General features: G+C 42.1%; 1 protein-coding gene across 2 annotated transcripts; it reads left to right on the forward strand.

Moving 5' to 3' along the window:
* Nucleotides 1–2818: 2818 nt before the first annotated feature.
* LOC147897093 (uncharacterized) lies at nt 2819–46643 on the forward strand. 2 transcript variants are annotated; one of them, XM_087381729.1, is made up of 14 exons: nt 2819–3230; nt 3373–3720; nt 6944–7260; nt 7731–7786; nt 14355–14473; nt 14711–14850; nt 15274–15366; nt 15514–15561; nt 15651–15749; nt 15876–16028; nt 32367–32432; nt 45304–45351; nt 45448–46005; nt 46144–46643. In XM_087381729.1, exons 2-14 carry the CDS (start codon nt 3387–3389, stop codon nt 46252–46254), a joined length of 2142 nt encoding a protein of 713 aa, XP_087237855.1. In that variant the 5' UTR covers nt 2819–3230; nt 3373–3386; the 3' UTR covers nt 46255–46643. The 2 variants fall into 2 exon arrangements, with proteins under 2 accessions (XP_087237855.1, XP_087237854.1); XM_087381728.1 differs by having other exon boundaries at nt 2819–2910.
* The last annotated feature ends 25446 nt before the right edge of the window (nt 46644–72089 follow it).

Genomic DNA, 72089 nt, shown 5'->3' on the forward strand with positions numbered 1-72089 from the left:
CCATTCAATTCCACAGCATAATTTTGTTGTTAAGACATGTTAGACTATTCTCTTGGAGTGATGGTGCATATATACACCTTCTTGGTGTAAAGGTGTAAAATGTATTGCTTTAAATATAAAAGCAAACTCATGAACAATGTTCAAACACAATAATGAAGCCCAAATAAATTAATTCTTCATTCCAATATTTTTATAACGTGGAAGCTCATTTATTTTATACTTTTCTCTACATTCTTCTCAAACTTTGGCTCTAGCATAACATTAAAGTTTGGCTCTAGATTCAATGATCAGATATACATCTGGATGCTTCTTTGACACAATAGCTTCACAGCCATCTTTTGATCAACCAGTCGTTATTATAGGAGTTCATTCTTTTTGGCATTCTTCCCTCATCCTTTTGGTCTATTCTGTGGGCTTTGTTCCCAAAGGCAAATGATGACCTACAACTTAGGAGGGGGAAATGAACACTTATGTACAAGATCTATAGGTTGACTACTCATTGTATAGACTTCCCTATATAGCCATTGTGCTCACACATTCACATACTATGATTAATTTGTTTTTGTTTCTTAGTTTTGGTTGCTAGAAGCGGAGATTCTGCTATATTTGGTCTAAAGCCATTTCGGAGAAGATGTCTGCCTTGCTCTGGCTCATCATGCTTAAGGCGGTTTGGACAAATGCAGGGGGGTTGAGGATTGGATAAGGTGATGGCAAGTGCCGTCGTTGTCTGGGATCTCAAGAAGATGTTTTTCACGTATTCGTGGCATGCCCTTCACATAGCTAGGAAAGTCTGGGAAAAAGTGCAGTTATAGTTAGGCGAGCCAGTCAATTGGAAAGCAATTCTTATTGAAGATGCATATAAAGTCAAGCACACACGATGGGCACTCATGCAAGCACACGCATTGTGGTTTGTTTGGGTTTTAGGAATGAAGTTCAATTTAACGCGAATCTTACTGACACAGAATATCTGTTTTCTAAATGGTGAGCGGACATCCTGGATCTATGATAATGACCTCAAACTTTCCTTCGTGGAGATCAAGAGCCATGAACAAGAGCACCTGAAGACCTTCAACCAAGAATGCCACTTCAAGGGATCCATCTACTATGAGACTAATCTTGTTAATGATTATCAGACTGATCTTGTTAATGATTATCAGCTAGATGTTTCAGGTTGTGCAGATCTGTTGTTATAACTGTAATTTTGTGATCATGTATACCTTATGAACTGCTTATAATATAAAACCTTAAAAAAAAAATAAAAAAATCCAAATGGATCTTGTAGATTCACCCTCTACTTACCCAATCAAATTTAAGAGCGGTGTTAAGAATGGTGTAAATTACAACATAGATATAGGGCATATGGTTAAACTCTAACCCTAACCTAAGGTGTCCATGTATGTATGCATCTTTATGATAAATACGGTGTAGTGTACAGTACTAAGTCTTATGTAGAGCTAATTAGAAAGGCCATATCCATGGAGAAAAGGAGTGCTACCTGAGGGACTCTTTGGGCTTCTTTTAGTTGTAAGCCTTTGCTCATAAGGGTGGAGCTTGGATTTAAAAAGTTGGATTGATAGCCATGCAAGGAAACTCCTCATGAGCCAAGACTTATGAATTAAAAGAAGCCCAAGGAATCCCCTCACAAAGTAGTAATACTTTCGAGCTACCTTATTGGGTCGCAAGGGAAACCTCTAGAACCTGTCAACCTCTCGTGAACTATAAAACCATCCTATTGGACCTACACTAATGTCTCTAAGATAGTAGGCTTTAAACCAACATTTGGAGCCAATTCGTGAATAGCTCTTGAACACTCTTTCATGTCTACTTGCCTAGCCTTATTATATAATGATTTCTCTAATTAAGATAAGCTAGATCATCCTACAACCAAACCCTCCACCTCTACAACTCCTCTGAGCATCATTGGTTGTAGACGGTCAAAAGGGCATAAGAGAGAATGCCGTGATTGTAGAAAGTTATGTCATGATAGCAAGGCATTGGACAAAAGCAAGGGAGGCACAAACCATGAGTGATAAGAATGGAAGGAGCTGCTCTTCTCATAAGAGTAGGGGAAGGAAGAAGCTAGCTAAGGTAGGCAAAATCTTGGAGGCGAATTTGGACAAAAAAGATGGATAGATCATAGGTGAATTTGGACAAAAAGGATGAATAGATCACCACTGTTTATGGGCAGTTGGATAGATTGCCATTGTTCAGAGGCAATTGAATGTAGTGTATTGGAAGCAAGTCGATGCCCAGTCAAAGTGAATGGTGTCATAAAGATGGACTGTTTTACACATGGACTTCTTTGAAAACAAGGGAAACACGGACGAAGATCACGAGAGAGGGTTGATTAATAGATCCAACCTAGGATGAGGGACGATTCAGATTTGATGGAGGTAGTTGGAGCAAACGAGTCGAATCTCTCCCCCCAGGGTGATTCTATGAGGGCCCTGTTTTGTGGCATGGCGTTAAAAAATCTAGTCTTATTCTCTTCTCCTTCCAGGCAGACGATGTTTTGTGGCATGACATTAAAAAATCTACTCTAATTCTCTTTGGTGGCATGACGTTAAAAAATATATTCTAATTCTCTTTTCCTTCCAGGGAGACGAGGGTGGGAGAGACACTGTGCGAGTCAAATCTCTGAGGGTGGAGAGAGCAGCCAAGGGGGTGAGATAAAACTAGGGGTTAAGAGGGTGTTTAAAAATTTCACAAATTTCGGGTAAGAAGAGAATTGGGAGGCGGGAAAACGCAAAACACAAATTTGAGGCTTTTCTTCTCTCTTCTTCATCTTCTTCTTCCTCCTCCTCTTCTTCTTCTTCTTCTTCTTCTTCTTCTCTTAAGTTATGGCACTCTGCACTTGCTTCTCCTCCTGCATTGCACCCTCCGCCTTCGTATGATCGTTCCCCCATTCAGGTCTTTCCTCTACCCCCTCCTCTCATCCCCCTTTCCTCCCTTCCCCCTTCTTCCCCTGCTCGCCATTTCCATCTCACATCCGCTTTTCTTTCTCGTCTTGCCCAATAGAATGCACCCAAATCACTCGGGCAATTCACAACTAGCGCTTTTTCCTGTGCCCATCTGCTCTCCAGTTTCCACTTCATCGATTTCGCTGCAGCCGCAAGTTTCTTTCTCATTCGAATTGGATACTTAGGGGACAAAGATTTTTTTTCATTTCTGTACTTTGAAGCCGAGTAAGTGGCGACAAGAAATTCTTTGATGGGGACGCCAGTATGCCGGTATATCCACGCGCTCCGATTGTTTCAACCCGAGAATCGCAGTTGCCAACAGTGCAATCTGGTGTTTCTAGCCTGTAGGTCAATTGAAGGAGGAATCTTTGTGCATGCTCATCTTGGCTGTTTTGACCTCGTCTGTTTGCAGGTTGTTTAGTGATAATGCCTGGACCCGCTCTGCAAAACGCCAAGACCGGCAATCAACATCAAACATGTCATTGTGGAGCTCAAGCCCTGCCTCACGAAGAAATATTGTCCAAAAAGCACAATGCCTGCTCTCTTCAGAGTGAAGTGTATCTGCATAAAAGTCTGAACGGGGAGGTCTGTATTAAAGATAACTTGTCACCTGATTACTCCAATTACAGTTTCGACAATCGGCTCTTAAATCACTGGTGGGAGGCTCCAAGTGGTCTAGGAGTCAGAGGAAGAGCGGTTTCAAGCATGTTTTCTAAGCCAACAGTGTCTGATTCACCCACTCACTCAGACTTGACTTTTGGTGTGTTCTCTCTCTCTCTCTCTTTTTCTCTCTTCCCTCTCTCTCGTTAGGTTATTTTCAAAAAGTAAAATTGTTTGTTTGATTATGACTATATTCAGGCTCTGCATTTCTGAAATGCTTGTTGCCCTTGGTCTGATAAACCCTCAATTTCTTTCTCTCTCTCTCTCTCCCTAACCATCGCCCCCCTCTCTCTCTCTCTCTCTCTCTTATATAAACGCATCGTCCCACAAACTCCCATGCAAGTTTCTAGCATAGTGGCCGATTGGTTTTCGGTGCCTATTTCTGCAAATATTTGGCAACAACATAAAACGTTTGTTTGGCCTGCGAAAAAGCCAGAGATTCGGACTAGCTAATTTGCTTTGCCCCTCTAAAGCAACAAAGGGTCGTGATACTGAGGTCCTCTCTACAATCAAAGGATCTTGAGATGGTGGTTTTAAAAATAAAAAATTTAAAAAAAGAGGTACCAGCCAATCTGCAATTAATGGATTGGCAAACCAACCCACAGCTGGATTGGATCCTACAAAGGTCACATAAGTTCACCATTGATTTATGGTGCTCCTTCCAAATATAGAGAGAGGTACTTCATCGGTATTGGACCTTGTTTCAATTAAGTTTCTGTTCAATGGCCCCAAAGTTGGAGATGGTACTATACACTTAGAGTTGGTTTGTTTAGAAGGGTTGCAATTTACATTCTACTTTTGTAGTGTTGGAATGACATTCAGGGGTAGTGCTACATCCATCGGCAAATATCAATCGTCTTGGCGTGTTTGAAGCAAAGTGATATTAATTTCATTTATTCCATTAGAATAAGCATGCTTATGAAAATGGTAATTGTGTCAATAAATTTGAAGGCAAGCATTTTTAAACGAATTTTACGTCAATTTGCTATTGACAGTCATTAAGTCAAATCAGATTGCCAAATATATCGAGGTTAGTATTGATCATCTCCTTGGTACTTGCCTTTGGAAAATAGTCTTTATAGCATAATACTCATCCTTAATAGGGGAGCCTAGGCTTGAGCTAGTTTCTTTCGTGGGTATCGATAACATGAGTTTGGAAAAGCTTTTGTTAGTTACGGTTTCCAAGGCCTTTGATTTCTCTTATGCTTGACATGACATGGTTGTTGATTGGCCCTTTGTCTTCTCTTTCATAATTTAGGTGATGTGACATGTCTCTAGTACAAGATCACATGTTACTACTCGGAGATCACCTTGATTTTGGGCTTGTGAACTTTAAGCTTTCAAGTAATATATTCTTGTTTATGGAGGCTTTATTAGGAACCTCAACATTTTATCAAATGCTCAAAAGTCTTTTGCATAGATGTTGAGCTTGCAAACTTGAAGCTTCCAAATAATGTATCCTTGTTTTTGGAGGCTTTATTAGATAACCTCGACATTCTATCAATTGCTTAAAAGTCTTTTGTATAGTTTTTGTCAATGTTTGATGTGATCATTAATAAGAATCCTTTGTATGTATTTGTTTGGCAAGGAGTAGATCATATTATGGGAGCATGACCTTGGCTTCTCATGGATTCTCTAAAAGACGTTGAGTCAAACATATCCATATGTATTTATTATCCACCTATCTTTTGCTTGGCCAGCCATTGTCCCCTTGTGTGTAATTATCGCGAGAAGATCTTTGCTCTTCTTTTCTCGCCAAAATACCCTTGTTGGCAAGGTGTAACCATGAAAACATTTTGAGTATATGTGTCCTTGGGAGAAGTGGTGAACTTTTGGTATATAGAGTGCGTAACAAGAACCTATTACTAACGAACAGTTGGCATCCTTCAAGGCTTTGAGCATCCAATACATAACACTAAATTCTTTTTAAACAAGTTGATAATGAAAGTGCCTCTCACATGTTGGTTGCCTCCAAAGCATTTCACCATACATCTTAGAGAATCTTTTTGTAATAGGAGTTCCTCTTCCACATAGCCCTCCACTTGTCCTTGGCAGCATTTGTTAACTTGGTCATAGGGCCTTCCACTAGTAGCACCATCCTTATTGATCACATTGTAGTCGTTAATGGCAAATTGACATGACTTGACTTAATCCCTATAGGCATTACTTTTAACCTATTGCCATAGGGGTACGTACATCCATCTATTCGAGAGATTACGACTAGAGAGAGTGACATGTAAGTGCTTGGGTAGTGAGAATGGTATATCACTTGTAGCGTCGTGCAATCATACGTGAGGAAGCTCCATGCAATCATAGTATATTAAGATATAGGTGGAATTCTCTACAACGCAGGTATCAAGAGTGCGTGCAGGTGCGAAGTGCTCCCCCCTTACCTGTGTTGGCCCTTTTAACAAATCCTTTGTAGCCCAAGATTTAGCCAAGTCTTCCTTATAAGAAAATACAACTTTCTCGAATATCTACTTTGGATATAGATAAGGGATCAGCATTGTTGTTTGCAATTGCTCTAGAGATAAGCACTCTAGTTTACAATTGCTCTATCTTGTCACTAAGTTGAACGGATCCATTTGTTGATCTCTTTTTTGTTATCTTCAAGCGTCCTTCCTCTTGTGCATTTACATGTTTTTGTTAACTAGATTATAATTTACTGATGCTTGCACTTAACTCAATCGTCTTAAGGTTTGTTGCATGGATGTCAGCTGTGGCAATAAGCAACTTTTTTCGGAAAGATATTTTGTGTTTGTGAAATCTTCACAGGATGACCCGTTTAGACATGCCTAAAGTTGCATCTTTGCTTACTCTTTCTAAAATGTGACTTGTACTGTGAATTCCTTTTCTATAGGAAATTTTAATCGCTTTTGAATGTTAAGTGTTTCTCTATTCTCATTTGTAAGGCTGGATATCTCCAGCAAGGACATAGGCATTTACCGTGCCAATCAATTGTTGCATGTATGTATTGCTATTGTATCTGTTTTAAAATGCCAATAACAAATCTCTTTCAATGTTAACTTCTCTTTCTCACTCCTGTTCTCACCTTGTTTCTCCCATCTCTGACACTTGGTTCTATAGGGCCACTAATCTAAAATTCCAAACTGTCTCCTCTCTTGTCGTTCTGTCTGTCTCTCAAAACACTTTTCTGACCCTCAAGTGTTCTCATTAAAATTTTGGGGCGTCTTTTATGTGTGATAGAATCATGATAGGACTGTGGTCTCTCTTTCCAGTCCAACTTTTCTGCTTAATTTTACACTAGGTTAATATTTTTAATTTCATTAGTCTTAGTTAATTGCAATTTTCTGATTTGGCAGAGGGTGGAACTGCTGGGGACACTCGTAGTGATGATATTTCTTCTGAATTTGCTCCAAATAACTCTGCAACACCTTGCAAAGCCAGCGTGTCTGGTGCAGAAAGAATGCGTGACTCTTCTAATGAGGCAGGTTCAGATGCTGCAGTTTGTTCAAGAATGGAGGTCCCTCCTTCAGCGAGAGGGACCTTAGCAGAGGTCGAAAGCTCATTACTTCATGAAGCACACCAAAAAGAAAGGGCAAAGAGGTGGCTGGATGAGGAAGGGAAGTTGGTCCTCCGAAATGATGTGTTCAATGCTGTTCTACCAAGTGTTGATGAGGTGCAATACAATACCTTGAGATGCTCTAGATTAATTGGAATTGATTGCTAGAGTTTTTAAAGTGCAACCGTTTAGTAAAATACGTGAGTGTCCACTGAATGCAAAAATTCACAGTTTCCTTCCATGACGATCCACCTCTATCTCTATTTATTTCACAAGAAGAGAAGGACATGGATTGCTATGGGTTAAGCCTGTGAATTTGCCTTCTGTTGATAGTAAATTGATCCTGTTTGCACTATAAAACTGCTCACATTATTTCACATATTTAATCAAAGCATTGGCATTTCAAGTTCAAATACTATCTGTTGACACAGCTCTATTTAACTCCCAGATATTTAATTTTGACAGTAAATATAGAGTCACTGAAAATAAATTTGTCAACACATGTCAAACTAATTCTGATATTTTAATTAATTCTTGCACTTTGTTTCCAAATATTGAGTCACTCAAAATAAAATCTGTCAACACAGGTTGGCCTGCAGTTGAGGATTTCAGAATTGCGAGTTGCATTGCGAGCCTCTGAGAGGTGAAGCATTTGTGCTGAATTTTAACATATTAAGAAAAGGTTTTGCTAATCTAAGCACCTAAGAAGCCTTTGTGTAATATTTTGTAATCCTCGAGCAATTAAAACCCTCCAAGCTGGATCCTTGATTGATGATTGCATTCATTTGCTAGACAGAATTCAGAATTCAGACTTGAGCCATATTGCAATTCGTTTCACTCTCAGTAATGATTATTTTGACCCCTCTGTAATGAGTAATTGTATTTCACTGTCAGTAATGGTTATCCGTTTCAATCTCAGTAATGATTATTTGTATTTTAGCTCCTACCCTTTGGATTTGATAAAGCTGTCACTATAAATTATCGCTCTATAAGGTCTTTTGGTGATTGTCTCAAAGTTCTGATGCTTGGTTACAACATTGTATGCCTCATACCTAATGTCCCTTACACCACAATAATATTGCTAGATGCTTTTCATGGGAAATTTACTTTGATTTGCCTTTTTGGTTGGTGATGGTATTTTCTCATTTTGTACTATGTAAGTAGGTTTCTTAAGAATGAAACTACCTTGATGTGTATGAGGATCAATTTGAGTGCTTTGGAGATGCCAGGCTGAGGCTCTGTCCCTGCAGGAACTCAAGCTAGGAAACAGGGGGAAGTTTGCTCTCGTTCAGTTCAATGTCAGATTTATGCAGCAGTTTGAAATGATCAAATCAACAAAATGCTGTTTCTTTCCATGTACTCTTTGAGTATGTGTGATTGTATCACACTTAGGAAGTGTCATTTCTTTCCAGTTACAGACGTAGTCCAAGAAATGCATTTGTTTGTTTTGACACACCTTTGCAAGTTTGGAATAGTGTTTTTGAACATTTTTTGGGGAGGGTTCCCAAAAGCCATTGAGACGTACATGCATACCTCATGAAATCTAGCTTGTGACTGCTTGGCATACCATCTTTAGCTTGGAATTTAGAAATTATTCATTTGTAAGTTTAATATCTACAAAAGTAAATCTATGTGATTGTGATTCATCAATGATGGTTTTCTCATTATGATCTATAAGTTGTCCTATACTAATTTACAAGTTCTTTTTTAGGGGGGGGGGGGAGCATGTCCAAAATACATGAAGTCTTGTGAAAACCCTCAAATACATCAAGTAGACTTTAAGTGAGGTTGTCTAGAGAGTGGAAGTGCCATGGAGGCCATGTTTTATGAGAGTGAATAATAAATTATGGTCCCGCTTCCTCATAGAGATTGCTCTCTTGGCCATGTTGCACATGAGGAGCCTTGGACTCTACTCCAAGTGCCCATGAGGGTATGCATGATATCTTGCTGGATCATTGCAAGTGGTTGGAAGGTAAAGTTTTGGGTTGCATGGACTCTCTGCATTCCCAAATAGAATGTTGAATGAACTCCATGGTTGATGGCATCTCAGACATTTGGAAATTGCTTCAGAAGTTTGTCTCTTTTATAAACTTTGGAGTTGGCATCGTATAGCATTTTGGATTGTATAGTCAAAGAAAGGGAATCTCTTGTAGGGGGCGGTCGCAACAGTCCTTTCTTACTCTCTTAGGTCCCATGGAAGATGTTTGAGGGGTCATTCACCATAAAGCCAAACACGCCATGGATAACCTATGAGTGATGGGCGAGGGTCTTTCCACCATCTACCATCATGGAATTGAAGCATTCTGATCGTACAAGTATAGCATCTTGCTCTGATAGTCCAACCCTATGCACTTATAAAAGGACACTTCTGAATGAAAACACACTGAGCTAGTGGATTTGATGATCCTCTCCAACATTTGCTCCTTAGTGAGTCCAGTGGTATGGCCCTTCTTGTTCACTTCATGTTCGGGCTATAGAACTGTGTGGAAAAGGCCAACATTTGTTAAGCCTCAAGGCTTTCATAAGTGCACAGACACTTTTCAGTCTCACAACTCATTGTTTGACCTCTCAATTCAAGTTAATCTGCTTGAAAAAAGGATTGTTTTGACCACGCAGGTTGGACATGAATGGTTTTTCTGCATAAGCCCCACAGAGGCTGCATCTTTGATAAGCTCATGGTAGCTTCTTTTGGAAATTGGCCTCTCCATCCTCAAAGCATGACATAACAAGGACAACGTTGATGAGCAGAAACTCCATAGTGGCAGCTTCAGTTCAGTTGATTTCAATATCACACAGATAGACTGTTAAGCAATTACAATCCCCACTTTAGGGGCAAACATACTACCTATCAGCATTCCCTATTTTAGGGGCATTAAGGCCAGCCAAAGGCACAAAAGGCACCAAACAGGCCAGCCAAAAGGACAGCCAGCAGGGCCAAACAAGTGGCTAGAAAGGCCAAAAATGGCCGACCAGAACTGGCCGACCAGAATTGGCCGACCAGCTGGCCGACCAGCTGGCCAGCCCACCGACCTAGGAACTGATCAACCAGCTGGCCGACCTCCTGGGTCAGGCCTATAAAAGACTCCCTACCCCCTCACTCTCAGTGATAGGACCTGCAGCTGCTCCTCACCTCCTCCATCCTTTGCTGCAGCCCCTCCTGCTCCAGATCTGGCTATTATGCCTGCTCCATCCTCTGCCCCTCTATTCCTCTCCTCTAGATCTAGCCTTGGACCTCCAGCTGCTGCTCTAGATCTGCTCCTGAGTGGTTGCCGACGAGCTTCCACTTCTCTTCATCTGCTGCCATCCTCTCCTACCTCCAGACTGCTGCCGACAAGCTTCCACATCTCCTCATCCTCTGCTGCGCATACACCTCTAAATCTACAGCCAGATGAGCTCCTTTTCTTCATCATGTTGCTATTCCAGATAGCCTGAAGGTTCCTTCCTCAAAGCATGCTGTTTGCAGCCATTTCCAGGGCAGCTCCAGCCCTTCATCATCTTCGTCATCATCGAGCTACTCGGAGGACTGCGTTTTGCTCCCTCTGTTGCTATCTTTTCTACCGTTTCTCTACATGGTATCATCTTTTTGATTCGCCTCAGCCACGGTCCTTGAGACACGACGGCTTGAGGTTCTTGTATTCAGTTTTTCATATTACCGACAGGCACTATATTTTCTGAGTTCCGTTCTTCAGTTGTATCTGAGTATCGTCTATTTTTGATCGCTCCACTGCAAACCCTATTGTTTCTCTATATAGACCACGAGGCCTTCTTGCCAAGGCTTCAAGCCACAAAGCGTCTTTTGGGAGGCCATTCGTGCTTAGTTTATGGTGTTTAGCAGTTGCTCCACAGTGAGCCAGCACCTACAGGCACTGCAGATTGCAATTAAAGCTTCAGTTGCTCAGATTCAGCAAGCCTGCCACAGTGAAGCAGTTCAATGTCCTTCAATGTGTAAAGCTTCTTGACATAGATTGGCTAAGCCTTTGACACAGAGCCTTAGACAGTCTCCAGCATGAACAAAACAATTCACAGCATGATTTCTGTGGTGATATTCTGTCCATGACCCAAAATGAAATCCATGCATGGAAACAAACAGCAATGGCAGGAAATGGTAGTTAAATATACAAAATTGTCCTCTATATTAGTGTTGACTCAGCTTCTATTGCTGCAACAACAAATATGCCTATTGCAATAGCTTCTACATCAGCAAAGTTTGAGTTTTACAATGATGAAAAGTCATCACTAGAATGTGTGGATCTTATTTCATTTCTTGATCATCGGTATTGGCCCAAAATTCTAAAGAGGCATCATAGCCTTGCTTGCAGACTTGCCTCATAGTATAGTTGTGCAGAGAAGGCCTAGTACCTTGAATAACCTAAATGCTCAAGTAAAATGAGCTGACAAGAGCCTACAATAGGAGTGGCTAACACATCTGTCAGTAGTATGGGATCGGGAGTGTGTTCTTTTGCTGCTGCAGTACAGCCCGCTCTTCCTATACATGTAGGTGACTTGGGGGCTTGAAGAGGACAGTTCCTATGTGTCTACTGTCATCCATCAACCCCTATGCCATGTGCATGGATTGTTTGGCCTATCATACCTCATTCTATTAGTTATGATCAACTAGTTCCTCAAACTCTTCAAACATCTCATTGCTGATTGCCTTTCTTTTATGCAAGAAAGAAGATGTTGATAATCTTTAGTTTGTAGGCATGCTTGCACAACAATAGAGAAGGATTGCCTAGATGAAGAAGCTAGCTAATGTGCAAGCGTATTATTCTCATGAAGCACGGAGCACTAAGCTAGAAGTGGTAGTAATCGTATCTTGGAAAATCACTCTTTGGAGCCTTGTGTTAGACAAGGTGTTCCTTGTGCCCTATGCACATGTGACAACTTTGTTGCCACTTTGCCTTCCTTGAGATGTCACACTCCAAGAACCTATATTGGTGGCTTATTGAAGGGATGGCTTTGAGGGCTACTACCTCTGATGCCATCACAATAGTGGGGAAATCTTATAGTGGGTCAATGAAGTTAGGTACTACTATAGTAATGTCCAGAAGTCCTGCTAGTGACAATGTAGGGCTAGTGACTAAGATGACCCATGGAAGTGTGGATGATCTCCTTATTACAGGTGACTCTATGAAGACATGATCGAGCAGACTAGAAAGGCGTTGAGCATAGAGTTTGAGATGACAGACTTAGGCTTGATGCACTACTGTTTGGGGATTGAAGTCTAGCAAGAGACAGGCAAGATCTTCATCTCTGAGCAAAAACATGCGAGGGAGATCTTGAAGGCATTTGGTATGTCCGAGTGCAAGGAGATAGCTACACCTATGGAGGTAAATGCGAGGCTATGAGGATGCCTCACCATTAGCAGACATCGGGAAGTACAGGAAGTTGGTCGGCAGTCTCATCTATCTGTGCAACACTGGACCGGACATTAGTTTTGCTGTTAGTGTTTTGAGCAGGTTCTCCAATAAGCCCCGGGAGAATCATTGGAATGCAGGGATGCGGGTGCTCAGGTATGTGAAGGACACTCTTGATTATGGCATCACTTATGGTACGGGCACTTCCTTGGCTGGTCATTGTGACTCAGATTGGGCTAGAGATGTTGATTTCAGGAAATCAATTTTTGGATATTGTTTCTCTTTAGGTTCAGGTATCTTCTCTTGGATCAGTAAGAAACAACCAACAGTGGCATTGTCTTCTACCGAGGTTGAGTACAAGGCAGCATGTTTTGCTACTTGTGAAGCAGTGTGGCTGAGGAAGATCTTATGGCACGTGCGAGTGCAAGAGGATGAGGCAACTGTGCTCAGGTGCAACAATCAAAGTTGCATGGCCATTGCTAAAAATCTAGTGTTTCATGCGCGCACAAAACATATAGAGATTCAGTATCACTATGTGCGTGATTTGATCGAGGACGGGATAGTGGAATTGGTCTACTATCCAACAGAGCAAAGCCCTTGCTTTGCATACAGACAACCCTTCCTCTCTCTCTCTCTCTTATCGAGATGGTATAGCACTAATCAGAGACTTCAATCCTAGACCCAAAGACTCTCAGTCTAAAAATGATGTAATAAAGGCCACTTCATAATATATTAGATTTTAGTAGTATGCTAAATAATTCGAGCTGAGATGGCTTGTGCACTCCTTGACTCTCTTTGACACTCAAAAGATGAAGGGGTTCCCTTTTTTGGATGTGTACTTTGTCTCATAGTCCTGTGAGGGCTTCTGCAGAATATATCTTTCTTTCTTTCTCTCTCTCAGTGCGTCTCAAAACTTCAACACAGCTTCACAAATACAGGCCCATCATTGAGTCTTCCTTCAAGGCCGGTTTTACTCTTTGATGAATTTATTGAAGATTCACATTTCTTTGAATATCCTTTGTCTTTTAGGGTTTACTCAAATCATATATTCCTGAATTTCTAGAGTCAATCCCTGGAGTGTAATGTTTCCCTCAAAGGTTAACTATCTGATTCTTTTGGTGATATGATGCATGAAGTTGGTAAAAGGTAAGTTATGGTTCTTGTGATGACATCAGCACTTTGAATATCAACTTTTCAGTGTCTATATAAATTGTTATACGGTGAATTCCTTTCCATCATTGGTAACAATGGGGCAGAGGCATCTTCAGACTTCAAACATACATGGATAATTCCAATTGGAAATTCCAGATAAGGCTCAATGCTTAATCGATCAAAATTGGTGGTAGGCTTTCATTTTGGTCTAGAATTGCAGTAAAATTGTGTAGTAAAATTGCTATGTTGAAAGGGGTAGTGCAGGTAAGATTTGAAAAGTTTGCAGTGACACACATTGCTGAAATCTCCAGAATTTTGCCCTCCAACATATTAGACAAATACTTATGCTGGATTCCATTGGGATCCGATTTTTCCTAGATTCTATGATATGCACAGTTTTATATGCTTTCTAATTATTCCATTAAAGCATTTGTTGTTCCTTTAAATCTGTCAACATGCGAGATCTCTTGGAAAACGTCCTGATGGGTAGTAATATGACACACTCATGCTTATTTTTACTAATATACCTTCAGCTACAAGTCTTTCATACTTTGATTAATTGGAGGCACAAACTCATTTTTTTTAAAAGGAGATCACCTTGAAGACTTTTTTCTGCCTAAGTCTGTCTTGTAATGTTGCTCCCTAATGTTCTATTGATTAGAAGGGGTTTGCTCACACATACCCTGATGGCTGTGAGAGCAGTGCACGTATGGAAAGTGAGCAGGAGACTGAAGCATTACGGAAATATCTTGCTGAGGTTGAAGCTGCAGCAGCTGGCCTTCATTCACGAGTTCGAGAGCTAGAACATCTTATAGCATTCTGTGCGTTGCCAAACTTTCCTTTATTCTTTTCTTATCCTTTCAAGTCAGGGAGCTTATATTTGACTAGTTGATTGAATACTACTGGTTGTTATGACATCTAATGGTTATGGCATGATGGAACTCGACTGTATATAAAGTAAAAGCATGATGGTAATTAGATAGGTGTTACATATGGATCTCTACACCACCAAATGAAGACACTAAGCAATTGGAATTTTTGTCACGATGAACTGTCAGCTTCAAGAGATGAGATAAAAGAGCTTGATCAACTGAGGGCCAAAATGGCCAAGGAGGCTTCAAAGGAGGCTCATAGTCAAAGTGCCAAAGCTGCAAAGGCTGTTGCTGCAGCTCGTGAGGCAACAATGGAGCTGGACAAGGTTCCTTTCCTCTTCTCTTCTGATGGCATTTCATGGCTCTGATTCTTTATGGTGTTGAATGACTCTTTATTGTCATTGCACTGCAATCTGCTCTTTTTGTTTGGCTTGATTTCTGGATAATATTATTTCTTTTTTTTTTCCCTAGGGTGGATTCTATTATTTAACTTGTAGGGGTCCTTGCTCTACTAATGGCATTTATTTTGCTTCCTCCATAAGTGAGACTCTCAAACCAAGCGGAGAAGTCTCAAAACAATACTTTCTTTGGAAAGCATACTTGAATGTTTTGGAGCCTATTTGGTGCACACAATGATAGTCTGCTAGACTGGATGAATATGAATTCATCTATAGTTTAGACCTGGATGGCTTTTCTATGTGCATCGATGGTGGACAAGGAAAGTTGTAACTTCTATTGCTTTGTGATAGGTGAAGAGGCATGCCTCTTCATTGATTAAAGCACAAGAAGAAGAAGCAGAACGACTTAGGATGGAAGCTGCAGAATACCGGACTCTTTACCATGTAACCATTTTCTATCAGTAGTTTTTGATTACGAACTTTGTTTGTGATGCTATTGTTTCTTGTGTACCTTAGAGAAGATAATTTGTTTTATGAGACAAATGACCCTTTAAAGCACTGTGTTGCTAAATCATTGCTGTGTTTGTCTAGGCGAGGACTGGGCAATTGCAAGCCATGAAAGAGCAAATTGAGAAATTGGTACTGAAAAATCAGGTTTGGGTACAATATCTGATGTTCCTTGGATCCAGTTTTACATTTCTAACTTCAATCTTATGTTATTTATTCAGGAACAGAACATCAGGACTCCCTCAGATGTTGCAAATGAGGCATTAACAAGTTCTCAAGAAGAGGTGATTGAATTGCGAAAGTGCTTTGAAGCAGCCAAGGTAGTATTGAAATCTTTTTCTGGGGTATTTGAATTAACATGCTTACTGGCATCAGTGACTTGTTTACTTCCTTGTTTGGTGCAATATATCAGATTTGTTTTTTACTTGGTTGTTTGATGAATTCAGGTGGAAGCTAGAGAAAAAACCAATCGGTTCATTGAGTTATTAGAGGCCTTTGAATTCCAGAAGGGGGTGTTGCAGTCTACTGAGAATCGATTAGAAGAAATGGAGCATCAGAAGAAGGAGCTGAGCAATCACAATGCGTGGTTGGAACAACGGGTAACTATTTGTGGATTTTGGTATCATTTAATGGCAGTTGACTCATTTCAATGAATTGAGTGCAACATTAAATGATCTTTACTGTGATCAAAATATTTGGTGGTTGAGGAACAAAGACCATAACAATATCTGGAAATAAGAAGGAAAACATCCACATGTCTGGATCTTAGCATCTGATTCTGAAACTGATAGGAAACTCAAATAGCAGATATCTAACTGTGTCTGCCATCCTAGACCAAGCTTGCCTTTTGTATCTGCAGTGAAGTCTGATTGCTAGGTCGGCCATAAACTTAACAGTTGGACCTGTGGTCCTTTTCTCATTATCAAGAAAATAAATGAACTTGCATCATCAGGTCAATCTTTTCTGCAAATCGTCTCAAGATTAACCTTTAATAAAGGAGAAACATTGTAGTTTGAGTAACTTGCTTGAAGCTTGCATTAAAAAAAAAAGTGATATTTATGTGCGTGCTTGTTTGGATCTTATACATTTGTGAAAGAAAATGCAGTAAATACCCCAAACTTGCAACCAGGTAAAAGAGATCTAAGAGAGCCTATGTCAGAAACATCTACAACAAATGTGCTAGGCGAGATCATGTACCCTTGCGGACTCTACAAATTAGATCTAGTCCTAGACTGTAGGATCTCAATTCAAGTCTCTACATGATGTGCCAAGAAAAAAAGCTTGTGTAGTGTTTTCTCTTTTGGGGGGTGTTTTGTTTTGTCTTGTCACTATTCACTCTCCTATCTTCAAAAATTTGCATCTATTCTAAGACACATCCAATTCAACTCAAACCACTTGCAGACAAAGCTATTTTTTTGAAAAAAAATTCTGGGAGGTTGATCTGTGAGAGGTTCTGGTAGGAGAGGAAGGTGAGAGGTTCGCCTGGGAGAGGAAGGTGAGTAGTTTGCAGGCTTCATTAGCCTAAGTTATATTATAGTTAATGTAAACTGCATCCTCCCTCCCCTCGTCCACCCTGCCTGCCTCCACCTCGCTTGCTGCTGCCTCAACCTATCCTCCCTGTGCCTCTCCACACCTCTCTCTTAGCTCCTCTCCCCCCACTCCGCCCCCCCTTCCCCCCGGCCCCTCCTCTTCCTCTACTGAGCCTCTCCTCCCCTTCCACTCCTCTCCCTCGACTCAGCCCCCTCCCCTTTCCTTCCTTTCTCTCCACTCATACCCTTCTCCCTCCCTTCTCTCCCTCCAGCTCAGAGCCCCCCCTTTCCGCTCTGTTGATTCGGCCTGCTCCCTGCAGCTCAGCCCCACCATCCTTTGTCTAACCAACGCTTAGATTCAGGCACACAAACCAGGAGGAGATGGATGTGTGAGAAAGAGTGGAGGAGGCAGGCACAAGGAGCAGGAGATGGATGCATGAGGAAGAGTGGAGCAGGTGTGAGGTGTAAGCAAATCGGGTTCGCTCTCCCACCCCTCCCTTATACCCTGTGCGAGCTGCTGCGAAAACTCTGGAAGGCACCAGAACCTCTCAGAACAGATGACACTTGGCATAACCCTCATCTCCCAAACAACCTTAGGTTTATTGGGACCTTTATACCATTCCCCCCCTCCCCCTACTAATTAATTGGCTTAAGGTATTTTTTCGTCTGTAGGGGGACCTATTTTTGAGCATTATATTGTATAAAAGATTAGCACATTTTGAGATTCACCATACATCTGAATATACCAGCAGATATTATAGACCCCTGAGCAAGTACAACATTTTTGAGAAAAGCAAAAAGTGATTCTGAAGAAGACAGATGCAGCATGAAATTTTAAATATGACATACATTGATGTACATGCAATGTGTACTCATGTATGCCATTTGGACAATGCCTGGTCAGCCTTTTGCATGAGCATTCACTTGTGCAGGATGATTTAACCATTATATGTAGTATATAAATTTTTGTTTTTGAATATTGGGCCTTGGCTTACTCCAAGGAGATCCATGTTTCATTTTACCAAACTCAGACGTCAAATAAGTCTATCTATTTATTTTGTTTAAACTTTGAACACTACGTTGGTTAGTTCAGTGTTCATTGTTAGCCTTCAATTTCACATTCTGCTCCAAAGCTTGATTTGAGAAGCTCTCTATTTTTTTCTTGTTTGTGTATGTGTGTGGACGCGTCTCTCTCTCTCTCTCTCTGTGTGTGTCTCCCTCTCCCTCTCCCTCCCCCTCTCTCTTTTATAAAAGTAAAAAAGAGTAATGTGTCAAATAAAAGGTAAATGCCCCATCTGTGAACCCCATGAGGGAAACCATCTTGAATTCAGTTCCCCCGCTTGCCTCTCTCTCTCTCACACACACACACACACACACACACACACACACACACACACACATACATAGAGAATTTTCTATTAATGCTTCAGAAACCAACCATACAAATTAACAATCCGAAAGAATCTGATCAAGGAAAAATTGAAAAAACAATTGGTTAGAAGAACCAGCCTGTTTCCAAAGAGCCCAGCTCATTGCCTACAAAATCTCTGGAAAAGGGGCTAAGAAGAAGGGTGGAGGCAAATACATCCAACGAATACCACGCTCGGTAAAGACATAAACGATTCTTGTGGGCCAAGCCTTGCAAAATGCTCCTCCCTTGTGATGGCCACCCTAGATCTTGAAGTCTCATGCTTCCCAATGGTGCTCAAGGTGTAAATGACGTCTTGCCAGATGGCTACAAGGGTGGTTGTTGGGGGAACTTGATGGCCTCCCACCAAAAGACTGTAGTGGGCAACCCTGATTTCCAGACAGTGATGCTTGTCATCATCTCCCAAACACTATCCTTTGGCAAAGGCAAAGGGCGTGGGAGGGAAGGAGGCATTGCATCTTGTGCCTCTTTCTTGAATACCCATTGGCCTTGAATCTTATAGGTTGTAGAGGCTGGATCAATGGAGAAGGCATGACCCCTCTCCATAACCATCCCCCAAGTGAAGTCTCTCTGCATCCTTTGCTTGTTGACAACAATTTGGAGGAAAGAACCTCTGTGCTATTGGGAAGCCCTAGAGACAATGCAGGATCGTCTTCAAAACTTGGCAATTGCCATCTATTTGCAGTTGCTCCATCCAAGGGCCAATGGGCAAACCTCCATGCGCCACCATCAAGGAAAAATAGACCTTTCGTGGCTTGCATCTAGACCATAGACATGACCAAAAATAGGAGATAACCTCATCTAATAATGCTCTCTGGAGGGAGTCAAGTTGTCGACGCTAGCTGAAGACGTGTACAAGAAGAAGGGAACCTCCTCTACCTTCTTCGAGTGCCCTATTCATAGGGCTAAAACCACTCACCCGGATCCCTTTGAATCTCTTGAATAGGCCGGCCCTTCCATAATCATAGGCACCGTTGCGCCCCCTCTTGCCCTATCAAGATTGGAGCTGATTCGATGGTCTAGTCCTTGCCCAAGCAGCCCAATACCTTGATCCTATGTCCCTCAAGCGAGTCGAGAGCCTCATTAGCCATTGGGTCCCACATTGTCTTAGCTTGAAGAAGGGCTTCACAACCAGCTCTGTAAATTCCGCATCGATAGCAGCCAAGGGATGGTTGGAAAAACCGAACCTTGAGGGACACCCAGGTCCTACAAAATTATCCATACCAATTGGGGGCCCTAGAGATATGCTTAGTCCCTCTCGCCACGATTTTGGGATTAGTGTGTCTCCGCCATTCGGGCCCTTGCCCTCATTCAATGAGAGATTGCCTCAATCTCTGTGGAAAGACAACCACCTACCTCCACTTGCTTCGTGGGAGTTATGCCTTGTGTCAGAAGAGAGTTGAGCTAGGACTGCGAGGAAGTAGTCAGAGACTGAGAGGGAGAGGGCAAAGCCATGCCCTTGCTTGGGCATCGAGGGGGCATTGGGACTTTAGAGGGAGAAGGCGGGAGGACAAAGAAAGAGGGGGCACAGATTGGGCTTACGGAGGGCAAGTGGTGAGGATTGGGAGTTTAAGTGTGTGTGAGTGTGAGTGTCCTCCACTTGTGGGTGTGAAGAGTCCTTGACCCACTTGTGCAAGTGGACCAAGTCCTAGATTAGAATCTAGATTTGATATCAGTGTGGCATCACATGTGAGCTCCTTCTATGGTCTCACATGTGAGGTAGAATATAAGGCCTTGCCCAGCCTATAAATGAGGCCCATTTTACTTAATTCTCTATCAATCCATTGCATCATTCGTGTCACGTGTGCCTCAACACTTGTGCTCGTCATGTAATTGCTTGGCTCTATCTGCCTCTCACCATGCATTCTAACATGGTACTAGAGTGGGACTTTCCTTCTTTAGCTCATGCCATGCTTCGTTGTTGATTGGCCCACGTCCATGCAATAGTGTTATTGGTTGGTTCAAAGTTGCCATTCAACCATGTGCACACAAAGTTGCCACGTCTAGGTTTCCTAAAACAACCCATCACAAACATAGCCTTCCAAAGCTCCACACATAACATATAAGATCCCACATAAAATAACACCAAGAGGACCTCCGAGGATCACGTTGCCAACAATCCCTCACGTGAGCTAAGGAGGAAAGAAGTCATGTGTAGAAACAAATGTTCTCACAATACAAAACCAAGAAATCGGACAACAAACAAAACGAGCTACCCATATAGGACAATGCTCTATATTGGTCACCCACATAGAACATGACCACAAATAGAAACTGTCACCCACACATGGCATGACAAAATAGGGTCCAACTTCAAAATGCCCATGGGGCCATTTTCTTGCTAGTTCTTCAGTCGGAGGGGTTTCCTCAACTTCACACACTTGCTCTCTCTTGGTCTCTAGAACATAGGCCTTCTTATAGCAGTGTTGCTCGTGATGGCCTTCTTTTCCATAGTATGTGCATTTGATTAGCTCGTTTCCTTTAGGAAAGTCTTTCTTCTTCTTTTCTTTGCTGCGCTACTTGAGTGGTGATCATCTCTTTGATCGTGGGGACAAGTGTTGGTGCTGGTGGAGATGTACTGCTCTTTTGTATTACCTCTACAATGATGTCCTGCCTAGCATTTTCTGCTCTCTCCTTCACTTCCCTATCAAGAGTTGTAACCATACTTCTGAGCTCTCTCACTCGTTGTAAAAGTATATTTTGTTCTTGTGAATCATATATGATCCTTTGCTTATAATGCAATGCATAGGGGCTGGGTGTCAATGCTGAGGGTGCAAAGTTGGAGTAAGAGGTCTTTCTAATTGGTATAGTGGCAAAAGTCTTCATCTTCGAGAATTCCATCGTGGCTTGTGCGTAATTTAATAAGCTCTTTTGTTGAAGTTAACCCCCCAAGCTGAGCCAAGGGCTCAACTCAGCTTGGGATGACCTCCAACCTTGCTCTGTTGTGTTGTGTACAGATGAGGCAGGTACAGGTTGCTCAGTGAGAGTTTGCTTGTTGGAAAGGTCACCTCTCCATCTGTAAGCCCTCATATGAGGTGAGCAGGGGGGTGAACCTACGATTTGAGAGACTGACACATGAGCAGTAACATAGCTGCCATGTGGGCAAAAGAAAAGAGAGGGGGAGGGCTGTGAAAATAGTGGGAGAGAAGGAAGGAGTCTCATTTGCGGCTTTCTCACATACACAATGGGGGATTACACACAAAGATGGAGACTGAAAACAGTTTTCCTCTTCTTAGTTGTGAAAGCCAAAAGAACTCTAGTACAAAGAAATAGGAGAATCATATCTGTGGGTCTCAAACCAAACTCAGCTAACTAAGGTGGCATACTAATTGAGCCACGAACTAGAGTACATAAGGATAGCTGCCATCTAGCTACTATTCGTGGGCGGTGTACCAATCGTATTTGCAGCTAACAAGTCGGTGACATAAATGCACAATGGTCACCTTGGCATATCACGAGTGGAGCTCGATATCTCAACACTCCCCCTCGAGCTCAATCCCAATTCCTGCACACCAAGCAGGTCTCTGAACTTGTGCAGCTTCTCTGCGCCCAATGCCTTCGTGAATATGTCAGCTACTTGATCCTCTGTGCTGACATAAACTAGATCAATAAGACCTAGTAAAACCTTCTCTCGCACATAGTGATAATGCACCTCAATGTACTTTGTTTTAGCATGATAGACTGGGTTATTTGCCAAGTGTATACTGCTCATGTTGTCACAATAAATGACAACTGGCCCATCTATAGATTGATGCATATCATAAAGTAGCTTATGCAACCAAGCTACCTCACATGCAGCCATTGCTGCACCCCTGTACTTAACCTCTGTGCTCGATAAGGCGACTGTGGGCTGTTTCCTGTTGCTCCACGTGATTGCAGCACTCCTAAAAGAGAACACATATCCACTGGTAGATCGTCTATCAGAAATACTACCAGCCCACCATACTGCCTTTGCAAGAGCTGTATCCCACTTGGTGATCTAATCATCTCAATGCCCAAGAAATAACGCAGCTCTCCCAAATCCTTTATCTCAAACTTTTGCTTCAATAGCATTTTCACGTGAAGGATATTTTCATCACTATCACCTGTGATGATCAAATCATCAACATAAATGACAAGCAGCATAGTACCTTTCTCTGTTTTGTTCACATAAAGTGAGAAATCTGCCTTGGAAATCTGAAAGCCAATAGTAACAAGATACTGTCCTATCTTGTCAGACCATGCTCTAGGTGCTTGCTTCAAGCCATACAAGGCTTTCTTCAACCAGTAAATAAACTCAAGATGAACAGCATGAACATAACCTAGTGGCTGCTCCATAAAGACCTCTTCTTGCAAATCACTATGCAAGAAGGAATTCTTTACATCCATCTGATGTAAACATCATCCCTTTGATGCAGTCTTAGCAATGACTGCTCTTACGGTTGCCATCCTTGCAACCAGACTGAATGTTTCTTCATAATCAATGCCATATGTCTGTGCATACCCCTTGACAACTAATCTTGCCTTGTATCTGTTCACAGAACCATCTGCATTGTGCTTGACCTTATAAACCCACTTACAGTCCCAATTGCATTCTTGTCTTTAGGCAAAGTTACCAATTTCCATGTAGCATTTGCTTCCAAGGCATCCATTTCGTCATCCATGGCTTTCTTCCATTTTTCTTTTTCCATGGCTTGCTCAAAAGAAGTGGATTCTGATTCTTGTATCACTTTGACCATATAGGCATAGTGAATGGCTGTAAATCCATCATATTTTAGCCTATCCACAGGGTATCTAGCTCTGGTAGACCTGCGCAAAATAGGCTCACTTTCAGGTGCTCTCAAAACATTCTTGGTCTTCCTTACTCCAGGTGTAACAACAGAAGGAATACCCAACTCATCATCGATGCTCTGTTCTGAGCCATTGGATTGACCATCCACATAAGAGTGACCTGCATTCACATCAAACATGGGCTGATCTATCTTCTCTTTTCCTTTCGTGATACCTTCATACCACTATCTGCATTGCTTTGAGGAGATTCTCCTGATCTCAATCTGTCTGTCCATGGCGAAGTATGTGAATCACTGCTAGAGGACACTGCAGGTCCACTAATATTTTGTGATTGCTGTTGTGAAGTTTGTGCAGCATTATCATTTTGTGCATCTACATAATCAATCACATTTACTGGTTTATACCAGCTACTCATCTCATCAAAAAGAACATCTCTGCTCACTGTAAACTTACGAGTAGAAGGGTTATAGTATCTATATCCTTTTTGTTACAAAGAATAACCAATAAAGATGCACTTCTCAGCTTTTGGATCCAACTTGGACCTCAACTCATCAGACATATGAACATAGGCAATGCAACAAAAAATTTTCAAATGAGAAATATCTGGTTTCTTACCTGTATACATCTCCTCTGGTGTCATGCCATGTATTGTTGCAGTGGGAGTCTTGTTCATTATTTGAACTGCTGTAGCAACTGCTTCAGTCCAATAATAATCTAGAAGGTCTTTTTCGTTTAGTATGGCTCGAGAAACCTCTCCAATATGCCTGTTTTTCTTTCTGCAAGTTCATTTTGCTGTGGGGTATGACTATATGAATATTGGTGCTTTATGCCATGCTCCTGCTAGAATCTTGCAAACTCATTTGAGAGGTACTCTCCCCCTCCATCTGACCTTAGGCATTTTATTTGCAGGCCTGTTTCTTTTTCAACCATAGCTTTAAAAGCTTTGAAATGCCCAAAGACTTCACTTTTCTTTTTCATAAAATACACCTAAACTTTTTTGCTATAGTCATTAATAAAAGTGACAAAATAATGACAGTCTCCAATAGATGCAGCTATAGTAGTCCACACATCAGAGTGGATTAATTCCAATGGCTTCTTACTCTCTTAAACATGCTTAGGAAATGGTTTCCTTGCCTGTTTTCCAAATTGACAGGCTTCACATACCTTATGCATTTTTGCAACCTTGAATTTAGGCAATCTTGCAACAATATTTTGAGCTTGCATTGATTTAAGTCGCTGTACATTAACATGACCAATGCGTTTATGTCAGATATCAATATCTGCAACTACACCGGTTCCATGTGCAAACATTGCTGCACTCAGTTCAGGCATGTCCGCATCCAACGTAAACATCCGGTCCTTCTTCTTTCCTTTTGCTATCAAGCGACCGTTTTTCATATCCTCAACAAAGCATCCATGAGAATTAAATCTGACCTGCAAGCCCTGCTCAACCATTTGACCAACAGAAACCAGGTTCTTGGTGATATTTGGGACATGAAATACATCAGAGATGTATTTCTTTTTGCCATCCTGCATAGACAAAGGAATTTTACCAATCTGCACAATAGGATGTGCAGTATTATCACCAGTCTCCACAAATCCTGTTCTTTTCATTTTCCTTGCATCTTGCATCAAGAACTGGGTCTCCTTTATTTCCTGTAATGGACTCCCAATAGCCTTTTCTCATAAGGAAATTCATCATTCTAAACTTCCATGCTAGGAAGTTGTTCTTGTCAAGCTTTTCAGTGACAATCTGTGAAAGAGAATCAGACGCCATTATAGAACACTGCAAAAAATTGTCACTGCAAAAAACACAACTTCTGCCTCACACGGGAAATCTGCAAAACTGACGAAAGTGGTATTTGACCACACAGTCACTTCCTAGTGACGATTTTGCATCAACAGGCAATAAGGATGATTCTGTAACTCCCAGTATCTCTGTGCACAGGCATACGATGTAATTTCTGCGGCAACTTTTCACCGACTTGCAGAGCAGTGATCGCACCAGCAAAAATTGGGTTTTTTTTTGAGTGCCTGCGAAGAACTTTCGCCTTCAAAACGGGCCTCGAAATGGCCTTGAACCAGAAAAATAAAGTCACCAAGTGCTTCGTCCTTATTCCGCAGTATATACTATCCTCTCGCCACATCGCGAAGGGCGTCTCAATCTGAGATAGTGCACTCTTGCACTTTCGGCTGTGCTATCTGCAGAGATTTGCTCCCAAACTCGAAAAAGGAAAGCAACATTGGTCCTCTTACGAGGACACCGAAAACTTGGTTTGCTTTCTTGAGCTCCTTACCACGAATCAGGCTCTGATACCATGTGAAGATAGTGGGAGAGAAGGAAGGAGTCTCACTTGCGGCTTTCTCACATACACAATAGGGAAATACACACAAAGGTGGAGACTGAAAACAGTTTTTCTCTTCTTAGTTGTGAAAGCCAAAAGAACTCTAGTACAAAGAAATAGGAGAACCCTATATGTGGGTCTCAAACCAAACTCAGCTAACTAAGGTGGCATACTAATTGAGCCACGAACTAGAGTACATAAGGATAGTTGTCATCTAGCTATTATTCGTGGGCGGTGTACCAACCGCATCTGCAGCTAACAAGTCGATGACATAAATGCACAACGGTCACCATGGCATATCACGAGTGGAGCTCGATATCTCAACAAGGGCTGCTACATGGGCAACACTTCACAGCCAAGAGAGAAGAGGTGGTTGCCACATGGACAGCAGCAAGGCTGTCATGTGGGCAGCAGTGCTCAAGACATACCTGGAAGAGCTTTAGAGGTTGCCTATGATGGCAAGATTGTGCAGGATGGATGGTGAGGGCAACAACTCTTGGATCTAGGTCTGGTTAGAGGTGCCACATGGCAGAGAGGCTCTAGGCGACATGTGACACATGGCAAGGTATCCCGAACAGATGGCACAACATGGCGAGGGCTTGTAGCATAGTCGCACAAAACGGTGTTTTGTCGGCAAGAAACGGAAATGGAAACGTTGGGAAAATAGATTCGGCCAAAGCGTCGTTTTTGTTTTCCTATTTTTTGAAAAAATCATAATATCGGGTTTTTTCACCGTTTTGCGCCGTTTCATGTCTTTGTTCTCTGCAGCCTGCTCTCTCGTCTACTCGCCTCCACTCTCCTCTCTACTCTCCACTCTCCTATCCTCCACTCCACTCCACTCTTCTCTCTTACCTACTCTCCACTCTCCTGTCCTCCACTCTCCTACGATCTACCTACTCTCCACTCTCCTACCCTCCACTTCACTCTTCTCTCCTACCTACTCTCCACTCTCCTATCCTCCACTCCACTCTTCTTTCCTACATACTCTCCACTCTCTTCTATCCTCTCCTCCATCCTCCGCCTCCCCTCCGCTCAACCTCTTCGCCTCAGCCCCCCTCACCCACTCCACCTCTCTCTCTCTCTCTCACCTCTCGTATAGCTTCTCCCGTACCATGGCCTCAACTCCATACAGCTTCTCCCGTACCATAGCCTCACCTCCGTACAGCTTCTCCCGTACCATAACTGCACAGTCTCCCGTACTGTATAACAATATAGCCTCTCTGTCTGTACCACAGCCGTACAGCCTCTTCTGCCCGTACCTCCGTACCAAAGCCTCCGTCCATCGTCTGTACTACCTACGTACCTCCCTCCATCAACCCCCTCCATCTGTCCATATCTCTCATTCGTACCTAGTCTAGTCCTAGTTCTCCCTAACCTCGAGTTGGCTAAATCCCCAATCCAATCCGAGGGTTAGGTTAAGCTAGAGGGTTCATTATACAACCAACTATGGACTGGCCTACCCTTTCCTCCAAGTCTCCCTTAACTCCCTCAATTCCTTCAACATCCATTAGGACTCAGTACTCTACAGTTGCAGCCATGACACCCTCTCCATATGCACGGAATTACCAACAAGAAGGCTCAAAACGACCCATCCTCGGGCAACATGATCATATTTTTTATCTGCAGCAGGTAGTGAGAGAGCTACGATTAGAGCTGGCAGAAGTAAAGGCTTGACTTCACATCTTGGAAGGGCTTGGTAAGCAAGCAGTAATTGATGAGGTTGTAAAATCTTGTAAGGATTCCCTCCCTACCCCGTAGCTAATCTCTATAGTCAAAGATCTTGTTCACATTGAAGTACAAACTGCTAAGAAGAAAGTGATTGTGGACGTGGACACCAAAGCGTGTAAGTCTGATATCCACGCAGAGATTAAAGAACATGAAGTTAGATGTGATAATGCTCTGAAAATTAGAATAGGGCGGCTCCTAGAAGATTGGTACAAAGTGGAGGACACATATAGTGAAATATTGACAAAGATCAAATCAAGCTTGCCCAACATTGAATGGGTGAATGATGATGAGCAAGATGATGACGACTCTAGGACAGCTTTTATTTTGCACTAGGTCATGCAATACTTACACTGAAGTTAAAAGATATGCGGATCAAGCTTCTTCGACAATCTTATAAGTTGAAGGGCACCAAAGTATGGGTAGCAGAGGAGCTTACACAAACTCAATTCAAGATTAAGGCAACTGAATTAGCTAAAGTCAGAGCTGCCAGAAAGGATGGAAAATGGGCAGTTTATCGTGAAGGCGTAGCACTAATCAAAGAGTTTAAATCAAAACCAAAAGACTCTCAGTCTTAAATTGATGTATGGCTGTTTACTCTTCTAGAATATCATGTTGGTACTCTAAATAATCGGGGTTGCTTTTTGCACTCCTTGGGAGCTGCCATGTGCCCTTCCTAAAGCAGATGTACTAGAGGGTTTCTTGCTGTCTCGACTCCCATAGACCTTTGGGTCTCCAGTGGGCGTTAATAGACTTTCTTTCTTTCTTTCTTCTCTATCCGCTTCACTCTACTCCCTCCCTAAGTCCTCCTCCTACTTCTCATACTCTCCCTCCTCTTCCTCCTCCTCCTCCTTTTCCAAATACCGATTACCTAGTCTCAACAATGCCGAAAGATGCGTATTGGAGACATGTCACCTACATTGATAGTTATGCGGGGAGTGGTGGCTCTAAGAAGTGGAAATGCAACTTTTGTAGCATCAGCAAAATGGAGTCTGTCACACGGTTGAAAGACCATCTAGCGGGTGTTCCCAACAAGGATATAGGTATGTGTGAGCATGTGCCGCTTGATTTGCTGAATGGCCTTCAAGAATGGAAGCGTAAGTGCATGGTTGTTGCAACAAATCAAGACGACGAAGAGATCGAGGACGCGGAGCCACACCCTTGTCACATGGAGCAGGTAATGTGGATGCTACTGTGGGAAAAAGAGGCTCATTACAAAGGTTTAGCATACAAGTAAGGATGTAAAAGCAGGCAATCAAGAAGGCCACTAGTGAGCTCACAAAGCTCTTTATACAATGTGCAATACTCTTTCATGTGGCGAAGACTTTGCGATGGAAGAAGGCCATGAGAGCTATCTGTCGCATTGGGTATGAATGGGAAGGGACTACATGTGAAGCCTTGAGGACAAGACAGCTAAGAAGAGAGAGGACACATGTCGAAGCACAAATGAAGCCCTTGAAACTTGGGTAAAGTATGGGTGCACACTCTTATGTGATGGATGGTCAGAAGTACGCAAGAGGAGTGTGTACAACATTCTAGTGTCTTCTTGCAAGGGGACAATGTTCTTGAGAGCCATAGATGCCTTTGTCATAGATACAGCGATTACAGGATTGTACATTTGGAACCACATCCGTGCAGCCATCTTGGAGATAGGTGCGGACAATGTGATGCAAGTAGTGACAGATAATGGTAGTAATTGTGTGTCTATGGGTGAGATGTTGCAAGATGAGCTCCCAAAGATCGTCTGGACACCATGTGCCTCACATTGCCTTGATCTTTTGATTGAGGACCTAGAAAAGATAGCTTGGATTGGTGCTATTTTCTCCACTGCTCGCAATATCGTGAAGTTTGTTATGAAGAGATCCAAAATCCTCAGCATCTATCGGGCCTACAGTGACCTTGGGTATTGAAACCTTCAATCACGAGGTTTGCTTACAGGTTCATAGTTGGTGGAGAGGCTTGTGCGAGTGCGTTAGGAAAGACCAAGACTTAGAATGGGATTCTTCATCTATGTCAGGTGGTTTTAAGGTAGTTGTTGCCCAAACTACCCTAACCTTCTAGCACTAGTTCCGGGTTCCCCCACGGCGGGTCACAACCAGAGAGGGCTTGTGGGAGGGACTATGGGCTGCTTCTGGCCCTAATTAGTTGACATTCTAGTAGGCAAGGTATCAATGTGGAGCTGTGGACCAAATAAGTTCAAGGTTCATTGCTCGGTGGCACAAAGACTAATTGGACCTGATGTGTACTAGTTTTCAAAGTACGGTGTTCAGGTACATGATGTGTTTATTGGAGGATATAGAAGCGAGAGCGAGCGAGCGAGAGAGAGAGAGAGAGAGAGAGAGAGAGAGAGAGAGAGAGAGAGAGAGAGAGAGAGAGAGAGAGAGAGGTGTTTATTAACCTCTGTAGAAGACTAAAAAGGCTTATGAGGCCAAAATTTGAATGCATAATGCAATACACTCTGTGTATGGGAATAGGAAGAGGAGTCTACTACACTTTCCTAAAGTGCAAATGGCATTAATGAAACCATTGAAGTATCCGAGGTATAATATGAAATGTTGGAACATTGAAAATTTGATAATACATTGGTATTCTAGCCCTGATCAATGGCCAATCGTGAAGAGATTGATAGGCAACCGGTCTTGTGGAATGACAGTATATTGGATGATCTTGGCAGACCACTTATTGCTTCACACTACATGCAGTGGACCAAATGGGAGAGGGGACTTGTCTCATTTCTGGGGTCATGGAAAGTTCCGGAGGCTTCCAGAGGAGACTAAATCTTAGTTGACAGGACATCTCAGAGGGAGTGTAGGAAGGATCTTGCACATTGAGGTAGCCCTTTTAGTGGATAGGGTGGACACAGATGATATGCCTCTCACTTGCTCCACTTAGGCAGGTGCTTTTACGGGAGGGGGTATTCCTCTTCAAGTTTTGGCCTTTCGAGATGCACATGGAGATGCCTTGGTTTTTGATGAGCATGATGGTGGCAGATTGTTTGGGTCCACAGAGGACATCTTGCTTGTCTGCCTTTCAGCCTATTAGGGTTATAGGTCTTTTGGAGCAAGGATCAGATTCAGAGTGGTTCCTTGACCCAGACCCCTAGCTTCTCTCCATTGGATCTTGGAGACTTGGCTCTACGGGGGAATTCCCATTAGGTATTTGCAGTGGGACTCTGGAGAGTAGGAGTGGATTGACGCAGAGCATCGGGAGAAGAGCATCCCCTTCTTTCGCTACACGGTCAGTAATGCCTGGAGATTCCAGCTCAGTAGTAGAGGTTGGAGACCTTCCAGAGTTCTTCATTGGGAGGCATTTGATATTACTGTGGATTTGCAGAGGTGCTTTTGGAGGAGACTCTGGAAATCTGACAGAAATAGAAAGATCACTCTTTTCTTTTGGCTTTCTATCCATGGTGTGATTGCAGCGAACCTTTGGAGATCTAGATTCAGGGCCGATCCTACTTGCCGTCGTTGCCTCTCTGGTTTGGAGACGATTCAGCATTGCTTATGGGATTGTAGACAGGCGAGGATAATTTGGATGGGGGTAGCCAGGATTTTTAGTCACTTTGTGCACTCCCCATTCTTTATGACACGAAACATATCCCACGTGAACATGGATATGGAGGGGCCGAGGGGGCTGTAGAGGCTGCTATAGGGTTGCGTTCTCTTATTGGGCCTCAGGTCTTTTTTGAGAGACATGACTCTTCTCGGGCCATTTTGATTCGACGTCATTAGATTGAGTCCTGTTCTTTGGATGTGGTATCACACCTTCCTTTTGCAATTGTACATGCCTTGTGGACACCTCTTGGGAGACACTGGCGAGCATAGCAGCTTGGCATATCTAGAGAGCCAGATGCACAGAGGCATTGGAGAGAACTCAGGTTCATCCCTCGTACACATTGGCTAGTATCTGGACAGACACCATACATACTTTGATGGCAGTATGGATGAGCATGTAGGGAGACTCCCGTGCAGTCTCAGCTAGGAGGGTTGCTTTCTTCAGGAAATGGAAGGATTCTTCTTTCTTCTTTGAGACTCTTACAGGGTTGAGGTGGTACTTTCTGCCTTGGTTGTTTTCCACCTCATTTTGAGGGGGTTTATTTATCCTCATGGTTACTTGATGTATTCCGCTTTGAGCATGCTCTCGCGGGTTTTTTCCCTTACTTAGTAGAAGTCTCTTTCTTGAAAAAAGAAGAAGAAGAGTAGTGTTGGTTTTTTGTAGGGTCTTATCAACATACTTACCAGGTAACACCGTTCCCCATCTAGAGGGGTGAAATGCCATTCCCTAATTGGAGCCATACTCGATACCCGTTCCATGTACCTTGAATGTGTATTGGGGCATGGAACGCTAGGGAAGTTCATTCCACCATTGAACCATTCTTGGAACACGTTCCAACTTAAATTCCCTCGCATTTTCCCGTTTCCTTGCTTGGCACGGTGAAAAATCTTCTGCATTTTCGAACCGTGCTGTCCCCCCTCTGCAATAATCGGCGTCGCCTCCACTCTCTAGCCCTTCTGCTCAATTTCTCAGCCCACTCAGCCTCTCAACGCACCTCTCACTGGTCAGCCCACCCTCTGCTCAGCCCCTTTCTCTTAGTTCTCTCCTCTCAGGTTCACCTCGCAGTCCTTACTCTCAAGCTTCAGCCCCCTTTTCTTCTAAGTTCTCCCTGCTCAGCCCCTCCCTTTTCCTGCATTTTTTTGCAGGAGTCCCTGCCCCCCCCTTCCTCTCTCTCTCTCTCTCTCTCTCTCTCCTGCCCTTTCAAGTTCCATCCCTCTTTCTTAAAGCTGAAATGGAAAGTTAAGAGCTACTAAAATTGACTTTGTTTTCGTATTTTGGTATATTTTCATCTGATTTGATGAACTGTCATACAATGTGGCATTCCCATTGCTCTTTCCACTACGCTTATAAGTCATTGCATAATGAATTTCTTTTTGAACTCTCTCCAATAAGTTTTGTTTTAGCATTGCTTTCAAAATTGAATTGCAATTGTATTGTTCTCACAATATGTATTATGTTTGATGTTCTTGGGATATGGCGCTGAATGTGCATTCCACTATTCTAACTTTGTGAATATTTTTTTCAATTGTCATGGTTTGAGCAGTAATGTGTGTATACAAATTAACAATTTTCTTTTTCGGTCAGGTTGCAGATTTGAAACGCCAAGAAGTGGTTGCAACACCTGTTAATTATGATCACGAGCTTTGCAAGGTTGACAGTTGTTTCAAGTTTCCTAAAACATTTTGTGTCCACCTTGTTTTGCTCTTTGCTGATATGTGATGAATGTACTTGCGCATGTGCTCATAGTGAGAGAGAGAGAGAGAGAGAGAGAGAGAGAGAGAGAGAGAGAGTCTATTAATGTCTCGAGAGACCAACAGGTTTATGGGACAACAAAAAAATCATCTAGTACATCTGCTTAGGGATGGCACATGGCAACTCACAAGGAGTGCAAAAAGCAGCTCCAATTATTTAGGGGCACCTAAATAATAGTTTGAAAACTGTGGTCAGGCATACATCGGTTTAAGATTGAGAGTCTTTTGGTTTAGATTTAAACTCTTTGATGATTGCTATATTGCTCATTTTCCATTCTTTGGAGCCTCATGTACTTTTTGGAGTTCATTAGCCTTCATCCGAAGCTACTATCTTCTACTATCCATGTCTTGGTGCCTTTCAAGGCTTTGGTTTGGCTAAGAATTGCCAACCTATCCTCTCGTCTTGAATGTGACGGTGGCATGATTTTGTGGTGTGCATTGAAGTGCCTCAACTACTGAAGTATCCCAAGTGAGCATTGGCATGGCGTTAGCTACGTCTTCAAGAAATGTTTAAACGGTAAAAGAACTTTGATATCATCGCTTCGCCAATGCTTCAGCAAACCTCCAATCCTCACATTAAGTGCAAGTTTTTCTCTAGCTTTCTCTTCCTTCAACGCTAAATCCACATGTTTATCGAGTTTTGACTTGACCTTGTGCGAAATCAAATTATCAAGCTTAGAAATAACATGCAAAGGAGGATCACTCACACACTGGTTTACAGCTTCTTGAATGCGTTCTTGGTTAGATTGCTTCTTGAGATGTGAGGTGCTTGAATACATTCTCCATTTATATTTTTAGCTCACAGTTCTCCCTTTGAAGGTTGTCGATTTGCTCTTACGGAACCATTGTGTGTTTGCATTCATCTTGCCATGTTCGGTTTTCGATTGGAGAGGCTCTTGCAAAAGAACTCACGGCTTGTGTGAAGGACTTGACCTTTGTTTTGGTCATTGGGCATTTCCGTCGACTTTTTTGCCAAAAGATTAACGTCTCCATCAAGTTTCATCAAAAGATCAATGTCAAATTTCACTAGAAGATCAACGTTCCTGTCAATGGTCTTTTTCGAGCTGCAACGAGCTTTAGTGAGTTGCTGTGTGTGAGCTGAGAAGGAAAATTGTTAGCGGCTAGGGTTCGAGTTTGAAGTTGCTATGTGCAAGTGGTGGCTAGGATTCTTCACACTCGACTATGGCGCAGCAATTGAACAAAGGATTCGTCAAACTCGACTGTGGCAACAATTTTCTGTGATGTTGATAATGGAGTTGCACGACTACGAGCTCTTTGAACATTGGGGGCGGCTCTTTAGCTCTGCTGTGGCCGCTCTTCAAGCTATGGTTGTTAGGGCTTGGCAAGTAGATAAATGCTCCATGGCTTCACTGACGCCTTGGGCTAAACCATGGAGCTCGGCTCAGCTAGGACGCGAGAGAGAGAGAGAGAGAGAGAGAGAGAGAGAGAGAGAGAGAGAGAGAGAGAGATCCGCAGAAAGCCGTGCTATCTAAGGTAGGTTGAGACTGGAGTTGGAACTCAGAATCCGAAACCCGGCACTGTGATGGCATGCCTATGAGCAGTGAAAATGTGTTAGATTTGCGTCTGTCAGGCGATCTCATGCTATGGGGGCAAAGGGGGACGTGGTCTCCTCGATCTTTGAACTCGTTGAGCTAGATCTATTACAACTTTCCTCAGAGGAGACCGCGCGAGACAAGGGGTCACTCTGAATATGACCTCAATAGAGGGCGCTGTAGTTGCTCTCCGTGTCGCGAGTGGCTTCTGTACTCCCCTCTCAGAAATCCAAACTGCTTGCATATCGCCTAGCTCTTACTCCTCCATCCCATTGTGTTCTGGGGTTGACTCAAAGACATAGAAATTTGTGACCCGCCGTCGTCGTGTCTGATCAGTCTCTATATTCTATGGTTTGGTCGTCCCCTATTGCTTTGTGATCTATCGTAGTACGGTCTCCGTGTGTCTACGTATCTCAAGCATATAGAGCCCAACACAGACTTGGTCATGGAAGTGGATCGATCGTGATAGTGGGTCGAAGCCACTCCCATCCTGGTAGAGATAGTAGTATCACCCTCGCATCTTGTAGTAGGTTGGGCAAGCGCAGAGAAAGTGCTCCTTTGTCTCAATCACTCCTAGTGTGCATAGCATGCACATCCGTTGCTCTGGGTAAACGTGTTGCTCTCCTTGTCTCAATCCTTAGTTGATTGGATGAAACCCACATCTGCCCACCAATAGCGATCCTCAATGCATGTGAGGCTCCTCTGTCCTCGAGATATTGGGGGGGTCTGATGATGAACCCCTCCTTTGAGGCGCTCAAGAAATGATTGCGTTGAAATTGGGTCTTGGTGGGGAGCTCCTGATCCCCCCTCTCCAAGTTCGAGATGTGTGGAGTTGAAGGAGATCTAACCATATGATACGGTTAATCTCATCTCGTGAGATCGAGTCAAGGGATGCATCTCATACTGTACTGAAGGGAAGGGAGTCTGTTCATTGTGGTCCTGAAACTGTGCTTGGAAGCACTGTCTCTCCAATTGTGCCAAAGCACCTTGCCCCCATGTGAGTCTGGGCTGCATGTGTCATAGGGAAACAGGGTCCTGTGAAGACTATTCCCAAATGTGTAGGACTGCACTATCTCCACTGGCTCATCTCGATAGGTGAAACTAAGTCAACGAAGCATCGCATGTGAGATGTTGAAGGCTATAACTTTGGTCTTCCCAAGGTTGACTGTTAGGTCTCTCTCTTTGCAAAACACCTCTAGGGCCTCCAAATGTCTCTATAGCCCCTTTGTTGAGGATTAGATAAGGACTATGTCATCAGCATATAGCGGTATCTAGATCATCTGGGCTGCATGTGCCATAGTGAATGGGGTCTTGTGAAGATTGTTCCCAAATATGTGTAGGACTGCACTATCTCCAATGGCTCATCTCGATAGGTGAATCTAAATTGATGAAGCATTGCATGTGAGGTGTTGAAGACCATAACCTTGGTCTTCCCAAGATTGACTATTATGTCTCTCTCTTTGCAAAACATCTCTAGGGTCTCCAGATGTCTCTGTAGCCCCTCCGTTGAGGATGAGATAAGGACTATGTCATCAGCATATAGTAGTATCTGTATCATAAGATCAGCCAATCCTTCACCTCCTAGGTGGTGGTCTATGAAAGAAGTGATATCATCAATGTAGAGCCCAAAAAGGGTCGGTGAGATGGGACAACCTTGCTTCAGTCCGATTGTACTTTCAACCCAATCCGATAGACCACTGGGGCACGAACTCTGCCTCTGATTGACTCATGTAGGCTCGTCACTCCTCATATCAATGTCTCTGAGATCTTCATCTCTTGTAATCTCTTCATCATGTGAGATCGTGGACAGTGTCAAATGCCTTTCGAAAGTCTACAAAGCATGCGTAGACGTTTTGGTGTCTAGATCTCGTCTCCTTGATGATAGCCCTTAGAGTGAAGATGTGATCTAGGGTAGAATGTTGTCTCTGGAATCCTACCTGTCTTATTGCCCGTTGCCCTTGAGCCTCTATATGACTGCTAAGCTCCCTCTCTAGAACTGATCCATAAATCTTGGCCAGCGTATGGCTAATCTTGAGGATACGGTAATTCCTAGTCTCCATAGGGTCTCCGACTTTGTGTATCAGCACAATAGTGGTGGTGCTCCAAGTAGGTGGGAAGCCGTGACACAGCCTGGTTGACACACAGCACTCCAAGTAACCATGAAATCCCTCTCTCTGCAAAACACCTCTTGGGCACCTAGGTGTCTCTGCAATCATGTTGTTGAGGAGGATAGGATTATCATTTGTGTAGAATATGATCTATATAAGATCAGCCAGCCATGATTCCTCACCTCATTTTCGGATTACGACTTTTTCTCTTGTGTTGTCCCACCTATTTCCTCTCCTTTCTTGGTCTTGCCAAGTTTAACCGTCAAATACTCTGTGTGTGTGTGTGTGTAATTTCACCAAAAAAAAAAGTGTGCACGCAAAACACCTCTTGGGCATCTAGGTGTCTGTTGCTCAGGAGGATAGAAGGACTATGTCATCTGTGTACAATACGATTTGTATTAGATCGGCCAGCCGTGACTCCTCACGTCCCAAGCGGATAATTATGACTTTTCCTCATGTGTTGTCCCCACCTATTTTCTCTCCTTTTTCTTTCCTTTCTCGGATTATGACTTTTTTGTCTTTAGATTGCCCACTTTCCTTCTTCTCTGGCTGCCACGACACATCCTGCCCTCTCTTCGGTGCTCTTGCTGCAAGAGTGTAAGATCATCATCTAGGAATTTTTTGGTCCCCTTCAACGTGGCTCTCATACTCATGAAAGTGGATCTATCAGCGGCAGTCCTAAATTTAACTATCAATGGCCTTGTGGGTGCGCCATCCTTTTCCACTCGCCACACAGCCTCGTAGGTGAGATTGATCCCCATATTGGTCATGAGTGCCTTTACATCCGCCATCGGGGTGTCACCTATTGCCAAGCCTCTTACCAACACATTAAGGGCTTTGCTGCTCGGTCTTTTCTCCTCCTCTAAGGCATGAGAGATGAAGGCCTTCTTTGGGGCTGATGTACCTTTCTTACCCATGTCTTTCCGTTCTAGAATATTCTCTTTTCCCTCTATTATTTGCTGCGTGAACTCTGCATGTTTACCTTGTATATTGGCTTGAATAGCAGCCATCTCCTTTTTGAAAGTTTCATTTGCTGATTTGAGCTCTTCTAGTGCTTGGTTTGTTTTCTCTTCCGCTTGTGCCTCGAGGGATTTCACATGCTCTTTGATGGTATTCAGCTCTTCATTTATTTGAGCCATATCTTCTTGCATTGTTTAACTGAGTTTTCCATTCTGTTTGCATCTACTCTTTCCACTTGTTCAAGTCCCTTTGCATATGATTCCTTAGTTTATGCTGCATCCCTTGTTCCCCAATCCTTTTCTGTAGTGATTCAATATACAAGCTTTGGCATTTGAATCATCAACCTTTTGTATGTTTTCCCCAATGACACTATATTTATGTTGTTTCTCCCTTGTTTCTTGTTTGATGAGCTGTCCATCTTAATCCAAGACTGTTTGTTATTGTTGTGTATGAGAGAACTCTGCTGAATCTGAATACATTGTACTTACATGTTCTCTGGCAGGTCCTTAGAGAGAGATTATTGAAAGACCGAAGTGTCTATAAGATTGAAAGAACATGATACAATGAGTTAAAAGGATGGAGCCTCTAAGCTAGCATCAATACTAGTATGAATACAACAAAGCCATAATCGCAAAAACTCCCATTAAAAAAAAAAAGAAATCTCTGAGCCCATGGAGAAGATGGAAGCATGTGGTAGCTTGTGATGATCGTTTGGGAGCTAGTGGAGGGGTCAAGCCAAAGAGGGAGCTAACGATGTATGAGATTGCGGCAGCATAAAGCTTGTGATAGAGCATCAGTGATGGTTGGCATGTGTGGTCCGCTATGGTTTCTTAGCTATGGTCCTACGTTGGACAATTGTCTCTGTCACCCCTGTCGACAGTGTCTTTGATTTGGTGAGCATAGAAGGAGAGTCCCTCGATTTGATCGCCTCAACATATTGGCGAGTCTGCCATGGCTCTCGCTTTTGTCCTTGGATCCACTGTTGCTTGATTGGAAAAACTTAGTGATCATGTTGTTGTGAGTGGACTCTGGTTGTACACCTTGATCTCGCCAGTGTCTAGAGGAAATGCTACCTGTGTAGGACAACCTCATCAATGAAAGTTGCTAGGCATCTCTAATTTGGGTAAGATAAGTGTTGTAATACTGAAAGGAAAGAGTAGAGTTGACACAAATTCAGAATACTTGCTTATAGAATGAAGAAGAAAGAGGTCCTTAAGTAGGCACCTCATACAAGGTCACTGACATCACTGATGACCTCAAAGCTCCACAATCATCTCCTCAATCTGCTCCTAGATTCACTCAATCATCCTATGTGGCTTTTCCACCACCTAATTTGGGTAAGATAAGTGTTGTAATACTGAAAGGAAAGAGTAGAGTTGACACAAATTCAGAATACTTGCTTATAGAATGAAGAAGAAAGAGGTCCTTAAGTAGGCACCTCATACAAGGTCACTGACATCACTGATGACCTCAAAGCTCCACAATCATCTCCTCAATCTGCTCCTAGATTCACTCAATCATCCTATGTGGCTTTTCCACCACCTAACTGTGCTTGTGGGCACCTAACTGTGCCTCTAGCACTCACACATAGAAACATAAGGTGTGCCTGAGGCATACACCTTGAGATATCCCAACAAACCCCCCCTCAAGGAAATGCCTCAGGCTATGTCAAGGATACATCTAGTCTCATAGTTTCTCATGCCATCTCATGGTGGTCAAGGATAAATCTATGGCTAGGTTCTCATGCTAGCAAGGGTTCCCTTGGGTGTAAGGTAAACAGAAAGGGATACAAACAGACCTTCCAATGGTTATCTCTCCTACATGTACATGCACACAATGTCTGTAGGAGGTACCATGGAACAAAACATACACATGGCCTACATCATAAGGTGACCAGAGGTGTTTACAAAACACACAAAAACACAATAGTTTATTTCATTCATTTTGGAGGACTATCCAGGCTGAGTACCTTGACATAAAAGAGAGATCTGGAGCATACATAGAGATGATTTAAAATGCATAATCTTCATGGGATGCCTCATCTTGTGGAGGCAAAATATCCATGTCAAGGCAAGGTCTTACCACATGGGTAGTGTCTAGTGCCTTATAAGATGGTACTATGATAGAACAAGTGGATCTGAAAGTCATATCCTTCAAGAGAACAATTATCTTGTCATCTCCATAGTTGTGTAGAGAAGCATATCTTAGGTATCTGAGCTTCATCTTTTTCTTTTACTTGGAGTCAAATAAAAGTGCCATGAGAGGGTAGATCTCTGTAGTTGCTTCCTTTTTGGCAACCATTGTTTTGGCAATCTTCAACAAGGAAGTCAGGTTGGCATTTTCATCCTTTGTAGCATAACAAGACATTGCTTTATGTTTTGGCTTTTCACATATTTTGCATAAGCAAGCCATGAGAGGCTCTAACCCAAGTATTGGGTAGTGTCTTCTCTCTTACAGGGCTTAGAATAACAACTGAAATGCTTCAAAATATAAGCATTTAATGTAGCAAATAGTAGTGACTAGATTTCAAACAATGATGCTTCCTTTTACATGCTTCATAGAAGTGGATGAAATAAACACTTTCCAATCACAACCAGGTCTAGCAAGTCAAAACAAAACTGAAGAAACACTTGTAATGAAGTTATTGAAAACTTCAAAAGACCAGAAATGCTAGAGTAGCATTTTATGTAGCATCATCTTCAAAACTTGTCCAAAACTGTCAAAAATGAAAAGCTGAACTTGGAGGGCTTGTAGCTCACTCTTCAAAGCAAGGAAAAGAGGGCTTTCTGAAGCAAAAGAAAGCTCATATACCAGAGAAGGTCCAGCACAGAGGTTGGACGAAATGGTGCGCACTTTTGCCCGGGAGAGTTGCTACAGGCTGAAACTGAGTTTTGACGATTTCTCCCTCGTTACTGAACCAAATGACCTGAAAAATGGCTCAAAATCTTCGTCTTGAGGTCGCCCATCTACTCCTAAGAGGGCTCAGGCAATGGCGGAGTATGCAGGGAGTATTGAGCAACATAAGAAATTCGCTGTTTGGAGAATGGCAGCCACCACAGACGTTTTTTCTTCAATTGCTTGCAGGTGGAAGTTCGCCCATACTAGAGGAGTTTCCAGCTCAGAGGGTTTGGGCAATGGCTGTTTGTAGATGGAGAACCAAGCTCTCAAAGATTTTGGGAAGAAAGAGGAAAATGGAGAAGAAGAAGATGAAGAAGAAGATGATGATGTGGCAAAAATGGGCTCAAGGGGGATCAAAGGGCTCTGATACCATGTTGTAATACTGAAAGGAAAGAGTAGAGTTGACACAAATTCAGAATACTTGCTTATAGAATGAAGAAGAAAGAGGTCCTTAAGTAGACACCTCATACAAGGTCACTGACATCACTGATGACCTCAAAGCTCCACAATCATCTCCTCAATCTGCTCCTAGATTCACTCAATCATCCTATGTGGCTTTTCCACCACCTAACTGTGCTTGTGGGCACCTAACTGTGCCTCTAGCACTCACACATAGAAACATAAGGTGTGCCTGAGGCATACACCTTGAGATATCCCAACAATAAGAAACTAGATACAAGGCAATAATAACGACCTTGGATCTCATAGTATACAAGGCATTTGAAAGCAAAGTGCTCCTTCGACTCATTTTCTTTCAAATATCACAAAGTATAGATGCGACCCTCTTTGGGTATGCCCTTGGTCCATCCACTCTAAATGAGAAGTAGGTGTGATGAGACATGGAATTGCTTGATTAATATGCTCAAGGAGTGGGGGAGATGGATCTATGTATATCTTGGTGGGTCGATGAAGCCCTCCTATAAAATCCATAGGAAGTGGTCCTTGTAGAAACTAAGGTTCATAGGAAGTTCACTAGGTGCCAAGTTCAAACCAGGTCTTGAGTCAGTGTAGCCGTAAGAGATTCTTTAGGATAATCGGATTCACCTCGCGATATGTGAGCGGGACGGAGAGAGTCTCACCCCTATACTAAAATAGGGGTAATTTATCTCTGTGGAGCATAGTTACCAGGGAATGGGAATGTTTCAGGAATGTGGGGGGTCGAAACAGGAATGTATCGGGAAGAGGGAATGGGGGAATGGGAACGGGAATGGGATATGACACATCATCAAATCACATGGAAACATACCAAAATATTTAAATAAAATGGGGGTTGAGTGGATGAGAGGAGGGGCTGAGTGGTTGGAGCAAGTAGGAGCAGCAAACTATGGCCAAAATCATGGCCAAAAACAGCAATTAAGTGACTTTTACCACTCTGTGACCTGTCAGAAGTCGGAACGTGGTTTGGGAACGCCGGAATGCCATTTGGGAACGTTCCCATGGAGTTCCCTCATTTGGGAACGTTCCTAGTCGTTTCGGGACGTTCTCGTGTAGTATGCCTTCATGGAACGGCGTTCCCACGTTCCAGGAAGGCGGAACGACGTTCCCTGGTAACTATGATGTGGAGCCCTAGAATCTCAAACCATCTGTGTGTGTATCTGCATACCAATACCTCTGGTCGTCCTCAATTGCCAAAGCCATGGATGAAGATAGGGCAAATTGTGGTAATCAATGTTGGCATGTGGTGTAAGAGCCATATCTTGACGTGATACATGTACATGATAACTTGGAATGTTGCATCAAGCTGGAGTGGGGATGCTCCAAACTCAGCCAAGTCTATATGACATGGGTTGAAGGCTTTTTGTGGATCATCTAAAGAGAACTTAAAGCCTCTCCACTTGAGCACAATCTGTCTTTAATAGGTTTGCCCCCAACAAGGGCTGCCATGCATACTCGTTGGTCGGACCAAAGAGTCAAAGGGAAGAGACTCAGCCCTGGGATCTTGGATGAGAGTGAAAGCAGTATCATTCAAGTCATTCAAGAGCAAGAGAAACGACCCCCAAGTATGTATAGGATGCAACAAGCTCCAATGATAATCCATCAAGTGAGAAGTGCAATTGGTGCATGGTTGATCTGAATGTATTGAAGACAATGACCTTGATTTTACCAAGATTGACCTTCAAGTCATGTGTCTCGCAGAATGCATCCAAGTGTTGTTGGAGGCCCTCTAATGAGGATGAGAGTAAGACCACATCATTTGCTTATAAGTGGATTTGGATCAAGGATATGGCAAGAGAGCAACAAGCCCCCCTAGGATCCCAATGAAGGTCTCGAGCTCATCCATATAGAGCTCAAACAAGGTCGGTGATAATGAGACCCTCCCCCCTGATCCCCTCTCTGAAAAAGAAAAAAGAAAAAAGAAAAGTAAAGACTTCTATCAAGTATGAAGAAACATCAAGAGCAAACCTCATGGGAGAAATACGTCATGCAAGGCATGAGAAAACTAACACCCTAGGAGGGCAAAATTAAACTCTAGTAAGAGAACTAGATGATTCTCTAGCCCTGCAAAGGGGGAAAAGGGATGTGATTGCCAAAAAAGATCCATAATATTTGACATGATACATGAAATAATTTCTTAGCAAACATAATCAAGGGCAGTCCTTATCAGTAAATGCCCTCTGCTTGGCCTTGGTTTCCACTTCTCAATCTTTTTACAGTCATTACATTGCAGGAAATGTCTAGCCTGACAAAGGCAAGTAGTTTGAGCATGTGATACTTCCCTGTGAGTTGAGTGATTTCCAGGGAGTCTTGACTGGTACTTTTCGAGTAAGCATATAATGCTTGCCATAGTGACGAATTACATGCTCTCTCTCTCTCTCTCTCTCTCTCTCTCTCTCTCTCTCTTTCACAGCCCGTACCTCTGCACCTCGTCAGTACCTCCGTCGTTCGAATAGCCCGTCAGAAGGCAGCCAGTACCATACAGTCCCGTCGTCCGCACCTCTCCCCCATCCATATAGCTCGTCAGTAGGCAGCCAGTATCGTATAGTCTGTCAGCAGCAGCCGTACCTCTCCCTCCATACTCGTTAGAAGCAGCTAACTAACCCTAACCTCGAGTTGGGCTAAACCCCCAACCCAACCCGAGGGTTAGGTTAAGCTAGGGGGTTCAAACAGACAACCAACTATGGATTGTTGGCCTAACCTCTCCTCCAAGTCCCCCTCAACTCCCTCAACGTCCATCAACACTCAGTACTCTACAGTTGCAGCCGTCACACCCCTTCCATATGCACGAAATTACCAGCAAGAAGGCTCAAAACGACCCATCCTTGGGCAACAGGATCATATTTTTTTTCTGCAGCAGGCAGTGAGAGAGCTACGATTGGAATTGGTAGAAGTAAAGGCTCGACTTCCTATTTTGGAAGGCCTTGCTAAGCAGGCAATAATTGATGAGGTTGTAAAATCTTGGAAGGATTCCCTCCCTACCCCGCAGCTAGTCTTCACAGTCAAAGATCTTGTTCACATTGAAGTACGAAAGGAAGTGATTGTGGAAGTGGACACCAAAGCATGTAAGTCAGATATTCAAGCAAAGATTAAAGAAAACGAAGCTAGATGTGATAATGCTTTGCAGATTAGAATAGGGGGACTCCCAGAAGATTGGTACAAAGAGGAGGACACATATAGTGAGATATTGACAAAGATCAAAGCAAGCTTGCCCAACCTTGAATTGGTGGATGATGATGACGACTCCAGGCCAGCTTCAAAATTGGTGGATGATGATGAGCAGGATGATGACGACCCCAGGCCTGCTTCTATTTTGCACTATAAAGGTCATGCAATCCTTGCGCTGAAGTCAAAAGATATGCGGATTAAGCTTCTTCGACAATCTTACAAGTTGAAAGGCACCAATGTATGGATAGAAGAGGAGCTTACACAAGCTCAACTTAAGAATAAGGCAACTGAATTAGCTAAAGTCAGGGCTGCCAGAAAGGATGGAAAATGGGCAGTTTACCGTGAAGGCGTAGCACTAATCAGAGAGTTCAAATCAAAACCAAAAGACTCTCGACAATTCGTGACCGGACATGAATGTTCTGGTTTGACAATTGTGACGATCACTTCCGATATTCAAGCTTTTTCTTCAGTTTTGCAAGTATCCAGTCAGCTTGTTGGCGACGATGAGTAATCGTCCAACCCAGAGGATAACCAAGATGACGAACCAAGTGAGTGGGTTGAACAATCTCCCTTGTCCATAAAAGATTACGCTAGTCTTTTGAATGCAATGGCAACAACTTAGAGGCACACGCACGCATGCAAACAATCTCCCTTGTCCATAAAAGATTACGCTAGTCTTTTGAATGCAATGGCAACAACTTTGAGGCACACGCGTGCGAGCGCGCGCGCACACACACATTTCTTTTGTGTGGTGAGAACTTTAGTACCTTATATTACAAGAGAGCCAACCCAGAAATAGGTAAGTTAAAAGTTTACATCAAGAGAAAATCTCAATATACATCATGATCTATGCATTGTGTTTGTAGACAATCTAAAAGTGATTGCTGCAAAGATTGACGAAAAAAACAAAAGGAGAGAAAACTGGATCACCAAAGACTCTGTGATTTCTATGTTTCCAAAGAGTCTAGAGTGCCCAGTAGTGACGGCCGGATTTTGTGTTATTTTTTCACGCGCATACACACACACACACACACACACACACACACACACACACACACACCCCTACCTTTTCTCTCTTCTACTTGGCCTTGTTCGTCATTGAAGTGGCTGTCTCTCTTTGCCAATCCCCCCCCTACCCCGCCCCCGCCCCCAGGTTGCCGACAAAGGAGGGCATTGCCACACATGGGATTGAGGATTCTTGCCCTCTTATCTTATGTATTTCTGAAATTTTATCCTTATCTTTGGATCTCTCATTGTTCCTTCATTGTTCCTGCTGCATCTCTTTGCAGACTATGCAGTGGGCTTCCGAACATATCCATTACTGATTGCATTACCGAACTTGAATTTCCTTGCCTTCGTGAGGTTGGTGGGGATCTGCTTGCCAGGGTCTTGCTAGAATGTGCTCGACTTTTCTTTAGAGGTTGAGGCACGCAGGCATGTATGCATGTGTGCACACGTGTGTCTGCACACACATGCACATAGGTACCTATGTCTGTATACATGTATACACACATGTATGCATATGTTTATGCATGAACATATACATTCATCCCTAAAAACATAATATAAAATATTTATCATACATGTACACACCACTACAAATCATTTCTTTGGAGCTGTATTTATGCAGCTAATCATGCTTTTGCAGGTCCGAGCTGTGTTGGGAGCTGAGAAGCAACATCTTCTGACTGAACTGGTAATCCTTCAAAGGCTTTTATACATATCAGTTTAAGAGTGGACAGACCTATGATTGAGTAGCAGTTTTAATTTAGGTGCTTCCTGTTGCATGTAGGCAAAGTTGCGTTCTGGAAATCAAAATCTTCAAGTTGAACTTGTGGAATGGCAAGAAAAGTTTCATGCTCTTAGTAAACATGTCTCCAACATAGAGACCACAAATGTTGGCAAGACCAATGCAAAAAGGGCTGGGAAGAAGTGTCAGTCTTCAAATGCATCATCTGCGGATCCACTCGAAATTGAAAATAGCTGCACATTGCATCAAGAAGGTCCAGAAAAATGCAAGATCTGCATTAATGGAGGTCTTTCAGCTCTTGAAAACGCTACAGATATGGGAGGCACCACAGAAAGAAAAGGGATGGATTTTCAGGAGTGTCCAACACCGACCATCAAGGGAAATACCAGGTCAAGGTGCTGTGCAAGCCAGAATGGTTGCACAAATTGTTTGGGTGACCATCGTGGCTCGTATACTAAAGAGGGTCAAGTTGACGACGGTCTACATGAACAACAATCCAGTCATGTAAAAGACCACTCTTGCCATAAGACAGGTTATTGTGACTTCTTGAGGGATAATCTATTGGCTGCTGCCCACAGGGAGATCGTCAGACTAAAAGAGGTAAATTCCTTTACTGGCTGGTGAGGAAAGTCTGCTCATGACTACCGAATACTCTGGAAGGATATATAAAGAGATCACTTCTATCTATTAACACTGAATTTTGTAAATCCTTTATGATGCTCTAATTTTCTGATGCAGATCAATCAGTGTCTTATGGCAGCCTGCCAGAATGAGTTCAGGCTGGTTAAAGAGTGGCATGGAGATATAGCTCGAGAAAGCACGAGTCCAGAGGATTTTGCTCTTTCGTGAGTTAAGGTGAAAAGGATGTTTTGTTGGCATATTTCAAGCCTTTTTTTTTTCCAGGGGGGGGAGGGGGGGACGGTCGGTCTATTGTGGTAGGACATGAACAGAAGTTCATGCTTTAAGCTCCTACTTTATGGCTGCTCAAGGTATACTCGGCAGCTTGCGGAGGTAGAAAGGAGACATTGCTGTTTGTGAACATGTGTATGATATCAACTTTGAGGTTGATGTATTTTTCGGGGAGGATGGTAATGCAATATCATGTTTTTGGAGATTGGGATTGGAAATAGGTTCCTCCTTTTTGTTGCATGCATTGTAGGAAAAATCTTGTCATGCGAAGTCTACCACATTGACCTTGAGATGAAGCTCTTTGTATTTATCGCCATATAATCTTTTGAGGTCAGCCATTATTTGAGCATGTCCTTGTACACATCTTTCTAGTGTACCTTGTGGGCTTTATAAAGGGTCTTGGCTGTTGGTGCGATTTATTTGTGCAAATTCATCCCTTCTGGTCATAGTGGAAGCAGGGAAATTTGTCTGTTAGGACATCCTGCCCATATTGCACCAAGACAAGATAGTGCTAGTGGTTCTAGTTGCTTTTGTGGAAACCATTTCTTGAGGATGCAAAATGACTGTTTCTGCTCACATGCACATGAGCATGACAGTTAGCATGTCCAGGAGCAGGTGCCAATGTGATACATGTGCCTGGTTTATGTTTTGTGACACTTGAGCACCTTCACATTCCTCACTTATAGTAACTGAGACAAAACTGACTCAAATGGTACCATGCAGCATCAATGCTCTGAACTTCATATGCACCATCTTGGCTAGTGTGTGGAGCTTGATGCCCAGTTAAGCACTGCCTGTATAACTAGACACTAGATGACTTCCCCCCATTGCAATTTTTCTGGGGTTCTCTTTACTTGTCCACATGATAGGGTCTATGACAAGTCTCCCACAACCAAGAACAAATGTACAAGCAAATAAGAAAATTCTCGTTTTTCACTTAGAAGCACACAAAGACTGTATTTCCCTGTTCATTTTTTGATTGGTGTACCATAATTCAATCTTGTATGTGTAACCTCATGACATGATAAAACAGTACACAATTGAACAAAATGTTTTGATAAGCTAAATACTTATCATTAAAATTTTCAACATCAAAGTTGGTCATGGTATGACACATGAAAGTACTGAACTTTTAATACATTTGAGCAATAATCCTGAGGCTACTCGTAAGTACTTCAGGAGATTTGTCAAGTTGTCAGAATGACTCCAAATGTCAAGCTAATTCTGTTTTGGCAAACAACCAAGCAAAAGAACTCGGGATATTATAATTTTAGACTGAACTAATTTTGGACTGAAGGATTGCCTTTCATTAATGTCAATTCATGTGTAGCATACAAGATAGGGTAGTAGGCTAGATAAAGTGTAGGAGAGAACTTTGAAGTGTTATCAACTAGGTAAGTAACCAATGCATATATCTAAGGCATGTGTGGTTTCTAAGCGCCACCTCTTAAATGAAAATGAATATAAGAGGTAGTGAATGCTGCTAAGGTAAGTGATATGACTTTGAATTAATGATTTCAATTCTAAATTGAATAACCTAATGATTTCCCTTCACATCTTTTTTGAGCGAGTGAGAGTAAGGTGGGAGAGTTATGCTCAGAGTAAGACGAGAGATGAGAGAGTGAGGAGAGTGGGAGGATTGGGAGTGAGAGTGAGCATAGTGATAGAGAATTGATAGGGAGAGAAGGATGTAGTAAGAGGATGGGGGGTGGGGGTGGGAAATCGAATCGGGGAGATGGAGACGAGAGGTTGAGTGGAAAATTAAATAGAGGGTGGAGGGGAGGGAATTGAGAGGGAGAGGTAGAGAATGAGAGTAAGAGGGAGTGGGAGGATGAATGGGTGAGAGGGAAAGTGAAGGGGGAGAGAGACGGAGAGGATTAGACCCAAGGAGGTGAATAATAGTGAAAGAATGAAAAGATGAGATTTGCTTCGGTAGTAGTATGAGTGAGAGGGCTTGAGTAACTATGATAATGACATGGAGCTTCCATGGATGGCCTCTTTGTAGGTGTTGACACTATTGACTAGAGTACAACCTTGACTCCCTAGTACCTATACGAGTTAATAGCATACCCTATTGTTGCAATAGTGGAAGTTGACTATGAAGTACAATGAGTTTCTCAAGCCTCATATGAGATACACAGAATTGAATAGACCAAGAGGGTGACTCCGACCCAGATGACCTATGGGATGACATACCTTGACATGTGGGGAAAAATTAAACAAGACCCACATTATCATGTCTCTCTAGTGAGGGGCACTAGACATAAGTCAAAAGAGATATTCAAGAAAGAGAATACTCACTTGCTAGAATAGAGAATATGAAAAGTTTTCCTAAACAAATGATAGGTGAGATAGATTGAGATACCTACAAAAGTAACAATAGCGACGTCCTTAGATTTATATAATATAAATAATAAGTGAGGATCATAGAAGAAAGGAGAAGTAAGAAAGGTACAAATTGCATGGAAAAGGGTGATCAATCAACCTCTTTCTCCATCTCTTTCTTTCTTTTGTGTTCCTAAATGATTAATCTCCTTATTAGTCTTTCATGAAGAGAAAGGAAAGAGAAGAGGAGATTGGGGTTAAGCAAGCTTCCTCTTTCTCCATCTCTATCTTTCTTTCTTCTTTCCCTCTTTCTCTATCTTTGACTCTGAGATGAAAAGAGAGGAGAGAAGAGAGGTCTTGTTAGAATAATTCTCATGAAAAGAGAAAAGGAGAGGATATTGGAGAGGTAGGGGGAGTGAAAAAAAATGGAGGTAGGGGGCCTTAAAAAATTGGATGTCACCTCCTCTACAAAACTTACATTCTCTTTTGTGAAGAAACCATGAAAAAACTTCACCAAACTTTCAAAAGCTCAAACCAAATTTGAATAGAAACTATTTAGAAATAGAGATAAGATAGGCATTTAACAAACTTATGGAAACATGAAAGAATAAGGGTATCTTGACTTCCAAGCTCCTTTGCACTCCAAGCTTCTTCCTCCTTTGAAGGGAAGTGAAAGAGGGTAAGAAAGAGTGATAGATGTAAGGAGAGGAAGATTTCAAGTTTGGAGAGAGATAGCTCTCAAGGAAGACTTCAAGGTTGGGAGTGAATATAGCTGTCAAAATTTTGAGTTTGGGGTCTTTGCACAAATTTCATGGTATTTCCATTGGAAATTCTTAACATATGCATTGGTGAGTTTGGGGGTTTTGCACAAATTTCATGGTATTTCCATTGGAAATTCTTAGCATATGCAAATAATTTCATGGTATTTCCACTGGGGGTTTTGCACAAATTTCATGGTATTTCCATTGGTATTTTCATGGTATTTCCATTGGAAATTCTTAGCATAGGCATTGGTGAGATGTAGGATAGAACCCAATAGATTCAACTCTCTTGCTCCCTCTTTAATCAACACTTGCAATTGACAACCAAATCTCAAAATAGGTTTCTCACATAAATGTCAATGAGGTGAAAATGTTAACGACTAGGAAACTTTGTATTATAAAGACTTGAAGCATAGATGACAATTATGAACCTCGGCTCACCTCTATAGAGTATTTTCAATGATTATAAAAGACTGTAGACTCTTGATTGAGAATTGATATGAATAATTTGATGCACTAATGCATATCACTAGGCCAATAGTAAGAGTCTAGCACAAGACTATGATGCCTGCCCTAGAGATTGAATAACTTCAAAGATACTTCAAGAGAAGACTCCACACTATGGCTACCCTTAAAAGAAAGGTTCCACCCACCATCTAAGCTTCTCATAAACTAGAATCTTTAATGAACCATTGGTGTTCCATGCACGAGGTTGCTCACCCAATGCATGAATAGAAATCACATTATAGATCCAAATTACGGATCTAAGAGCCATCTAGAAGTCCATAGGTTTTTCAACCCCTCACAACCATAGTCCTCAACTTTACATAAAATGACCCATAAAATAATAATGTGAAACTCACCTATGAAGAGCATCTTCCAACATTCCCCCCCTTTGTTTGAGTAGGGGACAACACAGATAGTCACCAAAGTAAGCAAAATACCCAAGCACATAGAGAATCCACCCACTCAAGCTGAACAATATAACAAATGACTCCACAAGGTAAGGACTAAAAATGAATCAACCACATAGGGCATGGTCCACATAGAACACCTAAGCAAAAAGTGTTAAACACCCAGTTACCTCCATACTTGAGTCACCCTTAACAATTACTAAACCGACAAGTGCTCCCGTCGATGTACTCTCTTCCACAACATGCTTTTTCTTCCTTTCTTTTGGAATATTTGTGTCCATCATTCCTACAATAGATGATTTTAGCATATATTTTATTTTCCTACTTATTTGCTTTACAACTGACTTCTTTTGTCCCTTGTCTATTTCATAGGTTGGCTCCCTAAGAGGTAAAATTTCCTCCATTCTTCTCTCCTCACTCAGGAGTATTGCAATTCTTAGAGCTCAAATGAAAATCTATACTAACTTGGAATAATTTTTAAATACACTCAAGAGATTCTCTTACAACTTTGTAACAAATATATGTATAACGAAATTGTCTTCTATTACAATTGTGTAATCCACAAGCCTTACAGTAAGATTCATCTCTTTAATAGGTTGCATCATTTGATGGTGTAATCTCTATGTAGGTGTAAGCCTCTTCGATGGGTCTATTCCATCATCCTTTCGTTAATATGTATCCTATTTTTTTCATTAGTGCTTGGTTAGGCAGTTCATAATGTTTTTCACAACTGCTTGGTTAGGCATGTGCGCACCCAAAGACCAATATTTAAGGCCATCATAGAAGAATCACAATGTTTTGTTGATTCTCTCTCACCATCCCCACTTTATCAGTTTAGCCAACTGAGCAAATTTTGTATGCCGAACCAAATTTTGCAAGGTAGGATCTTCCCGAGGATGTGCCTATTCCTGAAGTTTTGGACCGAGTACTAGGTTGGGAGGACATACTTGTCAGATATCGTGCATGGCAACAAATTGAAGCAGTTGAGTTCATTGCTCACCACAATCTATGCATCAGGGTGTACTCGGGCCAATGTAGCCTGTCATATCCGTATAGAATTAGCTATAAAATCCTTCAACCATTTTGTAGAATAGTAGGCCTTACGCCACCATAATATTTTCAAGGTTGAGCGCCAGTTGATCGCTACTTGGATCCACCCTAGCTACCCAAATTGACTAACTCAAGCTTCCTTTTTACTTCTCCAAGATTTTGTAGGAGATTGAGAAACTAAGTAGTAGTCATGTTACACAAGCAACAACTATGAGGACTAATATTCATGGTTTATGTAAATATCCGCTCACCAATGGCGGGAGCGGGTGACCCCGGTTACCTCGGTTCACCGCTACACTACAAATTTTGAGATGGCATTGGACAAGTTACCTCGGTTCACCAATGGTGGGAGCGGGAGCGGCATGATGCACAAAGGCCTATTGCTTTAGAAGAAGGTTTTGCTTAGTTAGAAAAGATGCAGTTGTAACAGCAGGGAGCAAAGAAGAGAACAAGAGAACAGTGTGCTGAGTTCTCTTCCTCTCACTTGATCTTGCTAGGCTAAGAAGCTTACTGAGTGTTCATTCCAAGCCGAGGCGGCTTGGTTGTAAATAGTTGATCAACATAAGTTGAGTCTTATTGCTTAAACTCTTGTCCTTTATGGTGAACGACACTCACTTACTTTCTCGCATGTGTAACTCGGTATTCTCCCGTCATCATACTGTTCTCTTGTGAAAAACTAACCGCGAACTCTGAGTATTGATGTTGTCATCTGTTCTACCACTCGAGCACATTGTACTTTAAGATTGCGAGAGACTATCTTCATTGAGCACTGCACAAGGTCGGGTTAACACCGAGCACTCTAAGTTAGTCGTGAGTGAGTGAGCTGAAGCATCAACTCTCTCTCTCTCTCTCTCTCTCGTTGGAAGATTGTCTTCATAGGTTAATTTCACATTAATATTTATGGATTATTTTATGTGTGAAGTTGAGGACTATGGTTGTGAGAGCTTGAAAAACCCGTAGAATTCCAGATGACTCTAGGATCCTCAATTTGGATCTATAAAGTGGTTTCTATTCATGCATTGCCTGAGCAATGTGGTACATGGTAGTAGATAGAAAACCAAAAATGGTTGATCAATGGTTTCAATTTATAGGGATCTCATATGGTGACAGGCACCTTTCTTTTTAAGAATCACAGAAATATGGAGCATTCAAGTTGACCTAGGGCTTCAACGTATTGTGCCACACTTTTACTGTTAGCTAGTGATATACATTAACTCATCGAGTTATTTAGCTAAGTTCTCAATCCGTAGTCTAGATCTTTTGTAATCAGCAAAAATTTTCAAGAGAGGTGACCTGAGGTCCATAGGTTTTGATATACTTTAAAGTCTTTATAATACAAAGTAAAAGCATAAACAAGTTATGTAATTTCAAGATGACAATTTTACAGGTTAGAAATACAAACCTAGGGCCACATGACCAAACCCATGAGCTTGCCAACATGGTGGATTAGGAGTCATAGGCATTTGTTTGGCTTGAATTGGAAATTGCTAATGTGTACATATAGTTTAAGGTGTGCTTAACTGCTGATGATCTAAATATGAAATAATGGAATATAATATGGGATGGGCATATAAAGGTAAAGCCTTACAAGGAAACAAAAAGAACTATTGAATTGAGAGTTGGGAGAAGAAATTAGCCTTGAAGTATGGAATTATAGAGGAGCGATCCAAGGAGGATGAGGAGGGATACATAATAGTTTTGAATCGCAGGGTGCTAGAGGTTCTTTGTAAAGGCTATACCAACAAGCTTGTCACATACAAAAGCTAGCTTTTGTAACATAAATTATGGAGCAAGAAATCCTTTGAGGTGATCCAATTCGATTACGAACCTATGGGACCATCTACCGGGTTTGTCTCATAGGTTATCCTGGATTCTTACAATAGAGGTGGTATCCTAACAATTAGTATAAGGATAGTGCTGTGACGCCAAAAATTGATATTTTTTATTTGGCATTGGTATTGTTTTCTTCTATGTTTGATAAGAGTTTGAGTATCAAGTGATAGCCTAGCGGCTCTCACTTATTTCTATTTTCTAAGATATTGTATGGGATAGAGAGGATGAGTGGAATGGATCATTGTAAATACCATGTGTATGAATGATAAATACCTTGGTATAGGGTGAGAGTTATTTGTGTATGGGATATTATGGGGTTTTTAGAAAATAGGAAGAGTGAGTCATATAAAGAGGTGGGCTCATGTCCATGTGTTCCAATAATATAAGAGAGATCACATGGCAAGCGTGTGGAAGGCATGTGGAGGAGTGTGGAGTCAAGAGGAATCCTTCTAGAATTCCCATGTGGAATAAGGAGGATGTGGACATATGGAAAAGAGAGGGTCCCTATGGGCTCCATGTGGGGAGATTCTTGACTTTCTCACTATTTTAAGAGTCTTGAGCATCTTTTGATGGGACACATGGCAAGAGTAGCCAAAAAGGACATGGATGGTGACATACGGGCTTATGTGATTGATGGGGAAAAGAATCCACAAGTAGCAATTGTAAATGGGTGAAGGGGGGTGACAAAATCTCTATAAAAGGAGCCCTCCTTTACCTTGTTCATCATCTCTTCCACCATTAGGGCTCATGTTGCTGTAGCTCTAGTCTCCTCAAGCCTCTTCCATGAGCCTTCTCTCCCTCTTGTAGATATTCTCTTATGTAGACTCTTGAGTCCATCTCTCTCTAGTTCATTTTCTCTCTATGCGTAGTCTTGGAGCTTCCGCTCCCTCTTGTACATATGAAACCTCTTCTTCTCCCTTGAGTTTGTAGTATTTTGAGTTACATTAGAGTGGAGTCTCACTCTATTGGTAATGAAAGTCACTTCAAGTTCTCTCTCTTGAGTGTCTCTTTCCTTTTTCCATTGTTTTCTCTTCCAAAGTGCTTAAAAGTGTTGTCTATTCGGCCGCTCATTGCACATACATGGTTTATGTATTTCCCAAGCCACAAAAGGAGCTCTTCCCTCCCTCCTAGGCGACCTCTATGGGACTTGGATCGTTGATGACGTCTAATCATGGAGGTAGTATTCTCCCAAGTCAGCACCAGTAGAAGGAGTAGGTGTTTTTCATGACAGTTTGACCCCTTGTAAGTATTTTGCTCATAACTTTTTGCTCGACGGTCCGATTTGAACGAAATTTATATCAATGTGAAGCTCTCTTCAAGGAGCATAATTAGATGTCTTCAATTATTATATTAGAGGTTAAACAAAAATCTATGACTCTGTGTGTGTGACTGTTTCTTTTTTAGACAATTTTCACCCCCACCAAGTAAACTGCCCATATCTTTCCGACCGCTTCTTTGTTTCTTACGAACTTATATCAGAGAGAAGCCCATTTTAAGGCACATCTTGATATGGGTTTGAATATTTGATATCATGTCTCTATTGAAAGTCATAGGCCTCTGTGTCTAATGACAATTTGCAGAGTGTTTTGAGCTAATTGTAAAGGTATCTATGAAGGAGGTGCAATGTTTTCCTGGAATCTATGAAGGAGGTGCTAATTGTAAAGGAGGTGCAAGGTATCTATGATTGCATATTATGCCTAGTATAGGCATGTGTTTTCTGATGTGATGAAGAAGATGCTTGGAAGAACTCCGTTGGAAGAGATTGCAGCTCATTTAAGAGAACTAGAAGATTGTGAAGGTGATGTTCAAGCTATTTGCACGGTCATCATGATCATATCCTTTATGTTTGCACTCTTGAATATGTTGGTGAATCGACAATGCCGATAGCAGGCACAATGATAGATTGTGGATTGTTTCATGCACTGGCAGCTTGATGTGAAGAGGAGTTGAGTCTTTGGGTAGTTTTTGACTATAACAGTGGAGTGGTGATTCTCAATGCTTTCTCTTTCTTTTGCTATGAAAATGATGAAGAGTACAATATGTTGAAGCTATTATGTGCATTTCGATTTGTGACAAGGGTGATTCTTGAATGCATGTATACACAATGTTTTCATGGTGCTGGTTGGTCACTTATTTTTGAAGATTTTGTTGAGGATCATATTGTGGAGGGTTTTCAACAAGTGGTTATGCATAATAAGTTGGTCTTGGTATACCAAGGCTTTGTGAGATCTTGTTTGGATCTTGTTTGGGATAATATTTGGATCTTGGTGTTTCCTTTTTGTGTTTCATCATGGTGAAGATTCCAGTGTTTCAAGGGACCCAAGGGGAAGACTCGGAGTCTTATATTCGGGATTTTGTTCTAGGATGTTGGCTTTCTGGATGGTCCATGAAGGATCGGGTGGAGATTTTACCAGATTTTCTTGAAGGTGTAGCCTTGAGTTGGCATGAGGCCTTGCCAAACTCTACCAAGGAGGACTAGGACCAAGTAGTGGCTGCAATGAAGCAGAGATTTAGGGCAGTGGAGTCACCAAATGCTTTGACGTTGTAGTTGGACCGGTTCTATCAAGGAGAGGGTGAGATGGTCTCTGCATTGGCAATCCGATATGAAAGTTTATGGACAAAATATGAAAGGGCAGCTTTGCGAGCTATGGCATCTACATCATCGGCCTCTCAAAGTCTCTCAGGGATGGAGCACTTAAAGATGAGCAAATTTGTTATGGCTTTGTAGCCTCGTCTTCGCTCAAAAGTAATGAGTAAAGATCCAACAACATACATGGAGGCACTTCGCATTGCGACCAAGAAAGAAGCTACTTTAAAGATCGAATCCTCTTTTGTGCCTTCAACAGCTTCAACTTCTAAGGTGGAGGTAATGGGCACTCCTCAGGTACCAAAGTCCTCTGAGTGAGATTATAATATCTCCCAATTGATGGCAGAGTTTGCTGATTTGAAATTGCATTTGGTTAATGCACGACAACCTAGAGCACCAAACAGGAGGATAGGCCTCGAGATAAGAGCGGGGTCACTTGCTATGAATGTAATGAAAAAGGTCACTATCACCTTGAGTGTCCTAGATTGAGAAAGAAAGAAGAAAAACAAGTATCCTTGTGAGAAGCTTCTTCAGGGAATGAGGAAAGAGAGGTAATGATGGCTAAACGGGGGCGTCATAAAGCAAAAGAAGAAGAAGAAAGCAAGGTAGAAGTAGATGAGGAACATCAAGAAGAGGAATGCCGTAGTAAGAAAAAGAAGGCATCTAGAAGGAGAATTAGCTAGTCAGACTTTCCTTTAGGACAAGGCGAAGCTATGAGTTGTTGTCCAACCTTAAAGAAAAGGAAGCTCATATCACCTTTGGTCAATTACTTGCTTTGTCTCCAAAACTACGGAAGGAATGGGGAAAGCTAGCAAGCACAAAAGTGTCAAAGAAGAAAAAGAAGAAAAGTGCCATTCCTGTTGTTCAAAAGGTAGGTAAAGATGATTGTGATGATCTACTTGTGATTGATGTGATCATTGATGGTCAAGTGATTTCTAATGTGTACATTGATGGAGGTGCATCGATTAATGTCATGAGTGAGAAAACCATGATAGATGTTGATTTAAAATACTCTAGTACTACCTCTCCTTATTGCATCAAATTGGTTGTCAACACTAGCATTAAGACCTTGGGAGTTGTGAAGAATCTAGAAGTGGATGTATGTGGAATTTTTGTTCCAACTACTTTTCAAGTGATCCCTACCAAGCCAGATGCACGTGCCTATCCATTGATTTTGGAAAGGCCTTGGCTATGCAAGGTGACGGCTGTTCAAAAGTGGGATACTGGAGAATTGATTTTATACGGAAATGATAAGAAGGTGCGCTACAGCATCAGAAGCCGCAAAAAGGAAGTTGTCAAGGAGGAGTCTTCAACATCAGAGAGTTCAAGTTCTGACTTAACCGATGAAGAAGAAGAGATAGGGTGTAGCTCCGAGGAGTCCAACTCAAAGGTGACGTGGAAGGAGTGACCTTTGGTCTTTGTCTTGGTGTTGATCGGGATGAGTCAAGAGGGAACAAGGTGGTGGTACAAGAAGATCTTGTAGAGACACTTCATGTGGAGGATGTGGAGCACACTGGATATAGCCGCTACACTCCACGATCTTACTAAGAAAAATGTAGCTTTCTCAAAAGATAGCATTCATCACACTCAAGGAGAGGCTGACCACAGAGCCAATCTTAATAGTTCCAGATTTGTATTAGCCATTTGATGTGGATTGTGGTGCTTGTGGGATGCCAACACAATGAGGAGCTTCCTGGTGATTCTCTATCAGGTAGTGAGAAGCTCTAGTACTTGGATATGCTAGAGGATTTCTCATATCTCTTTGCAACAAGCTATTCACAGGTTCGACCAGTCTCTCTTGTGGAGCACAAGATTGATTTGAAGCTAGAAAGCAAGCTAGTTGTGCAACGCTTAACGTGATTGGAAGTGATCCAAGCTGGGGCACTAAAGAAAGAGGTAATACAACTACTTGAGGCGGGATTCATCTTTCCTATTGATGATTCAGAATGGATATCTCTTGTAGTTGTTGTCACACCAAAGAAAGGAAATAAGTGGCAAGTTTGTGTGGACTTTCATCCTTTGAATGCATGCACTAAGAGGGATCATTTTTCTTTGCCATTCCAAGATGAAATACTAGATCAAGTAGCAGGGCATGAGATGTATTCTGTATGTGATGGGAATTCTGGGTACTTTCAAATTCGTATTTGGGAGGAAGATCAAAAGAAAACATCATTTGTCACACCTTGGGGAGTTTTTGCTTATAGAGTGATGCCTTTTGGGTTGACTAATGCACGAGCTACATTTCAAAGGTTCATGAGTCAAGTACTTGAGCCTTACTTGGGAAAGTTCATAAGGGTGTTTTTGGATGATTTTTGCATTTATTCTTGGCGCATAGATCACATGGCGAAGTTAAAGATGGCCTTAGCTAGGATTGATGAAGCAAAAGGGTGTCTAAATCCTAGCAAGTGTCATTTGGCTCAAACAAAAGTAGTCTTGCTGGGGCATATTGTGTCTAAAGAAGGCTTGCAAATGGATCCTGACAAGGTTCAAGCAATCATGGCATTGCCAAGTTCTGAGAGTGTCACTGATGTTTGCAGAATTCTAGGAAAAAGCAAGTATTATCAATGCTTTTGTGATGATTTCACAGAGATAGTGCATCTAATGAACTTTTGATAAGAAAAGGAGTTTCTTCCCAATGGGGTGTGGAGAAACAGGAGTCTTTTCAGCAACTTAAGGAGGTCATGAGTAAGGGCCCAATATTGAAGCCCCTTGATTGGTATCAAGACTTTCATGTGAATCCAAGTGTATCTTTGCATTCAGTTGGTGCTGCATTGCTACAAAAAGGAGAGCTAGGTAGAATGCAACCCATCTATTATGCCAGCCAATAGCATATAGCGGTGGAAATAAGGTATGAAGAAATGGAGCAACAAGCTCTCTCTTTGGTGTTTTCAGTCAGAAAGTTTTGCTCCTATTTATTACCTTAGCCGTTTTTCTTCCTTACCTCTCAGTCTGTATGAGCATGTCTAGTTCGCAAGCCTAATCTTGGGGGGAGATTTGCACAATGGTTGTTGTCAGAGCTTCAAGAGTTCTCTTTCTCTTTTGTCACTCAAAAAACCACTAGGTCCACTATGGTAGATTTGCTCACAGAATGGCAGGATCTAAGAGAAGAAAGAAATATAAGGAGGACATTAATGATGAAAGGGAGACACCATCAACAGCTTTTGTCTTGTATTTTGATGGGGCTTTTAGTCCTTCATGCCAACAAGGAGCCGGGGGGATAGTCTTCATGAATTTGGAAGGTCAAGAGGTGTGGGCAAGAGGACAAGAGCTTCTAGATATCACAACTAACAATGCAGTTGAGTATAATGCTTTGATTCTTAGTTTAGAGGGTTGTCTTCAAAGTCAAGTTAAAGAATTAGAAGTAAAAGGAGATTCTCAACTTATTATAAAGCAAATGCAAGGGCATAACAAGACAAGAAGTCCTCATTTGAAGGAGCTTAATCAAAAGGCTATGGCACTATGTAGCCAATGTGATTTTTGCAAGTTTGTTCATATAAATAGAGAAGAAAATCAAAGGGCAGATGAGTTGGCTACTCAAGCCATTGTAGTACAACACTGAGGGGTGGTTTCTTTGTTAGACACTGGATGGCTAGAACTGCAAGATGTTCAAAAATATGTGAAAGAAGGCATGTTTCCTCGAGGGTTAGCTGCACAACAGAAGTAGAGATTGGTTACTTTTGGCCATGCCTCCGTAAGGATGTATATGAATGTCACCAATGGAACCTATCAGCTTGAGGATGTTGATAGCTTGGTGATACCCAGAGGTACCAATGAGTATCACCTTAAATTCTTCTATGCTCGACCACCTTGAGGGCCACCAGACCCTCTCTGTCACTAGAGAGGATCTGCTGGGGGGGAAAAGATGTGATGCTATTTTTTATTTGGCATTGGTATTGTTTTCTTCTATGCTTGATAAGAGTTTGACTATCAAGTGATAGCCTAGCGGCTCGCACTTATTTTTATTTTCTAAGATATTGTATGGGATTGAGAGGATGAGTGGAATGGATCATTGTAAATACCATGTGTATGAATGATAAATACCTTGGTATGGGGTGAGAGTTATTTGTGTATGGGATATTATGGGGTTTTTAGAAAATAGGAAGAGTGAGTCATATAGAGAGGTAGGCTCACGTTCATGTGTTCCAATAATATAAGAGAGATCACATGGCAAGCATGTGGAAGGTATGTGGAGGAGTGTGGAGTCAAGAGGAATCCTTCTAGAATTCCCATGTGGAATAAGTAGGACGTGGACATATGGAAAAGAGAGGGTCCCTATGGGCTCCATGTGGGGAGACTCTTGACTTTCTCAATATTTTAAGAGTCTTGAGCATCTTTTGATGGGACACATGGCAAGAGTAGCTAAAAAGGTATCTATGAAGGAGGTGCAATGTTTCCTTGGAACCTATCTATCCGACCCAATAGGCCCCTTCAGACTCCTTGATATATATCAGTTCATGTCATGTTGAGCTGCAAGATCTTCTTTCAACAACGTATCACTCTTCTCTTTAGCACAGACTGGCTTGCTGAGATTATGGCCTTCGCTGATCCTTTCCTTCTCCCTATGCTTGATTACAACATCACTTGGGATGTTACCATCTTCATTCTCATATAAGGGAGGATAATATGGTGTGGTCTCTTGGTATAAAAGTTTCTTTTTAATGTCCCTTTCCCAATGATGAATATCTCTATCACTTAGTTCAAAAGCAGCAGGAAGTGAAGAGGTGCATGAAGTTTATTACTGCCAACTTCATGTCATAGTGCCAATACTCGTCGGCAACAATCATGAAGAGGGGGGGCCAATGCATGTAATACATGTAGTTCTGGTAAGAGTTATTGCAAATACCATAAAAGAGCCCATCTAGACAATCAAACCATACTTCCATGGTGGGAGCCTATCGAAAATTTTCCTCTTGCTCCCATAACATGAAGGATCCTTTAGGCAGAGGGCATAGACAAAAGGAAAACATGAGGATGCAATCATTGGACAAGGAGATGTGCTGTAAACAATTAACCTTTTTTGCCTGAATGTGCACCAACTCAGCCATGCTCTCCTGTAAGGACTAGCATGATTGTACTAGGCTCAATGGTTCTATACAAATTGCACCCTTGAAACATCTTGCTCAATTTTACTACAAATGGTGCATGCTGTGTTAGAATCTTTGATTGGGAAATGGAGCAAGATGCCTAAGAGGAGCACAAAAACGCTTTTAGGAAAAAGAAGTAGTTGTGTGACAGGAGTTCAAAAGACTAGCATTGCATCGTGAGAGTGAGGCCATGCTGAAAGACTAGCTTGCATGAGAGTCATAGGTTTTTTAAAGAAGAGGGCAATATAGTCCAAAATTAGAAATTTTTGTGCTGGGTTGGATTATCAAATTATTGCCTCTTTATTTGCCTTAAACAGTGGACTTTGGGTGAGCACATGCCCGACCAATTACTAATGAAAAAAATTAGGATACATGTTGAGAAATATTGGAATTTGTGTGTGGACTAATGTTAGACCAAGCACTTATGAAAAAATTTAGGAATCGCACTAATGAAAAATATAAGCATACATGTGGCCAAAAGGATGATGGTAGTAAACCCATCAAATAGGCTTACACCTAAAAAGGGATTCCACAATCTCCAAGTATTTTGTTATGATGGAAACTTGGAAATGCAGCCTATTAAAGAGATAGGAAGTTGGCAATGCAGCCTATTAAAGAGATGAATCTTACTCTATGGATTGTGGCTTACACAATTGTAATAGATGACAATTTGTTTATACATACATTTTTTACAAAGATGTAATAAATTCACATTTTTAGTCTCATTTAAAAGCCTATTGAGTCTACTTTCTGAGATTTGAAAATTCATGTTTTTAGGCTCATTTGAAAGCCTTTTGAGTCTACTTTCAAAGATTTAAAAATGTCATGTATGCATGATCATGCATTCAAAATCCAAAGTGGCACCAAATGCAAATGTGGTCTTGAAACAAAATTTCCAAATGCATAAACATGCATCAATACAATCTCTCCAAAAGAATTTGGCACCTCACATGAATACAAAGGCAATATTTTCCATCTCTCTACTCCAAAATCTTTGGCAAAATAAACTTAATGGAAATCTCATTACCTCACACAATCTCCTTTGCATTCATTGGCTTCCATTTGTGGGGCTGGCCCAATACGTTAGATATAGGAGTAGTTCACCACTTTCACAACCAAAAGCAAATCCATTTTCAAACAAAAAGTCAACACTCCAAATACATAAATATCCAGTAATACAATCCCTCTAAACAATGGCACCTCACAAAATATAAAGGCAAGTTGCATCATCTCATTCAAGCAACCCATTCAAGATTTCCAAGTTATTCAAATTACAATGTTTTTGTGTGTATACGTGCAAGTGTGCATGCATGCACACATGCACGTGTGTGTGTGTGTGCATATGTGTGTGTCCAAGTATTTTATTAGATTAATTTATCCAAGGATAAAATCTTGTACAATACTTCATCCATGCTCATTGTCCTCACAAGGAGCTAGATGGAACTACTCGAAGGGTCATGTCCCTAGACTACTATCTCAAAGAGGGAGGTAGTGTTTGTCTTTTCTTGTTCATGCATTGTACCACATGTTGTAGCATGTGGATTTTGTATAGAAAGATATTGTATCCCATTTTCACTTCTTCTCACTTATTTTAGCACAATAAAGGAGATTATGCTAGCACTAAGTGCAAGAATTCATTAATGTTAAATTGAAACCAGATTGTTCACTAGGTGCATTGAAAGATGAAGGTTTTACATGCCACAAACAATCCTAGAGTAGGATGCCCAAACCGATGAGATTTCCAACATGGCAGATTAGGATCCAGAAGCATTTATTTTGCTTGACTTGCCAATTGGTAATGTGCACATTCCGTTTAAGGAGATCTATGCTAAACATTTATGAGTTGTTTTTAATTATCTAAATGAAGCAAAGATGAAATAATGGGGTGCAGTATGGAGGACTAAGCACAAGTCTTAAAATTTGAAAAAGTGAAGTATAAAATTAAGGTTGGAGAAGAAATTAGCCTTGAAGTATGCAATTGTAGAGGAACAAGCCAAGGAGGATGCACCATAGTTTTGAAAGATAGGGCACTTGGAGGTATTGTGCAAAGGCTATAGTAGTAAGCTAGTGTGACATGAAGCTAGGGGTAATAAACTTCACGCACCTCTTCACTTCTTACTACTTTTGAATTGAGTGACAAAGATATTTATCATTGAGAAAGGGATAGTAAAAAGAAGCTTTTATGCCAAGATACCACACCATACTTTCCTCCCTTAGATGAGAATGAAAATGGTAACATCCCAAGTGATGTTGTACTGAAGCATAGGGAGAAGGAAAGGATCAGCAGAGGCCATAATCTCAGCAAGCCAATCTGTGCCAAAGAGAAGAGCGATCCATTGTTGAAAGAAGATCTTGCGGCTCAACATCACATGAATCAATATATATCGAGGAGTTTGAAGGGGCTGATTAGGTCAGATGGGTAGGTTCCGAGGAAACATTGCACCTCCTTCATTAGATACCTTTACACTTAGCTCAAAACACTCTGCAAACTGTCATTAGACATAGAGGCCTATAACTTCCAGTAGAGACATAATACCAAAGATTCAAACACATATAGAGATGTTCCTTGAGATGGGATTCGCGTTAATATACATTTCGTAAGAAACAAAGAAGCGACCAGAAAGTTATCAGTAGAGTTTATTAGATGGGGGTAAAAACTGTCATGAAAACAGATTGTTACAAACATAGAGACTCAAAACTTTTTGCTATAATATTTGAGTTAAGATCTAATTACATAAAGACATGCCTTGTAGAGAGCTTCATGCTGATATAAGTTTCATCAAAATCGGACTAACAAGCGAAAAGTTATGAGCAAAACACTAACAGGGGGTCAAATTGTCATGAAAATTGCCCTCCACCCATACTAATTTCGCCTGAGCAGGATGCTCCCTCAAGACTCCACCTTCATCAACGATCCACCACTCATAGATTTTGCCTAGAAGAGAGTAAGTAACTTCTTTGGTGGCTCGAGAAATGGATGGACCATGTGTGTGCCATGAGCGGCCGAATAGAAAGAACTTTTAAGGCTTTGAAAGAAAGAAAAGGGAAGAGAGACTCAAGAGAGGGAATATGAAGTGATCTTCATTGTCAATAGAGTGAGGCTCCACTCTAATGCAACTTAAAATACTATAAACACAAGGGAGAAGAAGAGGTTTCATATGTACAAGATAGAGTGGAAGCTCAAGACTACTCATAGAGAGAGAATGAATTAGAGAGAGATGGACATAAGAGAATATCTACAAGAGGGAAGCTCAAGAGTCTACATAAGAGAATATCTACAAGAGGGAGAGAAGGATCATGGAAGAGGCTTGAGGAGACTAGAGCTACAACAAAATGAGGCCTAATGGTGGAAGAGATGATGAACAAGGGAGAGAAGGGCACTCCTCCTTGACAACTTCCTTTTTGTGACTTCTGATGTTGTAGCGCACTTTCTTATCATTTCCTTGCAAAATCAATTCTCCAGTATCCCACTTTTGAACAGCCTTCACCTTGCGTAGCCAGGGCCTTCCCAAAATCAATGGATAGGCACGTGCATTTGCTTTGGTAGGGATCACTTGAAAAGTAGTCGACACAGAAATTCCACATACATCCACTTCTAGATTCTTCACAACTCCCAAGGTCTTTACCCTAGTGTTGTCAACCAATTTGATGTGAAAAGGAGAGGTGGTACTAGATTATTTTAAATCAGCATCTATCATGGTGTTCTCATTGATGACATTAATCGATGCACCTCCATCAATGTATACATTAGAAATCACTTAACCATCAATGATCACATCAACCATAGGTACATTCATCATCATCTATATCTACCTTTTGAACAACAGGATGACACTTTTCTTCGTTTTCTTCTTGGACACTCTTGTGCTTTTGCTAGCTTTCCCCATTCCTTCTGTAGTTTTGGAGACAAAGCAAGTAATTGACCAAAGGTGATATGAGCTTCCTTTTCTTTAAGGTCAGACAACAAGTCATAGCTTCCAATGCCTTGTCCTAAAGGAAAGTCTGACTAGCTAATTCTCCTTCTAGATGCCTTCTTTTTCTTACTACGGTGTTCCTCTTCTTGATGTTCCTCTACTTCTTCCTTGCTTTCTTCTTCTTCTTTTGCTTTACCACGCCCCCGTTTAGCCATCATTACCTCTCTTTCCTCATCCCCTAAGAAAGCTTCTAACAAGGATACTTATTTTTCTTCTTTCTTTCTCAATCTAGGACACTGGGGGTGATAGTGACCTTTTTTATTACATTCATAGCAAGTGACCCCACTCTTATCTTGAGGCCTATCCTCACTCTCTCGTGCTCTAGGCTGTTATGCATTAACCAAATGCAATTTCAAATGAGCAAACTCTGCCATCAATTGGGAGATATTATGATCTGACTCAGAGGACTTTGGTATCTAAGGAGTGCCCATTACCTCCACCTTAGAAGCTGAAGCTGTTGAAGACACAAAAGAGGATTCGATCTTTAGAGAATATTCTTTCTTGGTCGCAATGCAAAGTGCCTCCACATATGTTGTTGGATCTTTACTCATTACTTTTGAGCAAAGACGAGGTTCCAAAGCCATAACAAATTTGCTCATGTTTAAGTGCTCCATCCCTACGAGACTTTGAGGGGCAATGATGCAGATGCCACAGCTCACAAAGCTGCCCTTTCATACTTTGTCCATAAATTTTCATATTAGATTGCCAACGAAGAGAACATCTTACCCTCTCCTTGATAGAACCAGTCCAACTGCAACATCAAAGCATTTGGCAACTCCACTGCCCCAAATCTTTGCTTCATGCACCCACCACTTGGTCCAAGTCCTCCTCGGTAGAGTTCGACAAGGCCTCATGCCAACTGAAGGCTACACCTTTAAGAAAGTCAGGCAAAATCTTTGCCCGATCCTTCATGGACCATCCAGAAAGCCGACATCCTTGAACAAAATGCCTAAGATAAGACTCTGGGTCTTCCTCTTGGGTCCCTCAAAACACTAGAATTTTCACCATGATGAAACACAAAAAGGAAACACCAAGATCCAAATAATATCCCAAACAAGATCCAAACAAGATCCCACAGAGCCTTAGTATACCAAGACCAACTTATTATGCATAACCACTTGTTGAAAACCCTCCACAATGTGATCCTCAACAAAATCTTCAAAAATAAGTGACCAACCAACACCATGAAAACATTGTGTATACATGCATTCAAGAATCACTCTTCTCACAATTAGAAGTGCACATAACAGCTTCAAGATATTATACTCTTCATCATTTGCATAGCAAAAGAAGTTGAAAGCATTGAGAATCACCACTCCACTGTTATAGTAAAAAACTACCCAAAGACTAAACTCTTATTCACACCAAGCTGCCAGTGCATGAAACAATCCCCAATCTATCATCGTGCCTACTAATAGCATTGTTAATTTACCGACATATTCAAGAGTACAAACATAAAGGATATGATCATGATGACCGTGCGAATAGGTTGAGCATCACCTTCAAAATGTTCTAGTTCTCTTAAACGGGCTGCAATCTCTTCTAACGGAGTTGTGCCAACCCTCCACTTGTCCTCCTAGAGGTTTGAAGGTATTATAAAATTGGGAAGAGACCAAGGGAGTATCATAGACTTGAGATATGGGGCTTGATTTATGTGGAAAAATGAGGCAAATGGTTGTCGCACACAATTGAGAGTGCGTAACCGCCTAGCCCACATGGGACACTTTTCCACACACACCATGCATGTGGGAGGATGCATTTATTGGGAGAGACCGCCTCTCTTGGCTATAAAAGGAGGGGGCTATTCCTTGATGGGACATGCTCATTCTTGTAAAGTCACCTAGCTAGTACTTTGATTTCTCCCTTCCCTTCCTTTCAAAATAAAGCGTGGTCCTCTTCCCTTGATGTCTCCGTCTTTACATTCCTCCTCCCATCATGTACATGCTTCTCTTCCCCCTCTCCCTTTCCCCTTATGTCATAGTCTCCCTCTTCAGTTCCTCCCCTTCTAATTCCTTTTCCCCTCCCATGATAACGTTTTCCCCTCATGTTCTCCTTTCCTCTATGGCCCCTGAGTGTCGCCATGCTTAGCCTCTAGCCTCTGGTCCTAATTTCTTTTTCGGCTAATAGAAATGGTGTGGCTGCTGGGATCGAAATCTCCATGGCTAGTGGTATAAAATCTGTTACTCCTATGACTGGGTGCGGCATTGTAGCCTCTTTCGTGCGCAGTTCTCTTCTTTTGCAGCTCCAAACTGCGTGCCTTCCCTGTCTCTACGGCTGCAAAACTGCCCTTGCTTCTGGACTTCCAGTCGGCCTGCTTTCTGCTTGCGATTCCCACATGTATTCTGGCTGGCGAATCTTCTGCTCGTACCGATCGCAGCTGTAGAACTGCAACATCTGTGCTCCCATGCGTGCATTCACGCATCCACTATGTACACCCGTGCCCATCGCGGATAGAACGCGACGTTTTTCTGGGCTCCTGCATCTTCTGGTCGCGGACTGTTTTTTTGGATTTCTGCAAAACTGTAACAGATCCCGCGCCCCCCTCTTTTCTCTTCTCTTCTTCTTCTTCTCCTCCTTCTCTTTCTCTTCTCCTTCTCCTCTCCTCTCCTCTCTTTTTATTAAAGAGTGGGATTTGAACCCAAGACCTCCCCCTTCACAAAAGGGAGACTTACCATTGGGCCAGCAAATAAGAAGTGATGAAAATGTAATGATTCTTACTTATATATTGAAATCTCTGAAACTGTAACTCTCTAACCGTAGAGAGTTTTCACATGCTGTAAAAAGAAAAAGTACTTCACTTCACGAGCTCTACTCATATCTCTTACTAGATCATAGATTTTGAACTTTTTCAAGTTCACTTCAAGGACGCACACCACACAAAGAGGGCAGATATTTATGTCACTTCTCGACGAGTTCAAGGATTTGGTGCCTAGTCCTCCACGCCTTATGGCTACCAATGGGTGAGATCTCTTTCTTGATCTTCATGTCGATCTACAACAACTAATTGTACAGTGCATTGCTCAAGGAGACGACGGGTGGGATGATACACCGTGGATGATTCAAGGTGAAGAACTACTGATACGCTAGGAGAACTTTGATTTCAATTCTACTCATTGTACGGTGATCGAGCTACTTGCTGCTTCGGAGGTAATTAAAAGGGTGTCCTTCTTCGAAGGGTGGGATGCTCCCCAAGCTTGGGGGGAGATTTGGCACATCTGCTTATTAATTCCTGTGGATAAGCTCATCTTGAATGGTTTATTCTCAATCTCACTACAAAGGTTTCTAGGCCTTGGCTATGGTTGGTAATGTTTCGACCAAGGAATCCATTTGTACCTAATCAACCCTTTGTGCCTCATTTTGAGCTTCAAGTTGTAATTCTTTTTGGTCTAAAGATAAACTATCAACAAAGGATTGCCAGTTTATTTGGTGCTGAAGGTTTGGCTCAAGTATTGAATTCTCCCCACCCTCTCCTTCTACCTTTCTTGGACTACCGAGAAACTTGGGATGTTCGGATTTTAGTCTTGGTGTGATGAAATCTTGGATCCTTCAATTTGATGGAGCTTACAAACCTTCGACCAAGGCTGCAGGCATGGGTGTGAAGCTCACTTCATCGGGTAGTGAGGAGTATTGTTCTAGCAAGTCTACACCTACAAGTACATGCGACCAAGCTGAGTACTCAGCACTCATTTTTGGGCTACAAAAGGCACAAGAGCATCGCATCAAGCAACTTGAGGTGCAAGGAGATTCTCAACTAGTGTGTGAACAAGTTAGTGGAAGGTGGAAGGTGCGGAGCAAAGGCTTGGTTCCATGACATCAACAAGCACTGGAACTGTGCCAACAATTTGAAGAGGTAAAAATTCAACATATCCCTCGAGCTCGAAATATAGTTGCTGATTTCTTGGCATGAGAAGCTTGTACTTCGATTACACATGACCCGAATAGAAGCACCACCCCAACAAAGCTGCAAGCCATGAAGGAGGGTGATCATTTGTAAGGAATGCAAAGGTTGTGGTCATCATGAAACTAAGTGTTGGGCATACTTCATACGAGTTTACCGACTTCAGAAGATCATCAGAAAGGTCCTCAAGGACATTGCTCAAAAGAAGGATGCCAGACCACACACCCCTTGAAGAAATAGCATGGCGACTACAAGAACTTGAAGAAGCTAAAGGTGATGTGCAAGCTCTCCAACTGTTGACATTTGTCATGGCATTCTTGTTTGCCTTGATGAACAACCTCATGCAGTGTCGCGTCTCTAACCCTCGCTTGTAAAAATGGCTGCGATATCATGAGGGTTGGTCCTTTTAAGATTGTCTATGAGCTATTCTATGCTAAAAATTCTTCCTATGTAGTATTTCAGAATACACCAGTCACACCCTACCCTGCCTATGTGTGCTTTGTGGATGTATCTTCACTTGATTTTCAGTTCAAGCTACTTCTTTCCATTGTTTGCCAATAGATAAGCCTCATTTCGTCTCTCTCTTTTCCATTTTCCAAGCATGGCTGACATTCTCGTGTTTTATGGATGGGTTGAAGAAAATCCAAATGAGTATCTTGTGGCCTTCAAGCGCCGTTGTGTTTCTCTCAAATTTCTTACTGAAGACAGATGGCTATTGGTTCTTCCCACATTTCTAGAGGGTTTGGTTCAAGTGTGGTATGAGAAGCAGGCCGAAGATGTTCGCCAAAGCTAGCCAAGGTTGACAACAGCGATGATTGAGTATTTCGGCAAAGAAGCTCGGAGCCAGAGAATGTGTACCTACAGGTGGCAAACTTGAAGCAGTCAGAAGGTGAGATGGCACGTCAATATGTGGATCGAGCGGCCATGCTCTTGGACCGTTTAATTGCCACATAGGAGGACAATGCCAGATTTTGAGCTGGAATGACAGCATCTGCTAGGCTACCTTGTAGCAAGAGCAAGTGATGAATTTTGCCTCAAGCTTAAATGGGAGAATCCAGAAACTATGGTGCTAGCAAATGAGATTGCTCAAAAGTTTGAGAAAGTTCAGTCTGATCCCGCTTCAAAGAAGACGATTGTCCCTCTGCAACCCCCTCAATTCTTGCAACAACAACCTGGGGGGTCTAACTCAAGGGCATACCCCCACCCCTCATCAGGGATGTATCCACCACCTCCACCTCAAATGTATGGTCCTCCCTTAGATGCTTACCCTCAACAAGATGTATATTCTCACCCTCCGCCTCGAAGATTTCCCTAGCCTCGCCGACGAGCCCCCCTCCTTTCTACTCCCTTGACCCCTGCAGCTAAAGAGGCCCCTCTTGCAAAAGAACCCGAAGTCAATGACCTAGCCAAGGCCCTGAATTGAGATGGTGGGCATCAAAAATCAAGCCAACCGCCTCCAAGAGATCGAGCTAATGTTGTATGCTACGAGTGCCACCAGAAAGGTCATTATCACATGGAATGTCCCAATATTCCAAGGGTGAATCTTCTAAGTGAATCTGGCACTGAGGATTTTGATGTAGAGATCCTTGACCTCAGGAAAAGAAGTCGTACCACCTCGGACCCCTCTCCAAACCGTGGAACAAGTCGCCCCAGGAAGAAGGTGTCCTTCTCAGAGCCCTCAGTTGCTGAGATGGTAGACCCACCAATAGAGAAGACTAAAAGATCTCGCAGGAGTAAGTGGTCGCCCTTGGATTTTCCCATCGGCTCATGGCAAGAAGACTGTTTGGTCGTTCAGGACCTTGCTCATTGTTCTTTGAGCATCACGCTCCCTCAACTAATAGCATTAAGCCCTAAGGTGAGACATAAGCTGTAGCAAGGGCTCTCAACAAGGAGGAATAATAAAAAGGGAAAGATAAGAGAGGTATCTTCTATCTCTGAAGAAATTGATCGGCATCCACATACAGTCGATGTCATCATAAATAATTGCCTTGTAAAAAATGTGTGTGTTGATGGGGGAGATGCATGTAATATCATAGTGCCCCGAATCATGAAGAAATTGAATTTGAAATGTACAAGGCGTTCCTCCACTCGAATCAAGGTAGCAGATGGTCGATGACTCGCCACCCTGGGAGTCATTGAGGATTTGCCCATCACTGTCAATGGGTTGACCACCACCGTCAATTTCTAGGTAGTGGACATTGAAGATATAGGTAGGAGTTACACAGCCATACTCGAGAGACCATGGTTGAAAAAGAGTGATGCAGTCAGCTATTGGAAGACAGGACACATGTCTTTTGGTGCTTCTAAGGAGAAGATCCCAGTGCAACCAGGTGCCACGGAACCAGAAGAAGAAGAGGAGCAAGACAGTGATACTCTCTCATCCTTGGTGTCCAAATCAATGGAAGAATCAGATGGGGGGAAGGAATTCTCAAAGGAGGAAGTTTACATGATGGGGGTGTCTCCGACCCCGCCACCTACAGAAAAGGTAACAGCTAGTCCTCAACAGCTTGAATCTATTGAGAGTGTTCTTAACGGAAGCAAGAACAGAAGAGGGAGAGAGAGAAACAGAGAGCCACACAAGTTTTGGTGGGTGCAGAACCAGCCTAATCTTCTTTTTCATTCATTTATATATGTGTTTGAGTATTGTACATAATCGGGGTAAAGACACAGTGACCTTTGACCCCCACAACCTCCCACTTAAAGGACAATGTGCCTTTAAGGGAGAACAACCAGTGAGCATACTATCCAATGCCCATCAATACACGACAATACTCAAACTACTGACTAGGTAGACTCTTCGTCAGCATATCTGCAGGGTTATCATCTGTATGAACCTTGACAAGCTCTATGCGCTTGTCCTCAAGTACCTCCCTGATGAAATGGTACCTGACCTCAATTTGTTTGGTCTTTGCATGAAAGACCGGATTCCGTGCTAGCTGAATAGCACTCATGGAATCACTATGCAATGTCGGTACACCTATATGAATCCCCAAATCTCCCACTAGCTGATCAAGCCATATAGCCTCCTTGCAACCCTCTATGGCTGCAACATACTCAGCCTCTGTGGTAGACAAAGCAATGCACTTCTGTGCGCGAGACATCCACGACACTGCACCACCTGCAAAGGTGAACACATAACCAGAAGTGGATCTCCTACTATCCATATGCCCTGCATAGTCTGAATCTGTGTACCCAAGTACACACATGTCTCCTTTACCAAAGTAGATGCACATCTCCTTGGTACCCTTCATGTACCTCATGATGCACTTAATTACCTCCCAATGCCTCTTTCCTGGATTAGCCATATACCGGCTAACAACTCCCACTGCAAATGCAATGTCTGGTCTAG

Source organism: Dipteris shenzhenensis, chromosome 11, assembly GCF_047967505.1.
Source record: "Dipteris shenzhenensis isolate YYH24624 ecotype China chromosome 11, Dip_SZ_1.0, whole genome shotgun sequence".
In the NCBI taxonomy this organism is placed as follows: domain Eukaryota; kingdom Viridiplantae; phylum Streptophyta; class Polypodiopsida; order Gleicheniales; family Dipteridaceae; genus Dipteris; species Dipteris shenzhenensis.

Coding starts and splice junctions, on each gene's coding strand:
- LOC147897093 (XM_087381729.1), top strand. CDS start 3,387: ATGCCTGGACCCGCTCTGCAAAACGCCAAGACCGGCAATCAACATCAA. Junction 7,787..14,354: donor GCATTGCGAGCCTCTGAGAG/GTGAAGCATTTG, acceptor CTGTGAGAGCAG/TGCACGTATGGAAAGTGAGC. Junction 32,433..45,303: donor ATGATCACGAGCTTTGCAAG/GTTGACAGTTGT, acceptor ATGCTTTTGCAG/GTCCGAGCTGTGTTGGGAGC.